A 72,089-nucleotide genomic window follows, 5' to 3' on the forward strand; every position below is an offset into this window, starting at 1 on the left:
TTGGGCAATGTAAAAGAGCTAAATGCCCTTTAAAGGGCAATGCCCATCTAATTGCTCTTTCCAGGGCAATGGTTAGCTTAGGTTTATTTAGATAGGTTTTTATTTGGGGGGGTTGGTTGGCTGGGTGGTGGGTTTTACTGTTGGGGGGGTGTTTGTATTTTTTTTGCAGGTAAAAGAGCTGAGTTCTTTGGGGCAATGCCCTGCAAAAGACCCTTTTAAGGGCCATGGGCAGTTTAGTGTCCGCTAGGGTTTTTTTATTGGGGGGGGGGGTTATTTTGATAGGGCTATTAGATGTATTTTACTAATTTAATTTGTTTTATTTTATTGTAATGTTAGTTTTTAGTGTAAGGCCGTTTAGGTTTTATTTTACAGGTAACTTTGTATTTATTTTAACTGGGTAGTTAGTAAATTGTTAATAACTATTTACTAACTAGTCTACCTAGTTAAAATAAATACAAAATTACCTGTGAAATAAAAATAAAACCTAAGCTAGCTACAATATAACTATTAGTTATATTGTAGCTATCTTAGGTTTTATTTTACAGGTAAGTATGTATTTAGTTTTAAATAGGAATTATTTAGTTAATAATTGTAAGGTTTATTTAGCTTTATTTTAATTATATTTGTTAGGGGGTGATAGGGCTAGACTTAGGGTTACGTTAGGGTTAGGTTTAGGGGTTAATATATTTATGTAGAGTTAGTGATGTTGGAGGTCAGAGGTTTAGGGGTTAATAATTTAAGTATATTTTGTTGTGTGGGGCTTGCTGTTTAGTGGTTAATAGGTTTATTATAGCGGCGGTGTGGGCGGATGGCAGATTAGGGGTTAATAATCTTTAAATAGTGTTTGAGATGTGGAAGGGCGGTGGTTTAGGAGTTTATAGGTTTATTATAGTGACAACGAATAGCGGTTCATAATTTGTTTTAGTGGTGGCGATTTTGGGAGCAGCACATTAGGGGTTAATAATTTTATTTTAGTGTTTGCTATGCGGGAGGGCCTCGGTTTAGGGGTTAATAGGTAGTTTATGGGTGTTAGTGTACTTTTTAACACTTTAGTAATGAGTTTTATGCTACAGCTGACTTTAGATGGTGGTACGGATCTTGTGGTTATAGAGTGTACCGCTCCCTTTTTGGCCTCCCAGGCAAACTCGTAATACCGGAGCTATGGAAGTCCCATTGAAAAAGTTTTTTAAAAGTGCGGTACTGACGTTGCGTGACAGGCTGAAAGGTGTGCGGTACACCTATACTGACAAGACTTGTAATAGCAGCGTTAGGGAAAAAGCAGCGTTATGAAGCATAACGCTGCTTTTTAACTCATAACGCCAAAATTGTAATCTAGCTGAGTATTTTTTTATTTTTTGAGGTGTTAATTACATTAACAGTGTATTAATAAATATTTTTCTATATAGTTGCTATATAGTAGCTTGGATTGAGAATTAAAACACATAGTGCCAGATAACAAGTGGCACGCTATTTAACGATTTCATTTTAAGAGTAAACACATATAAACACATACATACAGTATATATGTATATATTCATATACATATATATTTTTATTTTGCTGCCCAACACTGCGCAAATTGCCCCCTGTGTTGAACTAGGTGGTTTGCCGTGTCTGACGGCATGAGAATAAGGCTCCCATTGGAGCCTATGAAGCGTGCTTTCGTGAGCACAAGGCTTCAAGGCAATTGCGAACGTGAGGTTACATTCACATTGCACCTCACTTGTAATACCAGATCACATTTACATCCGCTAGTATTACTGGGTGGAATGGCAATATCGAGCTTGTGTAAGCTCAATATTGAGCTCCACTCGTAATCTAGGCCTAAATGTTTAAATTCTCCTCTTTCACATGGATGATAGACATTTTTAGTATTAACACTGAGATTTTACAGAAGATCTATATAATAATAATTTATTGACAAACATACTTATGTTAATATTAATAGTCCCAGTACACATTGCCTTTGATTCTACATGGATGTTTAAAGGGCCACTGTACTGCTCTGCATTTAGATGTAGTGAATTGTTTGAAAAAAATATGTGAGGTAAAACTTTCTAACTTTAACTTGAAACTAAAAAAAATGTATCAGTTCTGTTCTTTCTGCTAAAGCTCATTGGCCTATAGGTATTTCCTGCAAATGTCCCAGATTCACTTAAACAAAATTGTGAACTAATATCTTGTGGGAAAAGCTAGTTCATCATAACATCACAACTCAAAGTGCAGAATTCAAAGAAGTTTTAACCCATCCATCACATCCTTAAGCTGTTAGTGGCTGTCTACTATAATGAATGGAGCAGCATCTATCTAGTCACTGTCTTTTCTCAGCACATAGAACAAGTTCCTTGGTGAAGGATACTGGAAGAAAGCCTTCAAAATAGAACAAAAAATTAAAAAAAAAACAACCTGTCAACAATAATATATGCAAAAAAAGAGAGAAAACTTGATCGACTTTGCTATAGTGAGAAGTGACAGTGAGACGAGATATTTCACAAGGGCACTAGTTTTTACATATTCTGCATGTTTGATTTTAGGGTAGGTGAAAAATACTGACCATGGAACAGTTCCTCACTGATGTCTTTCACTCTATTCGATTAGACTTCTTTTTCATAATAAAACACACATGAAAATTTTACACTTCCAAAATATTTACATTTTCAGTGTTTCAAGTGTATTTTCAAAGTTGTTGCAGTTGCAATTTATTTTTTTGCTTTGCAAGTGGTTCTTTCAAGATTTCATGTATTGGGTACTTCAAGTAAATATACTGTAGATGTTAATGGAAAAAAAATGACAATTTAAGAATCTGTGGAAAATATCCATGAAGAACGGCTAAATGAAATTTGAGAATGAGGCTTGTCAGCAATCTTTTGAGAATAGAAACAGATTTTGACAATAGATAAGAACCACAGGCCTAGCAAGTCTGCCCGATTTTTCCTAAACGTATAAACATACTAATTTTTTAGGAGGGCCTTATGCTTATCTCTGACATTCTTAAAGTACCCACAGTGTTTGTCATCACTACATCTTGTGGAAGTTTATTCCATGAATCAATCACCCTTTATGTAAAGAAGTGCTTCCGCAAATTACTTCTGAATCTACTACCCTTCAACTTTTTATCATGACCCCTTGTTCTTGAAGTTTTCTTTTTATGAGAAATGTTCACAGTGTCAGCTTTACAAAGCCCCTTAATATACTTGAAAGTAACTATCATATCACCTCTTTCCCTTCTCTCGTCTAAGCTATAAAAGTTTAGTTAATTGAGGCTCTCCAGGTAAGTTTTAATGCGCTAAGGCTATTGTTTCCCAACTCCAATCCTTAAGTTCTCATAACAGGCCAGATTTTCATGATATCTTAGCTAGGACACAGGTGAACTAATCAGCTGATCACTAACCGTGGTTATTTACCCACTCTTACTCATCAGCTGATTATTTCACTTGTTCAGATATCATAAAAATCTGGTGTGTTAGGGGTAATTGTAAATTGGACTAAACAAACACTGATCTAGGCCAATGAGCATTTTGTTTCTACTAGTTAACCAGTCTTAACAGGAAGTAAGCAACTTGTACAGCTTGTACAAGTTAATTAAAACAGATTTTCAAGTCCAAAAAAACTTTCATGACTCAAACAGGGCATGTAATTTTAAACAACTTTCCAATTTACTATATGCTAATTTCTTAGACCTTGAAGGCCGCCTCTAATTTAAATAATTTGACAGTTTTTCACCACTAGAGGGCATTAATTCATGCGTTTCATATAGATAACATTGAGCTCATGCACGTGAATTTACTGAGGAGTGAGCACTGAATGGCTAAAATGCAAGTCTGTCAAAAAAACTGAAATAAGGGGGCAGTCTGCAGAGATTTAGATACAAGGTAATTATAGAGGTAAAATGTGTATTATTATAAATTTGTTGGTTATGAAAAACTGGGGAATGAGTAATTAAGGGATTATCTATCTTTTAAAACAACAAAAAATTCTGGTGTTGACTGTCCCTTTAATATTTTTATACACTCTTTTGTATTAAAAACAGAAGGGAAAAAAAGTCCTTTCAATGTTAAATAAAATGTTCAAAAAATGAATGGAAATATTAAAATATGTTAACAATATGAAAACAGTTTGAGTTGTTTCACTAAAATAAAATTAGTACATCAAATTATATTGTAATAAACAGCAAGCTGACAACTGCTGTGCTTTGTAAAGTTTATGTATTAGGACATTGTGAAATGTCAGTCAGGTATCAAAAATCAGAACAGATTTTAAATTGATAATGACATTTTAGTGTGTGTCACAAATCATTATCCTCAGAGTTACATGGCTTTCCAAAGTAAAACAGATTTGTGGGTGTAACCTTGAATTATGATAGAGACACATTTGCGTTAGTTTCATTATATATTTGTATCGTTCTTAAGTCTAAAATTGATGAATGACAGCTAAAAAATGTGTTTGGAAATGATTTAAAAAGAAAGGGTTATTTAAAAACAGCTGTTAATATCTTTGATAAAAGTCTTTAACTCTTTGCATTCATTCATTACAGTTGTGCACGAGTTTATTACTTCAACATTTTTTTTAAAACAATTTTTAATTTATATTTTCAAATTAATATTGTAGGTTCAATTTCCTTTTATATATTTTGCAGTTAGTTTAACATTATTTTAATGTTAAGATTTTAATGTTTTTAGTTTTTAACATGTAATATTTCTGCCTAAATTACCAAGGACTAGCATTTTCTGTTTAAGTAATTGTACTTTTTTAACTGTGCTGAGACAAAAAGGAATCATTTTAAAGGGACATGCTAGTGAACTCAGAACAAGTTTACAGGTAATCTTCCTCTGGGAAAATATAAAATATTGCGTACTGTATATATTTCACCGATTAAGATTTGTTGTTAATACATATTTTAGATTTAAAATAAAATATAATTGAAATGCCCTTTAAATACAAAAAAGATGCAATGGGAACTCAAGGTAATTTCTTTAGAAGATTGTCACCACTTTGGGCACACACTCTTAAAAAGGTTTGCTGCCTTAGTCTAGTGTAAAAATAAAATTCGCTATTTTCTTAATTTACTGTGGCCAAGTTACAAGTGGCATGCTAATGATAGCAGTATCGCTGGGCCACGCTAACATTAGCTCGCAACTGGATATTACAGTCCATAGTAAATCACATTTACCAGCTACGGGTTAGTGCAGTCAACATTGCTCTAGTGCTACCTATGCTTTCAATGGATATCGAAAACATGCTAAATAGTGCTTGTATTACAACTTGAAATCGATAGTTTGAGCTGGATCGAAAGCCGGAACTGCACTAGAATATTAAATAATAAAATAGACTATTACACTAATATACACACTTTTTAATAAACAAAAATTGTAATATTAATAAAAAAATGTTAAAAGGGATTTGGTACATGGCAAGGAGTTCAATGCTCAATATTCAGAGCTAAATTACATGAAAAGGGGGCAAAATAACTAATAAAAATATATTGCAGGGGGGCTTGTCCGGGCTCTGGCCCAAGATGGTCACTAATCTGAGGACTCTGCTTAGGGATTCCCATTCCGTTGTGTAAAACATATTTTTGCAAATCATCCACCATTGTGCATCGGATGATACCTATATTGCCCCTTTTTTATGGCAAGTCTTTCAGGCCGGACTGCTGACAACCTGGACGCTTCTGTTAGAGAAGGTACTCAGTACCCCTCCTGGGATACCAGGTGCAGAGAGAACACAGGCGGTCCTCTCAATAACTCCTATAATATGGAGGAGCTACTTGTACTAATTCAGGCTCTAATGGAAGAACACGGGAGGAGGATATGTGAAAGGATTGACCAAAATGCGATATCCCCTACTGAACAACAAGCTGATAAATGGTGGAACCCAGACCAGGTATCAGCTTTAAGGCGCTCAAGCTCAGAGGTCTACGAAACAGAGGGGAACAGAACAAGAAAGCCGCAAGAGATGGTTCAAATGGGCTCCTCTTGTCTGAATCTAGGAGAGGATATGGTGGAGCGTTTAGTGCCTACAACCAAGAAATGACCTAAGGCCCTTGCGGCCGAGCAGCCAGCTCCCATTAGCCATGCTGAGATCGCTATGCTGGATATTTGCCATAAGAAGCGGGAGCAGGACCCAACTTTGGCATCTTATGAGGAGTGGCGTTGAGTCTACTTAGGGGGGTCACAGAAGCTATGGAAACTTACCTTGTGTATCATCACAAAGAGGGTGGGGGTGACATGAGATATTGTTTCATTGGTTAAAACGTTTATGTAGATTGTTTAAATAATGTTATTAGTAATATTCTACCGTAGCATTGGGTCCAAGAGTGGTCCTGTTAACATCTCTCCCACTATTCACCCCTCAGTTATATTTAACATTTGTGGTCCAAAAGTGGCCACTAATATTTTTTATTTTTTTTAGCCGGGGTGTACTTTATTTCTATTTTTTTTTTCACTTTGGGGGCTCCTTTGATAGAATATTCCATAGAAAAAGAGGTTCATTTTGTAAGTTTGCACCTTCAATTCTTGTTTTTTGTTATTGAGTAATAAAAGGCACTGAATTTTAAAGTAGTAATATGCCAGTCTTGATATCCCTTCAGTATATGGTTATGGGCATAAATTTATGGTTGTGATCTGCATAGATATGATGTTTTTAAATTTGTAATTTGACATGCCAATGTGTATGTAAATGCTTATGACCTTTTTGTTTTTGTTTTTTTGGATATGTATTCCGTATTGTGCAAATTAGATGTCTATATGTTTGTAAACCTCAAAAAAAATAATAATAATATATTCACTGTGTGCAGAATTATTAGGCAAATGAGTATTTTGACCACATCATCCTCTTTATGCATGTTGTCTTACTCCAAGCTGTATAGGCTCGAAAGCCTACTACCAATTAAGCATATTAGGTGATGTGCATCTCTGTAATGAGAAGGGGTGTGGTCTAATGACATCAACACCCTATATCAGGTGTGCATAATTATTAGGAAACTTCCTTTCCTTTGGCAAAATGGGTCAAAAGAAGGACTTGACAGGCTCAGAAAAGTAAAAAATAATGAGATATCTTGCAGAGGGATGCAGCACTCTTAAAATTGCAAAGCTTCTGAAGCGTGATCATTGAACAATCAAGCGTTTCATTCAAAATAGTCAACAGGGTAGCAAGAAGAGTGTGGAAAACCCAAGGCGCAAAATAACTGCCCATGAACTGAGAAAAGTCAAGCGTGCAGCTGCTAAGATGCCACTTGCCACCAGTTTGGCCATATTTCAGTTTGCAACATCACTGGAGTGCCCAAAAGCACAAGGTGTGCAATACTCAGAGACATGGCCAAGGTAAGAAAGGCTTAAAGACGACCACCACTGAACAAGACACACAAGCTGAAATGTCAAGACTGGGCCAAAAAATATCTCAAGACTGATTTTTCTAAGGTTTTATGGACTGATGAAATGAGAGTGAGTCTTGATGGGCCAAATGGATGGGCCCGTGGCTGGATTGGTAAAGGGCAGAGAGCTCCAGTCCGACTCAGACGCCAGCAAGGTGGAGGTGGAGTACTGGTTTGGGCTGGTATCATCAAAGATGAGCTTGTGGGGCCTTTTCGGGTTGAGGATGGAGTCAAGCTCAACTCCCAGTCCTACTGCCAGTTTCTGGAAGACACCTTCTTCAAGCAGTGGTACAGGAAGAAGTCTTCATCCTTCAAGAAAAACATGATTTTCATGCAGGACAATGCTCCATCACACGCGTCCAAGTACTCCACAGCGTGGCTGGCAAGAAAGGGTATAAAAGAAGAAAATCTAATGACATGGCCTCCTTGTTCACCTGATCCGAACCCCATTGAGAACCTGTAGTCCATCATCAAATGTGAGATTTACAAGGAGGGAAAACAGTACACCTCTCTGAACAGTGTCTTGGAGGCTGTGGTTGCTGCTGCACGCAATGTTAATGGTGAACAGATCAAAACACTGACAGAATCCATGGATGGCAGGCTTTTGAGTGTCCTTGCAAAGAAAGGTGGCTATATTAATCACTGATTTGTTTTTGTTTTGTTTTTGAATGTCAGAAATGTATATTTGTGAATGTTGAGATGTTATATTGGTTTCACTGGTAAAAATAAATAATTGAAATGGGTATATATTTGTTTTTTGTTAAGTTGCCTAATAATTATGCACAGTAATAGTCACCTGCACACACAGTTATCCCCCTAAAATAGCTATAACTAAAAACAAACTAAAAACTACTTCCAAAACTATTCAGCTTTGATATTAATGAGTTTTTTGGTTTCATTGAGAACATGGTTGTTGTTCAATAATAAAATTAATCCTCAAAAATACAACTTGCCTAATAATTCTGCACTCCCTGTATATATATTGCAAAGTGGCTTAAAAGGACATTATACACTAGATTTTTCTTTGCATAAATGTTTGTAGATGATCCATCTATCTGGGTGTGTTTTTGTAAAAATGTATAGTTTTGCTTATTATTTTCAGATTCCTAGCCAAGCCCCAATGTTTTAGATGTATACTGATGTATACAGACTTCAGACTGCTTCTGTTTGTGTACTGGGTCTTTTCATATGCAGGGGGGGTTCTGCTAGCAGCCCCTTTCAGTGGGTGTCCCAGGCTAATCTCATCAACAGTGCTAAATTGGGAGCTTCTAAGTAAGTTTTTTAAAAGGTTGTATACTGGATTTTTATATCAGTATCTGAGCATATTATTCTTTATAGTAGTGTCTATTACATGCAGTTAAATTAAAATTGGTGTATACTGCTTTAATTATACATACACTTAAAGATACACTTATGACTAGTACTGTTTAAAAGGAGCATCTCATACAATGATAACCTATGCAAAAAGTGGAAAATGTAATAAAGTGATATATATATATATATATATATATTGATATTTCTTTTTATTTTATAACCCCTAAGCATCAAGGAAATATCAAAATTATGTAAGTATTGCTATTTATTATATAATATTTGCTTTCTTATCCAGACTTCTACAGCCTGTGTTTTTCTAACAGAGCAGTAGAATATCACTATCAATGATAACATACTGGAATGTAGAGCAAATAATATAACGAAATAGAACCTTCAATCATACATAGGAATAAAAAAAGGTCTACAGTGGTAGTAAAAGTTGTACCCAGTGTGCCATATCATTTAGGTCTGACAATGAATTGTGATTGCGACTCTGATATATGATCATAACAAATCAAAACTCTTACCAGGATCCCTAATAATGTATTATGACATTGCACTATCGTTTGAGCTTTATTTTCTCATACTAGATTCAGTTTAACACTTTCTGTTCCCAGAATAACCTTTAATAATTAGATGATAAAAAAATAAACATATAATACCCAAAATGTTAACTTTTGCAAGTGTAATGAAAGCTGAAAGAGATCAATTAATTCAATTAATTTAAAATTGTGACAGTTTTGCCTAGATGTTCAATAAAAACTGTCTTTTAAATATTTTTAAAGGGACACTGAACCCATTTTTTTCTTTCGTGATTCAGATAGAGCATGCAATTTTAAGCAACTTTCTAATTTACTCCTATTATCATTTTTTCTTCGTTCTCTTGCTATATTATTTGAAAAAGAAGGCATCTAAGCTTTTTGGTTCAGGACCATGGACACCACTTGTTTATTGGTGGGTGAATTTATCCATCAATCAGCAAGAACAACCCAGGTTGTTCACCAAAAATGGGCCGGCATCTAAACTTACATTCTTGCATTTCAAATAAAGATACCAAGAGAATGAAGAAAATTTGATAATAGGAGTAAAATAGAAATTTGCTTAAAATTGCATGGGGTTTAGTGTCCCTTTAAGTTTAGCAATAATTCCATTAATGCACGATTTTCAAGTTCTGAAATTTGCTGGAATAAGACCATTATAGTACATTTTGCTTATGTTATAGCAGTTCTGTGTTCTACTACCGTATTTACCATAACTATATATCAATGCTTATTTACTAGGGTATTTTATTTGGACACTTGTGCACAGACTATTCTCTTTCACAACCAAGTGCACCTGCAATATTTGAGGTGTACACGGGTAACACTGTCATGGCTGCACCCTCTCTACTGTTGTGTTTTTTCCTCCTTAGTTCAAGGAACTTTGTGAGATCATGTGATATTCTGTGATATTATTGCAAAAGCCACAAGATCATAGTAAGGCTCAGGGAGTGAGTGGTTACACTAGTGATCTTATCTTAGCTTTAAAGAAAACAATACCCATGTATACATCATCACACTTTTATCTTTCTCACATTTACATCAGGGATAAATAAGACTGCATGTTAAAGTGAAGGTCGGGTTACTAATAGTGCCCCACGGCATTGCATAGACGTTTAAAAATTAACAAGGGTTTAATTCACGAAATGTTTCATATGTATATATTTAGTAGAATTTTAACCTATTTAACACTGCAAAGATAAGCGTTCAGCCCCTTTGCATAAACGTCACGGCCCGGGGGGAAACAAGGATTGGTTCTTTTACGAATCGTCATCTGTCAATCAATTTGACAAAATGGCGAACGGGAGAGCTGTGCTTATCGTCGCAGTGGTAAATAGGTAAAAATTCTTCAATATAAATAAATATAGAAAATTTTATGAATTATACCCTTGTTCATTTTTAAACGTCTATGCAATGCCGTGGGGTACTATTAGTGAATTGACCTTCACTTTAAGTGTCATGTCCTTTTAATGACTTCTTACAATTAATAGCAACTGAATAGTAAAAAATTAATACCTTTTGCTAAATATTTGCAGTCATTATAAACTCCCTATCTTTTACTCTTACCCCTATACTCACACACATTTTTAACCTCTCCCTCAGCACTGGTATATTTCCCTCATCTCTAAAACATGCACTGGTCACACCTATCCTCAAAAACCTTCTCTCGATCCAATCACCCCATCCAAATACCATCCTATTTCCCTACTCCCTCTTGCCTCAAAGCTCCTTGAAAAGCTAGTATACACACGTCTATCCCATTTCCTTACACTAAACTCTCTTCTTGACCCACTGCAATCTGGATTTCGTACCCATCACTTCACAGAGACAGCAAAATCATCACGCTGAAATATAAAGCCCTCAACTGCACTGCTCCCCACTACATTTCAGACCTTGTCTCCAGATACTCTCTCTCCCATCCCCTTCACTCTGCTCATGATCTCCTACTCTCCTCCTCTCTTGTTACTTCCTCACATTCCCATTTACAGGACTTCTCCAGACTGGCCCCATCCTGTGGAACTCCCTGCCTCATTCCACAAGACTCTCCCCTAGTTTTAAAAGCTTCAAGCGCTCCGTAAAGACTCAACTATTCAGGGATTCATACAACCAACACTAACCTTTCCTAACTCCATCTCTTTCCCCTTGAACCCCTTAGAATGTAAGCCTATTAGCCCAGCTGTTTGTTGATCCCCTTGACAAGAACCGTCTATAAAAGTACAACTCTCGGCAGGGCCCTCTACCCATTTGATCCCTATAAATGTTATCCTGTATACCAACTATGTTTATAGTGCTGCGGAATCTGTTGGCACTCTACAAATACCTGTGAATAATAATAATAATAACTAAATACAAAGTGAAAAAAACTTTTAGCACCAGATTTGAAACACTTGTGAGACAAAAAAAAAACTTGTATGGTGCCAACCCAGGCAGTAACAGTTTCATTATAATCATACCCTCTACCCCTCAAGGCAAGTCTATTAAATAGCAATACTTGATTATGAAAAATTGGAATTCAAAATGAGCATATTAGAACATGAAGTCTAGTGACAGATACATTTTATAATATGATATTCCCAATCTCAAATAAATAAATAAATAAAAAACACCATTTAACAAATATTTTGACAGATGAGTCTGTTAGCATGTTAGAAACATTCGCCTAGATTTAGAGTTCTACGTTAGCCGTCCAAACCAGCGTTAGGGGGTCCTAACGCTGCTTTTGGCCGCCCGCTGGTATTTAGAGTCAGTCAGGAAAGGGTCTAATGCTCACTTTCCAGCCAAGACTTTTCCATACCGCAGATCCCCTTACTTCAATTGCGTATCCTATCTTTTCAATGGGATCTTTCTAACGCTGGTATTTAGAGTCTTGGCTGAAGTGAGCGTTAGAACTCTAACGACAAAACTCCAGCCGGTTCATAAAGCTCTTAACTACTGTGCTCTAAAGTACACTAACACCCATAAACTACCTATGTACCCCTAAACCGAGGTCCCCCCACATCGCCGCCACTCTAATAAAATGTTTTAACCCCTAATCTGCCGACCGCACACCGCCGCAACCTACATTATCCCTATGTACCCCTAATCTGCTGCCCCTAACATCGCCGACCCCTATATTATATTTATTACCCCATAATCTGCCCCCCCCAACGTCGCCGCTACCTACCTACACTTATTAACCCCTAATCTGCTGACCGGATCTCGCCGCCACTATAATAAATGTATTAACTCCTAAACCGCCTCACTCCCCAGACTCAAAAAACCTATAATAAATAGAATTAACCCCTAACCTGCCCTCCCTAACATCGCCAACACCTAACTTCAAGTATTAACCCTTAATCTGCCGACCGGACCTCGCCGCTACTCTAATAAATGTATTAACCCCTAAAGCTAAGTCTAACCCTAACACTAACACCCCCCTAAGTTAAATATAATTTAAATCTAACGAAATAAAATTAATCTTATTAAATAAATTAATCCTATTTAAAGCCAAATAGTTACCTGTAAAATAAATCCTAATATAGCTACAATATAATGAATAATTATATTGTAGCTATTTTAGGATTTATATTTATTTTACAGGCAACTTTTTTTGTATTTATTTTAACTAGGTACAATAGCTATTAAATAGTTAATAACTATTTAATAGCTACCTAGTTAAAATAATTACAAAATTACCTGTAAAATAAATCCTAACCTAAGTTACAATTAAACCTAACACTACACTATCAATAAATTAATTAACTAAACTATCTACAATTATCTACAATTAAATCAACTAAACTAAATTACAAAAAAAAAAAAACACTAAATTACAAAAAATAAAACAAGATTACAAGAATTTTAAACTAATTACACCTACTCTAAGCCCCCTAAAAAAATAACAAAGCCTCCCAAAATAAAAAAATGCCCTACCCTATTCTAAAATAAAAATTTAACAGCTCTTTTACCTTACCAGCCCTTAAAAGGGCCTTTTGCTCTTTTGCATTTAAATAAACATACAATACTCCCCCAACATTACAACCCACCACCCACATACCCCTAATCTAACCCACCCAAACCTCCCTTAAAAAACCTAACACTAAGCCCCTGAAAATCTCCCTACCTTATCTTCACCACGCCGGGTATCACTGATCCGTCCAGAAGAGGGTCCGAAGTCTTCATCCTATCCGGCAAGAAGAGGTCCAGAAGAGGGTCCGAAGTATTCATCCTATCCGGCAAGAAGAGGACATCCGGACCGGTAGACATGTTCATCCAGGCCGCGCCTTCTATCTTCATCCATCCGGCGCGGAGCGGGACCAACTTGAAGCAGACGACACGGATCCATCCTCTTCTTCCGGCGACTCCCAACAAATGAAGGTTCCTTTAAGTGATGTCATCCAAGATGGCGTCCCTCGAATTCCGATTGGCTGATAGGATTCTATCAGCCAATCGGAATTAAGGTAGGAAAAATCTGATTGGCTGATTGAATCAGCCAATCAGATTCAAGTTCAATCCGATTGGCTGATTGGATCAGCCAATCAGATTGAGCTCGCATTCTATTGTCTGATCGGAACAGCCAATAGAATGTGAGCTCAATCTGATTGGCTGATCCAATCAGCCAATCGGATTGAACTTGAATCTGATTGGCTTATTCAATCAGCCAATCAGATTTTTCCTACCTTAATTCCGATTGGCTGATAGAATCCTATCAGCCAATCGGAATTTGAGGGATGCCATCTTGGAGGACGTCACTTAAAGGAACATTCATTCATCGGGAGTCACCGGAAGAAGAGGATTGATCCGCGTCGGCTGCTTCAAGATGGTCCCGCTCCGTGCCGGATGGATGAAGATAGAAGACACTGCCTGGATGAACATGTCTACCAGTTCGAATGTCCTCTTCTTGCCGAATAGGATGAAGACTTCAGACCCTCTTCTGGACCTCTTCTTGCCGGATAGGATGAAGACTTCAGACCCTCTTCTGGACCTCTTCTTGCCGGATAGGATGAAGACTTCAGACCCTCTTCTGGACGGATCGGTGATACCCGGCGTGGTGAAGATAAGGTAGGGAGATCTTCAGGGGCTTAGTGTTAGGTTTTTTAAGGAGTGTTTGGGTTAGATTAGGGGTATGTGGGTGGTGGGTTGTAATGTTGAGGGGGGTATTATATGTTTATTTAAATGCAAAAGAGCTGTTCTCTTTGGGGCATGCCCCGCAAAAGGCCCTTTTAAGGGCTGGTAAGGTAAAAGAGCTGTTAACTTTTTATTTTAGAATAGGGTAGGGCATTTTTTTATTTTGGGGGGTTTTGTTATTTTTTTAGGGGGCTTAGAGTAGGTGTAATTAGTTTAAAATTCTTGTAATCTTTTTTTTTTGTAATTTAGTGTTTTTTTTTTTTTTGTAATTTAGTTTAGTTGATTTAATTGTAGATAATTGTAGATAGTTTAGTTAATTAATTTATTGATAGTGTAGTGTTAGGTTTAATTGTAACTTAGGTTAGGATTTATTTTACAGGTAATTTTGTAATTATTTTAACTAGGTAGCTATTAAATAGTTATTAACTATTTAATAGCTATTGTACCTAGTTAAAATAAATACAAAGTTGCCTGTAAAAGAAATATAAATCCTAAAATAGCTACAATATAATTATTCGTTATATTGTAGCTATATTAGGGTTTATTTGACAGGTAAGTATTTAGCTTTAAATAGGATTAATTTATTTAATAACAGTTAATGTTAGGGTTAGGGTTAGACTTAGCTTTAGGGGTTAATACATTTATTAGAGTAGCTGCGAGGTCCGGTCGGCAGATTGGGGTTAATACTTGAAGTTAGTTGTCACAGATGTTAGGGAGGGCAGATTAGGGGTTAATACTATTTATTAAAGGGTTTTTGAGTCGGGAGTGAGGCGGTTTAGGGGTTAATACATTTATTATAGTAGCGGTGAGGTCCGGTCGGCAGATTAGGGGTTAATAAGTGTAGGTAGGTAGCAGCGACGTTGGGGGGGCAGATTAGGGGGTAATAAATATAATATAGGGGTCGGCGATGTTAGGGGCAGCAGATTAGGGGTACATAGCTATAATGTAGGTTGCGGCGGTGTACGGAGCGGCAGATCAGGGGTTAATAATAATATGCAGGGGTCAGCGATAGCAGGGGCGGCAGATTAGGGGTTAATAAGTGTAAGGTTAGGGGTGTTTAGACTCTGGGTACATGTTAGGGTGTTAGGTGCAGACTTAGGAAGTGTTTCCCCATAGGAAACAATGGGGCTGCGTTAGGAGCTGAACGCTGCTTTTTTTCAGGTTTTTTTTCAGCTCAAACTGCCCCATTGTTTCCTATGGGGATATCGTGCACAAGCACATTTTTTAAGCTGGCCGCGTCCGTAAGCAACGCTGGTATTTAGAGTTGAAGTGGCGGTAAATATGCCTGTACGCTCCCTTTTTGGAGCCTAACGCAGCCCTTCAGAGAACTCTAAATACCAGCATTATTTAAAAGGTGCGGAGGGAAAAAACATGCGTAGCTAACGCACCCCTTCTAACGCAAAACTTTGAATCTAGGCGTTACTTTGTTGTCAAATTGTATTTAATTTATTTACTAAGTAGTTTTTTTCTGCTTTATTCATCTTCATAGATTATATGCTAAAGCATTGTATTCTTCCACCTCAGTATTGATGTAATTTAATCCCATGCCTCATTAATCTTTTGTTCTTCCTTCCAATTAACCTCTATTACCAATTTCTTTAGTTTATGAAAGCCAATTTATTTAAAATCTGAAGCAGTCATGAATGCTGTAAAACGCTATATAATCCAGAAGATCAGAGTCATAAGGCATTCAAGTAGAAATAGATAAGATAGTAAAAATGTCCTATCCTTTTACTTGAATATCAGCACCTGGAACCTTTCTGAGTAGATTAACTACTGTATATCTGCAGCCAAAAAGAAAACTACACTCTGTGGTATATATGCAAGCACAAATACTGAATATCTTCATGTAGCTGCATAAACTACAAGAAATATGTTAGATGTTATATAAAATAGTTTAGTAGTGGCTATTATTTTACTTTTACCAAGAGAAGTATTAATGTTTTATGCTGCCATAGGCCCATTCAGTTACACTGTCTCACATTTGTCCAATTTAATTACTTTCCCTCCTTTTTTCTTTTTTAACAGAAGATGTATATCCACACAGCAACAGTACTTTAGCTGTTGCAGACTGGAGCCTCTGCAAAAACTACTCACAGTCACAATCCAAACGAGAGAGCATGATTAATGGACATAAACACAAAAAGTTGCAATATTTTATGTACTATATATACTATAAAATATGTTTTTATAAGGTACTCATTTGGATGTTTACTCTTTTTTTTCCTTTCCTTAATTACTGTATCATAATCTGAGATGGACAGTTGACGACGATGAGTAGGTACAATAAAGAGTTATATTTTGATTGGGTTACAAGCCAATACTCTCTTAAACAGCAATATTAAGGTGGAAAATCGAGGCCCATTCCACATTAAAAATTGATCCGGTTCAACAAGGCATAGGGGCCTATCTATCAAGCTCCGAATGGAGCTTGATGACCCGTGTTTCTGGCGAGCCTGCAGGCTCGCCAGAAACAGCAGTTATGAAGCAGCGGTCACAAAGACCGCTGCTCCATAACCCTGTCCGCCTGCTCTGATGAGGCGGACAGGAATTGCCAGAATTCAACCCGATCGAGTACGATCGGGTTGATTGACACCCCCTGCTGGCGGCCCATTGGCCGCGAGTTTGCAGGGGGCAGCGTTGCACCAGCAGCTCTTGTGAGCTGCTGGTGAAATGCTAAATACAGAGAGCGCATTGCTCTCCGCATTCAGCGATGCCTTGCGGACCTGATCCGCACTGTCGGATCAGGTCCGCAAGACATTTGATAAATAGGCCCCATAGTATTGCACAATTTATATTAATGGAGCAATTTTATCAACCTTTAGAGAGAGCATTCTTTGTTTTTTCCTAACTAAATGTGAAGGTAATTTTTAAATATTTAAGAAGTTTGATAAATGAAAACAATTAAGTATATTCTAAAAGGAAAACTGTAAATCAAAATTAAAAAAGACCTCTGCTGTGGGATACCCCACTCCATAAATTGAGGACAAACTTTATTGTGCATATATGAGATAAAAGTTGTTTTCTAAATCTACAATGGTCCTGTTGGACAGTTAAAAGAATACAAATGCATAATGGTTAAATTCTGAACAATCAGAATTTGCATCAAAAGCTTTGAATTTTTTAAAAAAAAATTTTTTGAGGGGGGTTTGCATTTCTGAGCCAGTTAAACAAGAGATTTAGGGACATATTTATTAAGTTCCGTATGGAGCTTGATGCTTCTTGTTTCTGGCGACCGCTGCTCCATAACTGGTCCGCCTGCTCTGAGGCCGCAGACAGAAATCAACCCGATCGAATACGGTCAGGTTGATTCAACACCCCCTGCTAGCGATTGGCCGCAAATCTGCAGGGGACAGAATTGCACCAGCAGTTCACAAGAACTACTGGTGCAATTATAAATGCCGACAGCATATGGTGTCACATTTATCGATATGTAGCGGACATGATACGCTAGTTCATGTCCGCTCGCACATTGATAAATATGCCCCTTAGTCTGAAATAGCTACACAACTTAAGTTAAAATTACTATTAAAAACAGATATTGCAAGCATTTTAATGGCCTTTCCATGATGATTTTTGCAAACTGTCATGAAAACAAAAAATATGCAGCCAAAGTGGAACAAAAACATGGCAGCTGTAAGGGTATCCATTTCTGTAATAATATCACATAAATATATTTTTGTAAAATATTGGGCCACCATTTATTATTCTTCGTGCTGACAAGGTTCTCACAAAGAAAACCTGTCAACACACCTTCAGGGCCTACAGAGCAGCATTCCCTGGCAGAATTTAAGATTGCATAAGCAATCACTTATGCACGCACACCCCCTGCTCCCACTCAACCAATTTGGCTTGTCAGTAATCCTGGATGAATGAGTTCATGTTGTCTGACGTCTGTACGACTGGTGCTCTTAATTTTTGGTTGCAGACTTGACTGAGCAAGCCTACACTGAAGTGGCCCTGAAACTGATCAAACAGCTTTATAAATTGCAAACATTAATGAACATTCTATATTAATCATAATTAATTTAACTATGGGGTTTATAGTTTAAAACTGTGATTTATACTAAACGTTTTGTTATTAAACCATCTTCTTATGACCTAATTACAGTATTTTGATCCAGAGTTCCATGTTTAAGACAATAGTTAAAGCTAAGCCTTTACAAGTGAATACTTTTATAATGTAAAAAAGTTATCACCTTCCAAACTAATTAATATTCTCATAAACAGACTATGAAATTTAAATTTGTTTGGAAGTATAAAGTTATATAAGAATATTGATTAAATAAAATAACTGCCTTAAATATAAAGAAAGGTTTATAATTAGAGAACACTTAGAAATAGTACCAACATTTTAGAGTATAATTCAATCCAGTCAATCAATCAATCCTTATAAATAAATTATTAGAATTGCATAATTAACATGTGCATAATAAAAAGACAATGATTTAACACATACTCTGAATTTAAAATAAGCAGTAAAATTTTTTCTGATCAATGAAAATCTGATCAAGAATTTTTTTTTCTCCCATTATCCAGCCCCCTGTATCATGTGACAGACATCAGCCAATCACAGACTAGTATAGGTATACACTGTGAGCTTGTGCACATGTTCAGTAGGATCTTATTCCCCAGAAAGTGTGAATAAACAAAGACTGTGCAAAATTTAATAATGGAAGCAAATTGGAAAGTGTCTTAAAACTGCATGCTCTTTCTCAGTGGCGTCACTAGGGGGGTGCGGGCCGCACCTGGGTGACACCCTCCAGGGGGTGACACCACATTTTTTTTTTTTTATTTTTTTTTTAATTTTATTGAAATTCAAAGAAATACATGTAGAGATGCATAGATTTTTTTTTTTTATTAGAGGGGCCGGCATTTGTGAACATTAGTGGGACTGGGGACTGCTAGCCTAAACTAGCTTGCCTATCTGTGCTCACTGCTCAGTGACGTGTGGAGCAGTGGAGTCACTCACTGCTGTGCTGTCTCTTTAAATGGGAACTGGAAAATTTTGAAGGGGATGCCTGGCACCTGACCGCATGACTGTCTGACACTGTCTCTAAAGTGAAGGAGCCATGTATGATGCCCACCAGACCGGTACAGTCATGGTACACTAAGTGCACACTGAAGAGGTTGGAGGAGAGGGCGGGCAGGGGTCCGGGGGTGGGCAGAGTGGAGAGGTGATTGGCCATAAGGCACGTGGCCCGGGGCTGTGCACTGACAGACTTGGAACAGATATAAAAAAATAGGAAAAGGAAATGGGAGAGTATAGAGGGCATATTAAGCACTCTTACACCTATCGCTTGTAATAAGCTGTAAAATTACAGCATGAAATATCTACTAGCGAATAATAAATGTATATACTGGTATTAAAACCTATAATCTTTATTAAGGAATTTATTTAAAAATTAATGACTAAGGTGATAAACATCACCTATCATTACCCACACAGATATATTACCTAAAGGTATACCACAATTACTGCACTGCTGCTATCATGTCACCCCCCTGTATTCTTGGCCGATATCAGGAACCGTCGGCTTCAGGTGTCAGGGGTAGCATGAGGCAACAGTTAATGCAGCAAAAAATAATTATAAACGGTACTAGTCCTAAAGCCTGTGTACACGGGCCAATTTTCTAGGTACCGCGGTTCCAACCCTTGCTCCCTCTCTCTCCCCCTCTCTTTTGCGCTCTCTCTCTCTCCCCTCTCTTTTGAGTTCTCTCTCTCCCCCTTATTTTGCACTCTCCCCCCTCTTTTGCTCTCTCTCTCTCTCTCTCTCTCTCTTCTTTTTTGCTCTCTCTCTCCCCTCTTGTGCTCTCTCTCTCCCACCTCTTTTGCTCTCTCTCCCCTCTTTTGCTTGCTCTCTCTCTTCCCCCCCTCATCTGCTCTCTCCACCCTCTTGCTCTCTCTCACCCACTTTTTCTTTCTCTCTCCCCCCTATTTTGCTCTCTCTCTCCCCCCTCTTTTGCGCTCTCTCTCTCCCCCCCTCTCTTTTGCTCTCTCTCCCCCTCTCTTTTGCTCCCTCTCCCCCCTCTCTTTTGCTCTCTCTTCCCCCTCTCTTTTGCTCTCTCTCCCCCTCTCTTTTGCTCTCTCTTCCCCTCTTTTGCACTCTCACTTCCCCTCTTTTGCGCTCTCTCCCCCTTCTCTTTTGCGCTCTCTCCCCCTCTCTTTTGCACTCTCTCTCCCCCTCTTTTGTGCACTCTCTCTCCCCCTCTCTTTTAAACTCTCTCTCCCCCCTCTCTTTTAAACTCTCTCTCCCCCCCTCTCTTTTGAGCTCTCTCTCCCCCCTCTCTTTTGAGCTCTCTCTCCCCCACTCTCTTTTGAGCTCTCTCTCCCCCCCTCTCTTTTGAGCTCTCTCCCCCCAATCTTTTGCGCTCTCTCCCCCCTCTTTTTTGCGCTCTCTCCCCCTCTTTTTTGCGAGGTCAATCTAAGGCCAAGTGTGTTTGTCTCTACTGCGCATGACGGCTTCAGACAAACACACTTATAATATAGGATTGTTAAAGCTAAATGCTGTTTTTTGCACAATCGAGTACAGGAATGGCATTTATTTGAGGAACCCGGAGATAATTTAGAGGAACCGGGAATATTGAACAAAAAATGTGCTTGGACACCCAGTACAGGTCGTTCTCCTTCAGCCTTTTTATACGATGGGCCACAACCCTCAACAGGCACAACAGCATGAAACACCACATATGCCACCCTTTTGCACAATCGAGTACAGGTATGGCATTGATTTGAGAAACCCGGAGATAATTTAGAGGAACCGGGAATATTGAACAAAAAACGTGCTTGGACACCCAGTACAGGTCGTTCTCCTTCAGCCTTTTTATACGATGGGCCACAACCCTCAACAAGCACAACAGCATGAAACACCACATATGCCACCCTTTTGCACAATCGAGTACAGGTATGGCATTGATTTGAGGAACCCGGAGATAATTTAGAGGAACCGGGAATATTGAACAAAAAATGGGCTTGGACACCCAGTACAGGTCGTTCTCCTTCAGCCTTTTTATACGATGGGCCACAACCCTCAACAGGCACAACAGCATGAAACACCACATATGCTACCCTTTTGCACAATCGAGTACAGGTATGGCATTGATTTGAGGAACCCGGAGATAATTTAGAGGAACCGGGAATATTGAACAAAAAATGTGCTTGGACACCCAGTTCAGGTCGTCCTCCTTCAGCATTTTTATACGATGGCCCATGACCCAAAACAGGCACAACAGCATGAAACACCACATATGCCATCCTTTTGCACAATCGAGTACAGGTATGGCATTGATTTGAGGAACCCCAGAGATAATTTAGAGGAACCGGGAATATTGAACAAAAAACGTGCTTGGACACCAAGTACAGGTCGTTCTCCTTCAGCCTTTTTATAAGATGGCCCACGACCCTCAACAGGCACAACAGCATGAAACACCACATATGCCATCCTTTTGCACAATAGAGTACAGGTATGGCATTGATTTGAGGAACCTGGAGATAATTTAGAGGAACCGGGAATATTGAACAAAAAATGTGCTTGGACACCCAGTACAGGTCATTCTCCTTCATCCTTTTTATACGATGGGACACAACCCTCAACAGGCACAACAGCATGAAACACCACATATGGCATCCTTTTGCACAATAGAGTACAGGTATGGCATAGATGGAACCCAGAGATAATTTAGAGGAACCAAGAGATGGAAAAAGATGCTTGGTCGGTCCTCCTACTTCAAATTTGAGGCACTGCGTGTGCAATCTACTGTTGCACCAGATATGAGTGGTGTGTTAAGTAGTACTATTCTTAACAGTTTAATCACTGTTATGTGCGTTTTTTTTTTTGCTTTGAGTTTTGTAGCCACACTGCAGCAGCAGAGGCCAGAAAAATTAGGCATGTACAAATGCCTGAAAAATTCGGTATTGTTGCAGCCGCTGCTGTAGCAGCGGCCAGAAAAATTGATGTTTGTAAAACAGTTAGAAAGTGCCCTAAAACCTTGAGACTTGAACACTAGTTGTTGGCGGATAAGTCACGCAAGTCATCCTGCATTATAAGAAAAAAAAAGCCAGTGTGTGTACCATTTGTATCCCAAGGCAGCTCATCTCATCATCAGGGCATTTTTACTCAAATGTATCGCCCAATGTCAGTCCCTTCGGGATCCATCCCTCATTCATTTTAATAAAAGTGAGATAGTCAAGACTTTTTTGACCTAGGCGACTTCTCTTCTCAGTGACAAAACCTCCTGCTGCACTGAAGGTCCTTTCGGACAGGACACCTGAAGCGGGGCAGGCCAGAAGTTCAATTGCAAATTGGGATAGCTCAGGCCACAGGTCAAGCCTGCACACCCAGTAGTCAAGGGGTCCATCGCTCCTCAGAGTGTCGAGATCCGCAGTTAATGCTAGGTAGTCTGCTACCTGTCGGTTGAGTCTTTCTCTGAGGCTGGATCACGAAAGGCTCTGGCGATGCATAGGAGTTAAAAAGGTCCGCATGTCCTCATTCAACAAGACGTCAGGAAAGCATCCTGTCCTTGCCGCCATGGTCGTGGGAGAAGGAGGAGGATTACTTTCATCTCTTCCCCTGTTAGATTCCCGTTGTGCTGTGACATCACCCTTATACGCTGTGTAAAGCATAGTTTTTAATTTATTTTTAAAATGCTCCATCCTTTTCGACTTGCGGGAATTTGGTAACATTTCAAGCACTTTATGCTTATACCGGGGGGTCTAGTAGCGTGGACACCCAGTACAGGTCGTTCTCCTTCAGCTTTTTCATACGAGGGTCCCTCAACAGGCACAACAGCTTGAAAGACCCCATTTGCACAAGGATGGATGCCGAGTTAATCATGTCCCGTTCCTCGTCCTCACTGATGTCACTGAGGGTATCTTCTTCCCCCCAGCCACGTACAACACCACGGGTACCAGAGAGGTGACAACAATGAGCACCCTGGGATGCCTGTTGTGCTTGGTCTTCCTCCTCCTCAAAGCCACATTTCTCCTCTGACTCCTCTTCCTCACAATCCTCTTCCTGCGTTGCCGCAGGTCCAGCAAGCAATGCTGATAAGGCTGTTTCTGGTGGTGATGGACACCACAACTCTTCCTCTTCCTCTTCATGCTCATCTATGGCCTGATCCAGCACTCTTCGCAGGGCACGCTCCAGGAAGAAAACAAATGGTATGATGTCGCTGATGGTGCCTTCGGTGCGACTGACAAGGTTTGTCACATCCTCAAAAGGACGCATGAGCCTACAGGCATTGCACATGAGCATCCAGTAATTTGGCAAAAAAATCCCCAGCTCCCCAGAGGCTGTCCTAGCACCCCGGTCATACAAATACTCATTAACAGCTTTTTCTTGTTGGAGCAGGCGGTCGAACATTAGGAGTGTTGAATTTCACCGTGTCGGGCTGTCGCAAATCAAGCGCCTCACTGGCAGGTTGTTTCGACGCTGGATAGCGGACAAGTGCGCCATGGCCGTGTAGGAACGCCTGAAATGGCCACACACCTTCCTGGCCTGCTTCAGGACGTCCTGTAAGCCTGGGTACTTATGCACAAAGCGTTGTACAATCAGATTACACACATGTGCCATGCACGGCACATGTGTCAACTTGCCCAATTTCAATGCCGCCACCAAATTACTTCCATTGTCAGAAACAACCTTGCCAATCTCCAGTTGGTGCGCAGTCAGTCACTGATCCACCTGTGCGTTCAGGGCGGTCAGGAGTGCTGGTGCGGTTTGACTCTCCACTTTCAGTCAAGTCAACCCCAAGACGGCATGACACTGCCGTATGCGGGATGTTGAATAGTATCTGGGGAGCTGGGGGGGTGCCGTTGATGTTGAGCAAGACGCAGAAGCAGAAGAGGACTCAGCCGAGGAAGAGGTTATGGAAGAGGATGGAGTAGGCGGTGTCACCAACTCTTCTGCAGAGCCACGCATTCCATGCTTGTCAGACGTCAGCAGGTTTACCCAATGCGCAGTGTAGGTGATATACCTGCCCTGACCATGCTTTGCAGACCAGCTATCCATTGTCATATGGACCCTTGCCCCAACGCTGTGTGCCAGACATGACATTACTTCCTTTCGCACAATATAGTACAGGTTTGGGATTGCCTTTTGTGAAAAGTAATTTCTGCCAGGTACCTTCCACTGCGGTGTCCCAATAGATACAAATTTTTTGAAAGCATGAGACTCCACCAGCTTGTATGGTAAAAGCTGTCAGGCTAAGAGTTCAGACAAGCCAGCTGTCAGACGCCGGGCAAGAGGGTGACTTTGAGAAATTGGCTTCTTACACTCAAACATGTCCATGACAGACACCTGACTGTGGGCAGATGACCAGGAACTGCTACGTAAGAGAGACTCAGTGGAGGATGGTTGAGAGGGGCAAGGAGGACAGCAGTGGTTGACGTGGCTGAAGATGCTGGAGCAGGAGGAGGAGGGCGGCTTTGAGTTTGTGTGCTGCTTCTACTCATGTGTTCTTCCCATCGCCGTTTGTGATGTGAGACCATGTGCCTTAGCAAAGCAGTTGTACCTAGGTGGGTGTTGGACTTCCCATGACTCAGTTTCTTTTGGCATAGGTTGCAAATGGCATCACTGTTGTAAGAGACAGACACACACAAAAAATGCCACACTGCTGAGCTCTGCGATGATGGCATTCTGGTGGTGGCAACAGCATGCATTGATGGTCGTCGGCATGCTGTCTGGCTGACCCCGGGTGCCGATGCATGCTGTCTGACTGTGCCACTAGCTCCTTGAGACGACCTCCCCCTGCTTCCAACTCTTCTCCTCCTCCTCTCTGTCTCCCCATCTGAACTTTCCCCCTCTTCTTCTTCTCTTCTAGCAGGCACCCACGTGACATCCACCGACGCATCATCATCATCAACCGCTTCACTTGTATCTGACACATCAAGAAAGGAAGCATCAGCGGGTACAGCATCATCATCATCATCATCATCACACCATACCTCCATGTCTGTAATGCTGCCTGACTGAGACATATCACTGTTATCTACATCCTCTGTCAATGATGGTTGCGCATCACTCATTTCTTCCAACTGATGTGTCAATAACTCCTCTGACAGATCAAGTGAAGTGGCTGTGGTGCTAGTGTTGGTGGTGGCGACAGGCGGGCGAGTGGCACTGGTCACTTGAGAGGTGCCCAAAGCACAGCTGGACGTAGATGGTGCGTCAAGGTTAGGAGGACTAGGAGCGGAAGCTGTAGAAGATTAGGTGTCCTGTGTTAGCCATTCAACTAGGTCCTCCTCAGAACTTTTCGCGTCCCCCCTGGCACCTGGCGTCTGAACAATGTGCATATTTGTAGGGTCTAAAGGAATCACAGCACCACAACCACGACGGCACCTGCGGGGTGGCCTGCCTCTGCCTGTCATTTTTTTTAAAATGTACACTTACAATACTATTAAACAAATTATGAGTGGTGGCACTGGGCAAGTGGGCACAGTATACGCTGTGAGCAGGAAGCAAAAAAGCAGACTGATGTTTCACAATCCAAAAAGTTAATTTTTTTTTAATGTACACTTACACTATTACTAAACAAGAAGATATGAGTTGTTGCACAGAGCAATTAACACAGTATATGCTTGCGGTGGGCCTGGCACACAGGCCTGATGGAAAATGAAATTAGATTAAACTTGCAATTAGCAAACTAATGTAAAAGTTTTTTGTTTTTTTTTAATAATGTTAAACCAACAGGTATGAGTGGCTGCGCAGAGCAATTAATCACAGTATATGCTTGCTGTTGGCCTGGCACACAGGCCTGATGGTAAATGAAATTAGATTAAACTTGCAATTAGCAAACTAATGTAAAAGTTTTTTTTTATTTTAATTTAAAATAATGTTAAACCACCAGACATGAGTGGTTGCACAGAGCAATTAATCACAGTATATGCTTGCTGTTGGCCTGGCACACAGGCCTGATGGTAAATTAAATTAGATTAAACTTGCAATTAGCAAACTAATGTAAAAGTTTTTTTTTTAATTTAAAATAATGTTAAACCACCAGATATGAGTGGTTGCACAGAGCCATTAATAAAAGTATATGCTTGCTGTAGGCCTGGCACACAGGCCTGATGGAAAATAAAATTAGATTTAACTTGCAATTAGCAAACTAATGTAAAGTTTTTTTTTACTTAAAATAATGTTAAACCACCAGATATGAGTGGTGGCAGTGAGCAAGTTGGCACAATATATGCCGTGAGGCTCACACACAGGCTGGTGGCAGGCAGGCAAATGCAAAAAAAAAAAAAACGACTGGAGTTCTAGCCCTATGCAAAAAAAAATAAAAAAATTTTTAGCCCTTTTTGGGGTGCTGTCCTTACAGTAGAGATCAGATGAGTCCTTCAGGACTGAAGTGGAGACTGAGTAGACTAGCCTAGCTATCATTTTCCCTATAAAATCAGGAGCTGCAACAATAAACCTCCTCTCTCTTCAAAAGCTGCATCACAATGATTCTAAAATGGCTGCTGCCCGGTACCTGGGAGGGTCTGGAAGGGAGTGTCTGCTGCTGATTGGCTGTAATGTGTCTGCAGACTGTGAGATACAGGGTCAAAGTTTGCTGAATGATGACGAATAGGGGGCGGATCGAACAAGCTATGTTCGCAGGGAACCGTTCACTGGCGAACAGTTCGGGACATCACTAATTATAACATAATAATCCAGCCTTGTATATATACCAGAGTGGTGTTCTATACACATTATGGATTCAACTGATGTAGTGAATCAGGTTGTGGTTTTGAACCAACGTGTGGACGCCTTGACACAATTAATAAGAGTTACAGGCAGACAACCAATCAGTTAAGGATTACCTTAGAGACTCCCATAGCACTACTCCTATATCTACTGATACACCCCCAGAGCCGCAGGTCTCTCTCCCAGAAAGATTTCATGGTAATAGGTCCCTATTCAGGGAGTTCAAAAATGCTTGTTTGTTGCTATTTTAACTCAGACAACGCGCATATTCTAATGACAGGATTAAGGTATTGACTCTTATATTGTATTTAAGGGGAGAAGCTCGTGCCTGGGCTGACTCTTATTATGATTCTCAGGATCCTATATTAAATTCATTTGATAACTTCATCACTGCCATATCTGCCATCTATGATGACCCATTCAGACAAAACACCGCTGAGAAGATTCACATAAAGGATTCACAATTGAATGAAGTTTCTTTGAAGAATCAGTTTCGGCTTGGGCTGAGTGATGGAATCAAGGATGAGCTCTCCCGTGTAGGTATTCCCCACACCTTGGAGGAGTTATTCTCTCTTGCAACTGCCATAGACAGGCGTCTCCATGAATGCAGAATGGAAAGAACTACAGCCACTACGTCTTACAAGACATCTCCTCCTAGTGCATCCAACACTAAAGATGTGGAGACTCCGATGGACATTGGATTCCTCAGAGGACCCCAAACGTCTCAGGAGAAGATGAGGAGACATGCACAAAACCTGTGTCTATATTGTGCCTCTAAGGAGCATGATGTTAAGTCCTGCCCTATTTTGAAGAAGACTAAATCTGGTAAGAACTCACACTTCTCGTTAGCTTTCTCCTCTGTTACAAAGGATAAGCAATATATAACTCTTCCCATTTCATTACAGTGGGACCAATGCATACTTAACACAGAGTAGCACTAAAAATACGGGGGTAACCTTCTGGGATCTACCTTATCAAATATATATCCGTTATGTCTGTAAAATATGTATATGTATACAAATATAGTATGAGAATAATGTACCCAACAGATATTAGAAAATATATATATTTAGTATGTTAAAAAATGACAATAGGTATTTATGAGATAAATAAAACAGAATAATCAAGTCAGTACAGTAAATAAGTATATATACTAAATAGTAATTAATGAAGCCCTTTAAATTAGCTCGTAAAAAAGCATACAGAAAGGGAGGTGATTAACCACAGGTCTACATATATATACTACAGTGATTGCAGTAAGTAAAAAGTATACAAAACTCTATAGTAGGAAGGGGTAAAAATACACTCGGATATGTATATAAATAGTGTTGCTTAAAAATAAGACAGAGAAAATAAAACAGAAAAAAAATATAAACAGTTAAGAAAACTGGACGTCCAGCGTTAAAACCAAAGTGCCTTAAGTCTGATGGGTCAATACTGCAGTATCCTGAAAGTGCACTGATATAAAAGGAGCACTCGTATTTTAAATGATCTTACTGGGTAGCATTGGATCAAGCTAATAAACGAGTGAGGTACCTTGCGCTATTTTGTAAATCACAGAGTGAGATACTGTTCGTCCTGTATGTGGATGGTATTCTTAAAGTGGGCATGTTCTCTTGGCGTCATCCACTTACGTCACCCTTTTTCCTTTTAAAATATCCAGCTGATTTCAGGAGGAGTAAAAGTAGTCAATCTCCGGAGTTGTGAGCAATCCTTTATGTAGACTTAGCTGTATCTTTAAGGTGCTTTTACTCCGTAGCGTTCTGTTCAGGTGGTGGATAATCTGGTGGTTGTTCAATTCATAGAATGGTGCGCTCCCTCAGAAGGCTGTATTTCAGTTCACAGACCTTGGGAGTAATCAACCAAGCGGTAGTTGTCCTGTGGGCTTTGCAACACGATAGCGCTCCTTCAAACGGCTGTTTTTGATTCACAGACCTTAGAGGAGTTCAGCTTAGCAGTGGTTTTTCTTGTAGGATATGAGACACGATCAACAACGCGCTTCTCCCCTCACTCTGGGCTTTTTCAAGAGTTCTTGTACCCACACATTGACACTTCCTGTCCACAGGTGAATGACAGGGTCAATGAGATTGCACTGGCTTTTAGTGTTATCGAACATAACATCAAACTAGCTCAAGCCTCACATAAAAGTTTTTACGATCTTAGGCACAGACCTCAACCCACGTACCAGGTCGGCCAACTGGTTTGGTTATCTACTAAGAATATGAGATTGTAGACACCCTGTAGAAAACTGAGTAGGTTGTTTATAGGGCCTTTTCCCATCACTGCTATCCCTAACCCTGTCACCGTCACGTTACAATTACACCAAGCTTACAAGATACATCCCACCTTCCATGTATCCTTGGTCAAACCCTGTCAGTCCACACAACCAATTCCCCCCCAATCCTGTTCCATGCTCCCTGTATCGTCCGATGCAGAGTACGAGGCCCATAGCATCTTGGATTCAAGGAGACATAATGGTCATTTCGAGTATTTGGTACATTGGTCTGGCTATGATCATTCTGACGATTCGTGGGAACCGGCGTCCAACATACAGGCTCCTTGTTTGGTCTCTCTGTTTCACAGGTGCAACCCGGACAGACCATCTCCTTAGAACCTCCTTGACATTCCCTTTTTGGGGCGACTATGTCAGACTCTCTCACAGTATTGCTTCAGACTGTACCTTTAAGACCCTGTTCTGGCTCCCTATTTAAGGCCCCACTCCTTCTACACCTTGCTGGATTATTTTGTATAAGCTCTTCATGAGATATACTGCCTCTGTTCAGCATTCTTGCTTGTACTTACTTTCAACAGTGTTTGACAACTTGCTGCAGCTTGCCATATTCAGCTAGGATACTGAAAGCAGTCTGTTCTCTCCTGTGACGTCATCAGCTACAGCCGGAAAGCTCACTCTCCTTCACCTGCATGTGCAAAGCTTGCTTCAACTGTCTGTGTCTCCTGCACCTCTGAAAACTCTCAGCTAAGCTCACATTTGTTGGAATCCTTGCTGTCAGGTTGTATAATCAAAAGACTTGTTGTATACTGCTTTAACCTGCTTTAACTCTGGATTCTTGCATAAGGCTTGTTACATGCTGCTTTATTCCTGCTATACTCCGGATTCCTGCATAACCCTTATTGTTGTCTGTTTAACCTGTGCCTCTCTCCTGCTACCTCATATCAATGTGAGATTGAGCTGACTTAGGTATTGTGTGCTAGTGATATATTTAAACTTACTTGTGATCATATGAACTGTTGTCTGCAGTTTCTTCACACTGTGTTCTCCTGCAGTTATATCATTTCCTGTTTGCTACTGCACACTTTAACCTATACTTGGTTCAGTTATACTCTATGCCATTTCTACAACTGCATGTATTCAGCTGAGTATCATGCTAGTGAGCAATAGGCTATACTAAGACATTAGGGAAAACTGATACTATAGTACATAGTTGTTTCCCCTGCTGTCACATTAACCATTTTGCACCATACTGAGGTGAGAACCTTTCTAGTCTAATCATCAGCACTTTGGTGATTATAACACTGACTCAACATCCCAAAGTTTACCTTTTTGAATATAATAAAGGCTGTGAGTGTCTGTTATTGAAAGAGGTATAGTAAATGGTTGACTGCATGGGTTGGGAATAGACAACGCCTTCTCCCCTCTTCTTCCTATTGCTTGAAATCCGGAGTTTGAACCTGGGCTAGATTACAGATTATTTCATATATGGGCACAAAAAGGCCTTATATATATGGCTCAAAGTATGAATGAAGAAACAAGTTCTATCAAGATCTTTGAACAATTGGTACAAAATGAAATCAGGAATAAAGATTTCTATGCATACTTGCAGGTTAGGCATTTTATTTCAGTAAAAGAGATCTGTAGAAGAGGAATGCTCGCTCTAGGAAGCCTAGATATAATAATTAAAATGTATAAGGCTGGCTTCCACTCTACATCTCTCCTTTATAAAAACTTTGTATCACATCAAGGAAAAATGGATATTAGTCTAGTATATTCCAAATGGGTAGCGGATCTTGAGAACTTGCAATTTGTTGACTTTAAAGATGTTTTTAGTAGAATCAATAAATATACAACCTCTGTAATTAGGAAGGAGTCACATATGAAATTTATAAACAGAGCATATATTACTCCTCGTATGAAGTCCAAATGGAATTTTACTGAGAGATGCCTTTGCTCTAGATGTCAGTCAGGGGAAGCGGGTCTCTTGCATTGTTTTTGGCAATGTCCCAAAGTCCAAAAATTATGGTGTTGAATTGGATTCTGGCTGAACAGATTTTTAAGTAATAAAATTACGCTTAATAAGTATTATATCATTCTGCTGTGTGAGGAGAGGTATATTTAGAACAAAGAACTTAATAATCTAGCCATATTAATTGGTAGACAACTTATTCTTAGATCATGGAAAGATAAGCATAGTCCTAGCTTCCAGGCTTTTTTTTTACATGAAATTAGATTCCAGATTGCAATAGAGCAATGCGAGGTTCTAAATAATCCGGACAGTAAAGTTAACCAGTTCTTAAAGAAATGGGATAAAATACTCCTATCTTTCCTGACAAACTTTTAGCTTCAAATTCTTTATCCTATGAGACAAATGACAGAATTCATCTCGGCTGTCCTGGTTATGGATTGGAATCTGGGGGAATGGAAAAATATTCTCTAATTTAGAGAGTTGGTAGGGGTCTCAGAAGGGGGGGGGGGTTCTCTATAATTTAGATAGTCGTAATGATAGGTGTGTGTAGGACATTTATCAGAATTGCATAAATATCTGGGAGTTGAGATTTTTTTATGGGATTGTCATCAAAAGTGCATCATTGTCTAAGTCTCTTATATCCAGTAAGATTATAGCAGAAGACCCTAGTCAAATTAAAGCTATAATAGGAGAGAGAGTATGTATTAGGTGGCCAGGTCATAATAGGAGAGTTAGGAATATATAGCCAGGCTATAATAAGAGAGATATTTGTTTTGCTTTGTTTTTCCTTTCTGTATAATAGATAAAATTGCAACAACAGGTTTGTGTGTTATATTGTTAAAAGTTGAATGATTCGTTAGAGTTAAAGATTTTAATATTGACTCGTAATGGAGATATATGTTTATGTATAGTGATGTCGCGAACCTAAAAATTTGGGTTCGCGAACTGCGAACGCAAACTCCCGCAAAAGTTTGCAAACCGGCGAACCGGGCGAACCCCCATTGACTTCAATGGGCAGGCGAATTTTAAAACCCACAGGGACTCTTTCTGGCCTCAATAGTGATGGGAAAGTTGTTTCAAGGGTACTAACACCTGGAATGTGGCATGCCGGAGGGGGATCCATGGCAAAACTCCCACGGAAAATTACATAGTTGATGCAGAGTCTGGTTTTAATCCATAAAGGGCATAAATCACCTAACATTCCTAAATTGTTTGGAATAATGTGCTTTAAAACATCAGGTATGATGTTGTATCGATCAGGTAGTGTAAGGGTTACGCCCGCTTCACAGTGACAGACCAAACTCCTGCAGCGGGTACAACATCATCATCATCACACTGTACGTCCATATGTGTAATGCTGCCTGACTGAGACATATCCCTGTTATCTACATCCTCTGGCAATAATGGTTGCGCATCACTCATTTCTTCCAACTGATGTGTAAATAACTCCTCTGACAGATCAAGTGAAGTGGCTGTGGTGCTAGTGTTGGTGGTGGTGGCAGGCGGGCGAGTGGTAACTTGAGAGGTGATGCCCGAAGGTAAGCTGGAGGAGGATGGTGCGTCAAGGTTCGGAGCGGAAGATATTGGGTGTCCTGTGTTAAAAAGTCAACTATGTCCTCAGAACGTTTTGAGTTCATGGTACGTGGCCTCTGAACACTGGGCATTATTCTAGGGCCAAAGGGAATCACAGCACCACGACCACGATGGCACCTGCGGGGTGGCCTGCCTCTGCCTGTCATTTTTTTTTTTAATGTACACTTACACTACTATTAAACAAGATATGAGTGGTGCCACTGGGCAAGTGGGCCCAGTATAAGCTGTGAGCCTGACACAAAAAAGCAGACTGATGTTTCACAGTCCAAAAAGTTTTTTTTTGTTTTTAAATGTACACTTACACTACTATTAAACAAGATATGAATGGTGGCACTGGGCAAGTGGGCACAGTATACGCTGTGAGCAGGAAGCAAAACACTAATGTTACAACAGACATGAGTGGTGGCATTGAGGAATTAATCACAGTATATGCTTGCTGTGGGCCTGGCACACAGGCCTGATGGAAAATGAAATTAGATTAAACTTGCAATTAGCAAACTAATGTAAACGTTTTGTTTTTTAAATTTAAAATAATGTTACACCAGATATAAGTGGTGGGGGTGGCACAGAGCAATTAATAACAGTATATGCTGTGTGCCTGAGAGACCCAGGCCTGATGGAAAATGAAATTAGATTACACTAACAAACTAATGTAATTTTTTTTTTTAAATTTACAATAATGTTCCGTTACACCACCAGATATGAGTGGTGGCACACAGCAATTAATCACAGTATATGGCTGCTGTGGGCCTGGCACACAGGCCTGATGGAAAATTAAATTAGATTAAATTTGCAATTAGCAAACTAATGTAAAATTTTTAATTTTTAAATTTAAAATAATGTTACACCAGCTATGAGTGGTGGGGGTGGCACAGAGCAATTAATAACAGTATATGCTGTGTGCCTGGGAGACCCAGGCCTGATGGAAAATTAAATTAGATTACACTAACAAACTAATGTAAATTTGTTTTTTCTAAATTTACAATAATGTTCCATTACACCACCAGATATGAGTGGTGGCACTGAGAAATTAATCACAGTATATGCTTGCTGGGTGCCTGGCACACAGGCCTGATGGAAAATTAAATTAGATTAAACTTGCAATTAGCAAACTAATGTAAAATTTTTGTTTTTTAAATTTAAAATAATGTTACACCACCAGATATGAGTGGTGGGGGTGGCACAGAGCAATTAATAACAGTATATGCTGTGTGCCTGAGAGACCCAGGCCTGATGGAAAATGAAATTAACACTAACAAACTAATTTAAATTTGTTTGGTGGGGGTGGCACAGAGCAATTAATAACAGTATATGCTGTGTGCCTGAGAGACCCAGGCCTGATGGAAAATGAAATTAACACTAACAAACTAATTTAAATTTGTTTGGTGGGGGTGGCACAGAGCAATTAATAACAGTATATGCTGTGTGCCTGAGAGACCCAGGCCTGATGGAAAATGAAATTAACACTAACAAACTAATTTAAATTTGTTTGTTTTTTTAAATTTACAATAATGTTACACCACCAGATATGAGTGGTGGCACAGAGGAATTAATCACAAAATTAGATTAAACTTGCAATTAGCAAACTAATGTAAAGTTTTTTTTTTTAAATTTAAAATAATGTTACACCAGATATGAGTGGTGGCAGTGAGCAAGTTGGTACAATATATGCTGTGAGGCTCACACACAGGCTGGTGGCAGGCAGGCAAATGCCAAAAAAAAAAATGACTGGAGTTCTAGCCCTATGCAAAAAAAAAAAAAAAGACTGAAAAAAAAGACTGATGTGGCCCTAAAAAGGGCTTTTTGGGGTGCTGTCCTTACAGCAGAGATCAGATGAGTCCTTCAGGACTGTAGTGGAGACTGAATACACTAGCCTAGCTATCAATTTCCCATTAAAATCTGGAGCTGCAACACTAAACCTCTTCTCTATTCAAAAGCTGCATCACAATGATTCTAAAATGGCTGCTGCCCGTGACCTGGGAGGGTCTGGAAGTGAGTGTCTGCTGCTGATTGGCTGTAATGTGTCTACAGACTGTGAGATACAGGGTCAAAGTTTCCTCAATGATGACGAATAGGGGGCGGATCGAACATCGCATATGTTCACCTGCGGCGGCGAACGTGAACAAGCTATGTTCGCCGGGAACTGTTCTCCGGCGAACAGTTCGGGACATCACTATTTATGTATTCAAGAAATGTATTTTCTTTTTTTTGCCTTTCGATGCCGTAATAATGTATAAACATTCCTGTTGCTGATTAATAAAAAAAAAAAAAAAACGCTACCAGGACCTCCCTTCTTTTCTTCTCCCTTCTATATTCAAGCAGGTCCCCAACTGTCTCTCTGCAATTTTCTCGTGAATAGTTTTGCCTATTTATCTCTCACACTGAACTCTTATTCATTCAACATATACAAGCGATACCCATATCCTACTATGGGCACGGAACATATCTAGAATGTACCCATTCCTTAACCTATACTCTACATACATATTGATTGCTTTTCTTATTTTGTCTTACATTAGCTACTGTAACCTACTCGGAAGTGGCCTTCCAAAACCTCCTCTCTCCCTTCCAATCTATCATAAATACTTCAGCTAGACTCACCCACCTAAGTCACTGATCTACATTGGCTGTCCCTTTTTTCAGTGTCTACACTGGCTCACCATATACTCTAGAATACAGTTTAAAATTACTGACCATAACCTATAAAGTTCTTAACAAACTTACACCCATCTATATCACTTGATTTATCTCCAAATACTCTCCAAACTGCCCTCTTCAATTAACTTTTGACCTTCTGTCATTACTACTTGCCTCTCATTCCTCCAATGTTTCTCTCTCACTGCTTCTACTGTTTTTACCTCTCTACCCCACTGTGTATAGTTTCAGGCACTATTTGAAAACACACCTATTCAGATGAGCTAACTACCTCTCCCATCCTAAGGATACAAATATAATATAGTATACCACTACAAGTGTGAATTCACTATAATTTCATATAAAAGGGCGAACAACTGAAAATACTCAAATTAAATTGACAAGTCCATAAACATCAAATGAAACAAAGTTCTCTTCCTGATGGCAGCATTCCTTACAGGTCACAGCACAGCATACGTAAACACTAAAAAAAGAAAAAACAAAAAGGGTGTGCCTCTTGGGTAAAACAACTCAGGACCACAACAAAGCATAGAAAGAAATTCACTCAAATTTTAGATGGCACCCACATGGTGCAGATTGGTTTTCTGTGCATTTCGAGAGTCCCCCAGCTAAACTTCACTGAGTCTAAGAAAGTGCAGTCCTCACAAGCATCCAGAATTACCACCTGCCTAAGGTGCATTACAATCAACCTCCATGGACTCACTCCAGCTGACACACAGAACCAGCTGTTTTCAGCTCATTACTAGGACTCTATTGGCCAGAGGGCTCAAGCTCCAGCAAAATATATGCCACACACAGTATTTGTAAAATTCAAAGACCAGATTGATACGCATACTAGCAAGTGACCAACAGGAACTTATACTAACATGTGCATATAAAAAATATTTTTGTTTTAATTCATTCAGAAGCAAAACACAAGTTTTGGGATGCAGTGCAACTCCCTACTCTTACGGAGGACCAGACCTCCCTCTTGAACTCTAGGATACTTCCTCAAGAGGTTCTTAAGGCCATTCGGCAGAACAAGCTGGGCAAGGCGGCGGGCCCTGACGGGCTACCCGCCGAATATTTTAAAATACTGGATGAAGAACTGGCCCCTGTCCTATCTTCCCTATACTCTGCGTACCTGGCAGGCACTAAGCAAATAAATGACAGATTCTCTGAAGCCAACATCTGTCTTTTATTGAAACCCGATAGGGATCCCACTCTTACTTCATCTTATCGCCCCATTTCATTGTTAAATGGAGACTATAAACTTTTGACGAAGATCCTGGCGGATAGATTGGCAACGGTTTTACCACAGATAGTCCATGCCGACCAAACTGGTTTTGTAAAGGGCAGATCGTCAGTGTTGAACATCAGGAAAACTCTTGGTGTGGTGACCCATTATTGGTACAACGCACATGCACAATCCCCCTCTCAACTGCCAGATGCTTGCCTTTTGGCGCTTGACGCTGAAAAGGCATTTGATCGCATTGAGTGGGACCATTTACACACATCACTATCTCACTTCGGTATCCGGGGTAACTTTTCCAACTTTTTGCAGCAATTGTACATGGCCCCCAAGGCTTCTCTCATAATAAACGGAGGGCTTTCTCCCTCTTTTGCGTTGCAGAGGGGTACGAGACAGGGGTGCCCCCTTTCTCCTCTCCTCTTTGATCTGGCCATCGAGCCCCTAGCATCCTACATCAGACAGCATTGTGCGGGTTTAGACATACACGGCTGACGGCAGCATCTTTCATTATATGCTGACGATCTGTTGCTCTTCATAGGTGACCCGGGTGCCAATTTACATCCTCTCTTGGATATTATTGAGGAATTTGGCAAGTTCTCAGGATATAAGATTAATATCGACAAATCTGAAGTCACGTGGTTACAGAACTCCTGTAACACAGATCTGGCGGGTACTGGTCTTACAATTACTGATGGCTGCTTTAAATACTTGGGCATTCGCATACATGTCAATCCTCATAAACTATATTCTCTTAATCTTGGTGGGATTGTAAAAGATATTAAACAAATGTTGCTGAGTTGGGTGAAGCTCCCCCTTTCTCTTTCAGGAAGGGTGCATCTTTTCAAGATGGTTGCTCTGCCTAAGCTTCTTTACCCCTTGCAGATGTTGCCCTTGCTTCTTACCCAGCAAGACATTGCCTCCTTGCAGACTTCCATTGGCAATTTTATTTGGCAGGGTAAGAAACACAGGATAGGTAAGACTCCTCTGTCAATGCTGGTGAGTGGGGGTGGGCTCCGTCTTCCTAATATCATGTGGTATAATTGGGCAGCTCTTTCTAGGTTCATACTGGATAGGCTGGTAGGGAATGACTTTTACACAGTCCCTAATCTAGAGTCTAACTTCATCAAACCGCTACACTTGGCTTTCTTGCCTCATGCGGATTTTAAATCATTACCCATATTTGTACAAAATCATATCTTATTTAGGGACCCCTTGAGAGCCTGGGCCAAGATTTGCAAACTATGGGGATTGCAGAAATCTACTAGTAAATATCTCCCAATACAGGGTAACCTCAACTTCCTTCCTGGTTATACTACACAAGCATTTCAGATATGGCAAGAATCGAATCTGACCAGACTTTATCAACTACTGCATCCCTTGACCTTTGACATTCTACCTTTTCAAGACTTACGGGTGAAGTATGATCTCCCCAGCACCCACAGGTTTGCGTACTTCCAATGCAGACATTACATTTCCACATTAATTTCAGGGGGACTGTTGTCTAAGGAACCTTCCACTATAGACAGACTTTGTGCCTTGGCAAAACTGGGACCTTACAAACTCACACACACATATACTCTGTTGTATCGTCATTTTGAGGATTCCACTCTGCGTGGGATCGTATCGAAATGGTCTCATTTTGAAGATTTAGAGGTGGACACAGCGCAGATTACTTTGAGCTTTGAGAGGGCAATTCAGGGCACCATCTCTGCAAAATTGAGAGAATCGCACCTAAAGTTCTTGCACTAAGCTTATATTACCCCTGGCATGCATGCAAAATGGGTTCGAGGGGCACATGATCTATGCAGTAAATGTAGCAGGGTATCCCCTGACTGGATTCATCTGTTGTGTGGGGTGCCCAAAGGTGCAGAGGTTCTGGCAGAAGATTTCGTTTTGGCTGGGCAAACTAACCAAGCAAATTTTACCCCTCTCAGCACAGTATGTGATTTTTCTTACGCCTAGAGACCAGACACATAAATACAACACTTTTATAACTACAGTTCTCATGCTAGCTAAACAGGCTATCCTTAGGGAATGGGTGGGAGAGAGAACCCCTCCATTTCAACAGCTGCTTAGGGCGGTACATACTCAGATGTTAATTGAGCAGGCAGACACAAGGGGAGACCCTGAGAAAAGAGTGAAGAGGTTTCTTCTTAAATGGGAGGTATATTTGATGCAGCTACCAAACATAGTTAGGGATAGAGTTCTCCTTCCCTTTAAAAACAGTCTGTATGTCTTAAACGAAAATCTAAAGGGCAACTGGTGTCTTTCCACTGATTCAAACTGTTGAGAATTCCTTTCATTTGCGGAGGCGTGGTGTTGGCTGGATGGGGGGGATCCGGAGGTACCCTGGGTGAGTATGAGCATATTTGTTGTTTGTTGATCTTTCCATTTTTCCTTCTACGCTATTCTTTTTCTTTCCTTATCTTAGTATGCTTTCTCCCTTTTCTTTTTCTTCCTTTTTCTTCCCTTTGTTTGTCTGTTTATTTAGATATTTTTGATAAAAAGTGAGTCCAAGTACATGCATGATGATTTCATTTCAGTATTGGGCCTTTTAACACGATCACTGCCTTATATGTCTTATTCTGCATATGTTGATATCGAAACCTAGTATACCAATGTGATTGTACTTATTTTGTATGTCTTGGATTCTTTTCTATAAATAAAGTTTTAAAAAAAAAATATATATATATTTTTGTTAAAAACAAGATAAAATACAAAGCAATGCAATTCTAAGATGCACAAAAATGTTTGTTTAATCAGGCTGTATTACTAACATGTATCACATACAATATATGAGCCAAAAATAGTATTAATAACTTAAACTAACAATAACCGATCCCTCACTACTGGTTCATTTCCATCATCCTTCAAACATGCAAAGGTCACCCCCTTCCTCAAAAACCTTCCCTCAACCCCAATTCACCTGTAAACTACCGCCCCATATCACTGCTTCCGCTAGCTTCAAAAGTCCTGGAAAAAATAGTTTTTGATCGCCTAGCCCACTTCCTATCCTCCAACTCATTGCTTGACCCCCTGCAATCTGGCTTCCATCCCCAACACTCAACTGAGACTGCCCTTACCAAGGTTACTAACGATCTTCTTTCTGCTAAAAACAATGGCCACTATTCTATACTTATCTTACTTGACCTGTCTGCTGCCTTTGACACTGTTGACCATCCCCTCCTCCAGCGGACTCTCAGCTCCCTTGGGCTCTGTGACATTGCCCTCTCCTGGATCCACTCTTATCTCTCTAATAGGTCCTTTTCTGTCTCATTTGCTGGCGACTCCTCGTCTTCATTGCCTCTGTCTGTTGGAGTACCTCAAGACTCTGTTCTAGGTCCTCTACCCTTCTCTATTTATACTTCCTCACTAGGTAAATTTATCAGTAGCTATGGCTTCAACTATCACCTCTATGCTGATGATACTCAGATCTACCTATCCACCCCTGCACTCTCTCCTTCTGTCCATTCCTACATCAGTGACTGCTTATCTGGCATTTCTTCCTGGATGGCTTCTCACCACCTGAAAATCAACATGTCCAAGACTGAGCTTCTTCTAATCCCCCCATCTAATTCTACTCCAGTTTCTAACTTTACTATCACTGTTAGTGACACCACTATCACCCCATCACCCCAAGTCCACTGCCTAGGAGTTACACTTGACTCCAATCTGTCCTTCATACCCCACATCCAATCACTCTCTTCATCCTGTCGCAACCACCTACGCAATATCTCCAAAATTCGTCCTTTTCTGAGTGCTGAAACTACTAAACAGCTAATCAATTCCCTAGTAATATCCAGACTTGACTATTGTAGTAACCTACTAACGGGCCTTCCTCTCTCCCACCTCTCCCCCTTCAATCCATCCTAAATGCCTCTGCTAGGCTAATCCACCTCTCCCGACACTCTGTATCCGCTGCACCCCTCTGTGAGTTCCATCACTGGCTCTCCATTCACAGCAGAATTAAATTCAAAATTTTCACTCTGACCTACAAATCCCTTACCAATGCAGCCCCCCTACCTGTCCTCACTCAACAATAAATATACTCCAACCTGTCCCCTAAGATCTATCAACAATCTACTCCTTGCATCTTCTACCATCACCTCCTCCCATGCTAGACTACATGACTTCTCTTGTGCAACACCAACCCTCTGAAACGCACTTCCTCGAGCTGTCAGACTTTATCCCAAACTCTCCTCCTTTAAATGCTCCCAAAAGACTTTCTTGTTCAGGGAAGCCTATCACCAAATCAGTAACTAATGAATTCCACTTGCCTATTAGTTCCCCGCATCTAACTCCACACTAACATCAATCCCACCTTTGCAGTCGCCACCTCCTATTTCTCACCCACCTACCCATTTAGATTTTAAGTTCCCACGGAACAGGGCTCCCGATTCCCCCTGTATTTGTTTGTTAAATGTTGTCTGGTGTCTCATATTGTACTGTCCTTTTATCTTTGTTACCCATGGACAGCGCTGCGGAATCTGTTGGCGCTTTATAAATAAAGAATAATAATAAAATAATAAATTGTGTATGGAAATAATATATTCTGGTATTAAAATTACTGATAACAGAAGACAAATAATGCTGAAAAACATGGAAATCATATAGTGAGCCTTGTGTCTGCTAAAAACTTTCTTCATTCTAAAATAAATCAGAACCACCTTATATTACTGCTACAACAATAATCCATGTGACAAATGACAATTTATACCATACCTTATGTCTCCCACCCTTCAACCTGTAGATTGTGAGCTCTACTCCTTTATTAAAACTAAATAAATAAATAAGTGTATACAAAAAAAGTCAAATAAGGATATGTATAGAGAGTCCAATTGGCTGTGAGTGTCTGTTATTGAAAGAGGTATAGTAAATGGTTGACAGCATGGGGCTGATTTACTATCCCCCAAATTGGGCCAACTTGCCCTGTTTCCACACGAGCCTTAAGACCGCTGCTCCTTAACTGGTCCGCCGCCTCTGAGCGGCATACAGCAATCAACCCGATCGCATACGATCGGGTTGATTGACACCCCCAGTCCGCATTCAGCGATGTCTGGCGGACATGATACACTGCAGCATATCATGTCCGCCAGACATTAATAAATCGGCCCCCATGAATGTTTGATTGTAGTGCCTCTTGTACACCTCAAAAAAAGAGAATATATAATAGTGAAATATGTTAAAATACAAGGGACAGGTGGAGTGGATAAGTACTCACACTGTAAGGACCTATCACTAGGCTCTTACGGCTAGATTTAGAGTTGGGCGGTAGCCGTGAAAACCAGCGTTAGAGGCTCCTAACGCTGGTTTTTACTGCCCTCTGGTATTTGGAGTCAGTCAGGAAAGGGTCTAATGCTCACTTTGCAGCCGCGACTTTTCCATACCGCAGATGCCCTTACGTCAATTGCGTATCCTATCTTTTCAATGGGATCTTTCTAACGCCGGTATTTAGAGTTGTGGCTGAAGTGAGCGTTAGAAATCTAAGTCAGAAAAAAGTCAGTAGTTAAGAGCTTTCTGGGCTAACGCCGGTTTATAAAGCTCTTAACTACTGTGCTCTAAAGTACACTAACACCCATAAACTACCTATGTACCCCTAAACCGAGGTCCCCCCACATCGCCGCCACTCTATTAAAAATGTTTAACCCCTAATCTGCTGCTCCATACACCGCCGCCACTTACGTTATCCCTATGAACCCCTAATCTGCTGCCCCTAACACCGCCGACCCCTATATTATATTTATTAATCCCTAATATGCCGCCCCCAACGTCGCTGCTACCTACCTACACTTATTAACCCCTAACACCGCTGACCGGACCGCGCCGCTATTATAATAAAGTTATTAACCCCTAATCCGCCTCACTCCCGCCTCAATAACCCTATAATAAATAGTATTAACCCATAATCTGCCCTCCCTAACATCGCCGACACCTAACTTCAAGCATTAACCCCTAATCTGCCGATCGGAGCTCACCGCTACTCTAATAAATTTTTTAACCCCTAAAGCTAATTCTAACCCTAACCCTAACACCCCCCTAAGTTAAATATAATTTAAATCTAACGAAATAAATTAACTCTTATTAAATAAATTATTCCTGTTTAAAGCTAAATACTTACCTGTAAAATAAACCCTAATATAGCTACAATATAAATTATAATTATATTGTAGCTATTTTAGGATTAATATTTATTTTACAGGCAACTTTGTATTTATTTTAACCAGGTACAATAGCTATTAAATAGTTCATAACTATTTAATAGTTAACTAGTTAAAATAATTACAAAATTACCTGTAAAATAAATCCTAACCTAAGTTACAATTAAACCTAACACTACACTATCAATAAATTAATTAAATAAAATACATACAAATAAATACAATTAAATAAACTAACTAAAGTACAAAAAATAAAAAAGAACTAAGTTACAAAAAATAAAAAAATATTTACAAACATTAGAAAAATATTACAACAATTTTAAACTAATTACACCTACTCTAAGCCCCCTAATAAAATAACAAAGCCCCCAAAATAAAAAAATGCCCTACCCTATTCTAAATTTAAAAAGTTCAAAGCTCTTTTACCTTACCAGCCCTGAAAAGGGCCCTTTGCGGGGCATGCCCCAAAGAATTCAGCTCTTTTGCATGGAAAAAAAACACATACAATACCCCCCCCCCAACATTACAACCCACCACCCACATACCCCTAATATAACCAAAACCCCCCTTAAATAAACCTAACACTAAGCCCCTGAAGATCTCCCTACATTGTCTTCACCTCACCGGGTCCCGATCTGTCCAAAAGAGCCTCCGATGTCTTGATCCAAGCCCAAGTGGGGGGCTGAAGAGTGATGTCCATCCTCGGGCTGAAGTCTGGATCCAAGCGGCGGCTGAAGAAATCCATCATCGGGCTGAAATCGGAAGTCCATCATCAGGATGTAGTCTTCTGTCAAGCAGCATCTTCAATCTTCTTTATTCCGGAGCGAAGTGGAGCCATCTTCTTCCCAGCCGACGCGGATCCATCCTCTTCTAACGACGCCTACTCGCCGAATGACGGTTCCTTTAAATAACGTCATCCAAGATGGCGTCCCTCGAATTCCGATTGGCTGATAGGATTCTATCAGCCAATAGGAATTAAGGTAGGAAAATTCTGATTGGCTGATGGAGTCAGCCAATCAGATTCAAGTTCAATCCGAACAGCCAATAGAATGCGAGCTCAATCTGATTGGCTGAATCCATCAGCCAATCAGAATTTTGAGGGACGCCATCTTGGATGACGTCATTTAAAGGAACCGTCATTCGGCGAGTAGGCGTCGTTAGAAGAGCATGGATCCGCGTCGGCTGGGAAGAAGATGGCTCTGCTCCGGAATAAAGAAGATTGAAGATGCTGCTTGATAGAAGACTTCATCCCGATGATGGACTTCCGACTTCAGCCCGATGATGGATTTCTTCAGCCACAGCTTGGATCCAGACTTCAGCTCGAGGATGTACGTCACTCTTCAGCCCCCCGCTTGGGCTTGGATCAAGACATCGGAGGCTCTTCTGGACAGATCGGGACCCGGTGAGGTGAAGACAAGGTAGGGAGATTTTCAGGGGCTTAGTGTTAGGTTTATTTAAGGGGGGTTTGGGTTAGATTAGGGGTATGTGGGTGGTGGGTTGTAATGTTGGGGGGGTATTGTATGTTTTTTTTTACAGGCAAAAGAGCTGAATTCTTTGGGGCAGGCCCCGCAAAGGGCCCTTTTCAGGGCTGGTAAGGTAAAAGAGCTTTTCTATTTTAATTTTAGAATAGGGTAGGGCATTTTTTTATTTTCGGGGTCTTTGTTATTTTATTAGGGGGCTTAGAGTAGGTGTAATTAGTTTAAAATTGTTGTAATATTTTTCTAATTTTTGTAAATATTTTTTTATTTTTTGTAACTTAGTTCTTTTTTATTTTTTGTACTTTAGTTAGTTTATTTAATTGTATTTATTTGTAGGTATTGTATTTAATTAATTTATTGATAGTGTAGTGTTAGGTTTAATTGTAGATAATTGTAGGTAGTTTATTTAATTTATTTATTGATAGTGTAGTGTTAGGTTTAATTGTAACTTAGGTTAGGATTTATTTTACTGGTAATTTTGTAATTATTTTAACTAGGTAACTATTAAATAGTTATTAACTATTTAATAGCTATTGTACCTGGTTAAAATAAATACAAAGTTGCCTGTAAAATAAATATTAATCCTAAAATAGCCACAATATAATTATAATTTATATTGTAGCTATATTAGGGTTTATTTTACAGATAAGTATTTCGATTTAAATAGGAATAATTTATTTAATAAGAGTTAATTTATTTCGTTAGAATAAAATTATATTTAACTTAGGGGGGGTGTTAGGGTTAGGGTTAGAATTAGCTTTAGGGGTTAAAAAATGTATTAGAGTAGCGGTGAGCTCCGATCGGCAGATTAGGGGTTAATACTTGAAGTTAGGTGTCGGCGATGTTAGGGAGGGCAGATTAGGGGTTAATACTATTTATTATAGGGTTATTGAGGCGGGAGTGAGGCGGATTAGGGGTTAATAACTTTATTATAGTAGCGGTGCATTCCGCTCGGCAGATTAGGGGTTAATAAGTGTAGGCAGGTGGAGGCGACGTTGGGGGCGGCAGATGAGGGGTTAATAAATATAATATAGGGGTCGGCGGTGTTAGGCGCAGCAGATTAGGGGTACATAGCTATAATGTAGCTTGCGATGGTGTATGGAGCGGCAGATTAGGGGTTAATAATAATATGCAGGGGTCAGCGATAGCGGGGACGGCAGATTAGGGGTTAATAAGTGTAAGGTTAGGGGTGTTTAGACTCGGGGTACATGTTAGGGTGTTAGGTGCATAGTAAACAATGGGGCTGCGTTAGGAGCTGAACGCTGCTTTTTTGCAGGTGTTAGGTTTTTTTTCAGCTCAAACAGCCCCATTGTTTTCTATGGGGGAATCGTGCACGAGCACGTTTTTTAAGCTGGCCGCGTCCGTAAGCACCACTCGTATCGAGAGTTGCAGTGGCGTTAAATATGCTCTACGCTCCCTTTTTTGGAGCCTAACGCAGCCATTCTGTGAACTCTAAATACCAGCGGTATTTAAAAGGTGTGGGGGAAAAAAAGCATGCGTAGCTAACGCACCCCTTTGGCCGCAGAACTCTAAATCTAGCCGTTAGTTTGCTAAGAGCCCAGTGATAGCTCATTACAGTGCGAGTACTTATCCCCTCCACCTGTTCCTTGTACTTTAACATACTTCACTATTATATATTCTCTTTTTGTGAGGTGTACAAGAGGCACTACAATCAAACATTAGGCCATCAACATTTTACTATACCTCTTTCAATTACAGACACTCACAGACAATTTGACTTTCTATTCATATCCCTATTTGTTATTTGTATACAATTATGTATTTAGATTTGATATTTGTTTTGTAAGTGTACAAATTATTTTATCTTTTATTCACGTTCACTCCTGTATTAGTTTGTTTAGTTTAGTCTGTTTGATGCACCTGTATTATTTTAACATGAAAGTTTTTATTGCATAGCCTTCTTATTTACCAGCGCTAAAGAATTTGGTGGCACTTTACAAATTAGCATTAATAATAATATTGACTCATTATTAGAGTGTCACACTGGGTCCTTCATTCTAATTTATTCCATTGTGAAGTATTTTGTATTTCTTTAAGTAGGATTTTTAAATTTTAAGCTATTCCATTCCTGTCATGGTATTTTAAGTGGCAAATCACTCAAATTATTTATAATCTATTATTATAATCTTTAAAAGATTTAGATAAACACATATTTACACGCTGGATAAAATTGTCTGACTTGCTAATTAAGTGGATATAATTAGGATAAAATACTGCAATTCATATATTACAGATAAACGGCTAGATTACGAGTTTGGCGTTAAAGGCTATGCGGTGCTAACGAGCAGTTTATGCTCACCGCTCACTTGCAGACAGCGGGGGTATTATGGATTTTTACAACCCAGACAAGAAGTGAGCGTTGAGCAAAATTTTGCTCCTTACCGCACTCCAATACCAGCGCTGCTCACGTTAGCGGTGAGCTGGTGTAATGTGCTCATGCACAATTTCCCCATAGGAAGCAACGGGGAGAGCTGACAAAAAAAAAGTCTAACACCTGCAAAAAAGCAGCGTAAAGCTCCTTAACGCAGCCCCATTGATTCCTATGGGGAAATACATTTTATGTCTACACCTAACACCCTAACATGAGCCCCGAGTCTAAACACCCCTAATCTTACACTTATTAACTCCTAATCTGCCACCCCCGACATCGCCGACACCTACATTATATTATTAACCCCTAATCTGCCGCCCCGGACACCGCCGCCACCTACATTATACTTATGAACTCCTAATCTGCTGCCCCCAATATCGCCGACACCTACATTATATTTATTAACCCCTAATCTGCCACCCCCAATGTCGCCGCCACCTACCTACATTTATTAACCCCTAATCTGCTGCCCCCAATGTCACCCCCACTATAATAAACATATTAACCCCTAAACCGCTGCACTTCTGCCTCGCAAACATTAGTTAAATATTATTAACCCCTAATATGCCGGCCCTAACATCGACGCCACCTACCTACATTTATTAATCCCTAATCTGCCGCCCCAACGTCGCCGCCACTATATTAAAGTTATTAACACCTAAACCTAAGTCTAACCCTAAACCTAACACCCCCTAACTTAAATATAATTAAAAGAAATCTAAATAAAATGACTATAATTAACTAAATTATTCCTATTTAAAACTAAATACTTACCTATAAAATAAACCCTAAGATAGCTACAATATAACTAATAGTTACATTGTAGCTATTTTAGGATTTATTTTTATTTTACAGGCATGTTTGTATTTATTTTAACTAGGTAGAATAGTTACTAAATAGTTATTAACTATTTAATAACTACCTAGTTAAAATAAAGACAAATCTGTAAAATAAAACCTAACCTAAGTTAGAATTAAACCTAACACTACACTATAATTAAATTAATTCCCTAAATTAAATACAATTAAATAACATTATCTAAAGTACAAAAAAAACAAACACTAAATTACAGAAAATAATAAACAAATTACAAGATTTTTAAACTAATTACACATAATCTAATCCCCCTAACAAAATAAAAAAGCCCCCCAAAAATAACAAAATAGCCCTACCCTACACTAAATTACAAATAGCCCTTAAAAGGGCCTTTTGCGGGGCATTGCCCCAAAGTAATCAGCTCTCTTACAAGTAAAAAAAATTACAAATCCCCCAACATTAAAACCCACCACCCACAAAACCAACCCTACTCTAAAACACTAACCCCTTGAAGATCACCTTACCGGGAGAAGTCTTCACCCAACCGGGCCGAAGTCCTCAATGAAGCCGGAAGAAGTCTTCATCCAAGCCGGGCGAAGTGGTCCTCCAGACGGGCAGAAGTCTTCATCCAGATGGCATCTTCTATCTTCATCCATCCAGCGTGAAGCGGGTCCATCTTCAAGACATCTGACGCAGAGCATCCTCTTCAATCGACGGCTAACACAGAATGAAGGTACCTTTAAGTGACATCATCCAAGATGGTGTCCCTTCAATTCCGATTGGCTGATAGAATTCTATCAGCCAATCGGAATTAAGGTAGAAGAAATCCTATTGGCTATTGCCAATCAGCCAATAGGCTTGAGCTTGCATTCTATTGACTGATTGGAACAACCAATAGAATGCCAGCTCAATCCTATTGGCTGATTGCATCAGCCAATAGGATTTTTTCTACCTTAATTCCGATTGGCTGATAGAATTCTATCAGCCAATCGGAATTGAAGGGACGCCATCTTGGATGATGTCATTTAAAGGAACCTTCATTCAGTCTTAGCCGTCGGATGAAGAGGATGCTCCGCGTTGGATGTTTTGAAGATGGACCCGCTCTGCACCGGATGAATGAAGATAGAAGATGCCGTCTGGATGAAGACTTCTGCCCGTCTGGAGGACCACTTTGCCCGGCTTGGATGAAGACTTCTCCCGGCTTCGTTGAGGACTTCGGCCCTGTTGGATGAAGACTTCTCCCGGTAAGGTGATCTTCAAGGGGTTAGTGTTAGGTTTTTTAAAGGGGGTATTGGGTGGGTTTTAGAGTAGGGTTGATTGTGTGGGTTTTAATGTTGGGGGGATTTGTAATTTTTTACAGGTAAGAGAGTTGATTACTTTGGGGCAATACCCCGCAAAAGGCCCTTTTAAGGGCTATTTGTAATTTAGTGTAGGGTAGGGCTTTTTTATTTTAGGGGAGCTTTTTTATTTTGTTAGGGGGATTAGATTAGGTGTAATTAGTTTAAAAATCTTGTAATTTGTTTATTATTTTCTGTAATTTAGTGTTTGTTTTATTTTGTACTTTAGATAATTTTATATTATTTTATTTAATTGTATTTAATTTAGGGAATTAATTTAATTATAGTGTAGTGTTAGGTGTAATTGTATCTTAGGTTAGGTTTTATTTTACAGGTTAAGAGTCAAATTCAGAACCCTGAAAGGGAACCAAATAAGGGGTGCGCTGAATGATTGGTATACCAGTCTGTGCACAAACCGTCAATCAGATGAGTAGATGGACAAAAAACGGATGGCTCCTAAGTAACAAAAATGGAGTGGAACACAAATCCATGGTGGATGCTCTTCTGATCCTCGGTATGGGGATTCTGTAGAATTTAGAAGTAAAAAAGAGGGCGCCACATAGCGTAATACATTTTGATCAAAAGCAAACTGTGGAGGGGCGGAGCCAGCTTTGCAGATGGACGGTCGCACATTACAGCAGCTCCGGCTGTATTCTATATAAAATACATTTCCAGCGATCGTCCAAACTTATTTTTACAGATATTTTCAAAGCTTAGAAAGCTCGTTTGTCCCTGATCAACTACCCTTACAAAGAGGAACCCCACATGGACAGATCCTCACTACCCTGACACGGGTAATATTGACAACAGGTTCCTAAGCAGCCATCTTGCGGCCTAGGCAATACATACAGAGGGAAAGGTGACAGGCCGGAAGCTACTTATTTACTCCCTAGCTGGAAGCCCAACACCCTGCCTACGCATGGAGGCGGCAGAGTGTATTCTGGAGGAAATGCATAGCCTGATTGATGGGTGCAGAGAGATGTTTGAACACTTCCTATCTATGCCGCCCCAACAGACCGCTACGGAGGTTGCAGTATGCGCTGCCCACTTACTTACTTCTACAACTGCTCCAAGGAAAGTGGGCGCCCTGAAGGCCAAGCACTCACCACCAGCTTATCGTCAGTTGCGGAGTGCCTCGCAAGCAAAGCAGATCACGGATATGGCCCGCGGGAAAAAGCCGGATGCTGCAGACAAACCTAGCGTAGCAGTTCACCCAAAGATCAACATACCCCACATCAATGCTACAGATCGCAATATCCCGGCGAGAAATCAAGCTTTCTACACTATGGCCTGCAGCTGCTCTTGTATTCAGCCATGTGAGGATCGGGCTAGTGGGGCAACATATTTCAATGCCTTATTAGCGGAGACGGGCTACCTTGGAAGCAGAAGCGACAATTTGGCATGTTTAGCAGAGAGGCTCCTCATTCCACTGGTCCGCCAAAAACAAGGTGTAGGCTAAACACCCTGAAGCTCTTGCCATACCCGATGTTGTGGACAGGTCGCTAGTGAACCGCTGGTCCTTTAATTTGGCACCTATGTGAATTAAACTTTACCGCTATGGACACCCCTCTGGATGATTCCTGGCTCTATAGCTAACCAAAAGCCCATACTTAGACATGGACTCAGATGTTCCAAATTTCATTACAAGTTTAATTATGCTTATGCTCATTGGCAGGTATCTTAAACATTATTGGGGGGAAGGTTATTCACTGTTACTTGTTTTAGGCATGTTGGGTTATAGATCTAGTGTATATGTCTATATTAACGTCAATTACCCAGGCACATCACCTGCATAGTGTTTACCCTAGTAATTTACTTTATTAAACTAGATGTATCCACTGTAGATATATCCGTATTTCCCTCAAGCTGCTCTCATTATACTGAGCATTGGACACCACTTTATATGTACAAGCGTTTTCTGCACTTGTGTAGCGCAACTAATATTAAATCACAGAGCACATTAAGTTTAATAGATTTAACCCAAATTACCTTCCTAACTAATTGAAGCTTGGCAGATCTGCAAAGAGATTAGAGGCTACAATTAATCTGTCATTAGGTTTGGCTGTTTAGCCCACAAGTATCTTGCTAAGTGCTCTTCCGGTCTAACTCATGGTACAATAGGCAAATCCATAACTTACAGTGACGCACATAGATTTACTGTGACACATAATTTTAGCTAAAAATCTACTACAATGTCTCTGGTGCAGGTAGGTCCTGCATTACTAGTACCTCTAAGGACTTTATTATACACCGCACTGCAATTAAGCTCCATGAGCTGAGTCAACCCTGCGAATCTGGAACTTGAGGCTCTATCGAGCCGGGTATAACATTAGCCGACTATATAATTAACATATAAGCTACTTACTACACATCAGTAACCACTACCCCCCCACCATTGTCTTCAAAACTTAATATTTTAACATCAGTACAGTTCGAACTCACTTCCAATATTATACTTACCCTAAAAATTATTTTATTCTGTTTGTGCTCGACTGTATGTTAGGTCTCTATGTCTAATACTATAGGGCATAGGGCCCATGCCCTGTGGTAGACTTATTCTCTAATTACCCAACCATGTAATCATGGTTTAGACTATCAGAGACTGTCTCACTTACACGTCTCTTTTCTGAAAATCCTGCATATGTGACATACTGATCTCTAAGGTGAACTAATACTATGATAGCCAAACTCTTTGGTGCTAACATTCACTCTAGTTCTTACCATGCCCAGTACATTTATGAGAAACAAGCTTTTATCTTTACATGATAACTGTTCATATTATCTTATAACTCCAAACTTAGTTTGTCCTATCTAGCTTACAATTGCAAACTCCTACTGTAATTGGTCTCCCCCATCTTATCATGACATGAATACTTATATTACATTACAGATCAGTCTGACAGGTACCAAATGTCTATATACTTCCATAAATCTCCCTATATGCTGAGCCACTCCTTTGTTAATGTTTACTATTAACAATTACCCTCTTGTCATAGTGTTTAGTTTATATTACTAATCACATTCAAATGACCACCTCCTCCCCCCCCCCCCATCCCTAGATAATGTACCTCCTTGTTCAGGAGGGCCACTCACGCGGTCTATCTAGCATGTACCGCAACTTTATATAGTAACAGTATTAATGTGACATTCCTTAATCTCACCTATATTGTGTCACCAGCCATATATGTCTACAGAATGTTTTAAAGTATTGTAATGGAGTTTGAAGTTGTGAGATTCCTCCTATGTATATTCAAATCTCCTTGTAGCTCCTATGGAATCTCTATATTTTATTTTCTCTGTTTTTTCTATTACAAAGCTAGTTATGCATGTTTATAAAATGTTTCCCTTGAGTTTCACAAGTATTAATACAGCACTCATCAAATTTATTTATGCAGTAACACAAGCATACAGTATGACTTTGGATTGGTTCAAGTTATAAGGGAATCCCCTAACTCTCTATCTTATAAAACTAGTCATGCATACCCTCGGGTTTATCTAGTATGTACCGCAACTCTAAATAGTAAAAGTTTTAATGTGACATCCCCACATCTAACCTATATTGTGTCACTAGTTATATATGTCTACAGATTGTGTTAAAGTATTTTAGTAGAGTTTGAAGATTCCTCCTATGTATACTCAAATCATCCTGTAGCCCCTATGGAATCTCTTCATTTTATTTTCTCTCTTCTCTCTACTACAAGACCAGTCATGCATGTTTATAAAATGCTTCCCTTGAGTCTTTCAAGTATCAATGTAGCACTCATTAAATTCATCTAAGCGGTAACATAAGTATACAGTATGATTATGGATTGTTTCAAGACATAAGGGAATCCCCTGATTCTCTATCCTATAATATTAGTCATGCATACCTTCAGAATGTTTTCAAGCAAAACTAAATTTGAAAATGTGAGGTACTTGTTCTGTATGTTTAAATTCCTTGGTGTTACAATGGTTATGACTATATCTCTGAAAGTATGTTGGACATAATTTTGTTGATTCTTTCCTGTATTAACATACTTCTTGAAGCATGACATGTATGTTGTAACCTGTTTTCAACCTCAATAAAAAATAAAAAAAAAACAAAAAAAAAAAAAACAAACTGTGAAGAATCAAAAAGGCTTACCAAAGAGATATGCACCGTACTGTGATCGGTGCTATCGGGCAGACTAACACTGTCAGTGGTTAGTACACTGGTGAATCTGTGGTCTGCTGCGTCTGGATGATGATCTATTGTTTCATGCCTGAGGAAATGACCAGTTACGGTCGAGAAACGCGTAGCGGTACTTGTATGGAATAAATATATTTTATATTCATGGAAGTTGTCCTTCACTTTGATTCTCACGTTGCAAGGGCCAACATTTTTTACACTGTCTGCAGCATTGCGATACCACGCTTGACAAGAAAGTTGTTCACCCGGCACAAAGTCTGACAGAATCCACTTGCCTCTGTCCAGACGCAGCAGACCACAGATTCACCAGTGTACTAACCACTGAGAGTGTTAGTCTGCCCGATAGCACCGATCACAGTACGGTGCATATCTCTTTGGTAAGCCTTTTTGATTCTTCACAGTTTGCTTTTGATCAAACTTTATTACGCTACGTGGCACCCTCTTTTTTACTTCTAAACTCTTTATTTTACAGGTAACTTTGTATTTATTTTAGCTAGGTAGTTATTAAATAGTTAATAACTATTTAATAACTATTGTACCTAGTTAAAATAAATACAAACTTGTCTGTAAAATAAAAATAAACCCTAAGCTAGCTACAATGTATCTATTAGTTATATTGTAGCTAGCTAAGGGTTTATTTTATAGGTAAGTATTTAGTTTTAAATAGGAATTATTTAGTTAATGATAGGAATTTTCTTTAGATTTACTTAAATTTTATTTAAGTTAGGGGGGTTAGGGTTAGGGTTAGAATTAGATTTAGGGGTTAATAACTTTAGTATAGTGGCGGCGACGTTGGGGGCGGCAGATTAGGGGTTAATAAATGTAGGTAGGTGTCGGCAATGTTAGTGACAGCAGATTAGGGGTTAATAATATTTAAATAATGTTTGCAAGGCGGGAGTGTGGCGGTTTAGGGGTTAATATATTTATTATAGTGGCGGCGATGTCTGGTTCGGCAGATTAGGGGTTAAAAATTTAATTTTAGTGTTTGCAATGTGGGAGGGCCTCAGTTTAGGGGTTAATAGGTAGTTTATGGGTGTTAGTGTGCTTTTTAGCACTTTAGTTAAGAGTTTTATGCTACGGTGTTGTAGTGTAAAACTCTTAACTTCTGACTTTAAAATGCGGTACCAGTCTTGACAGGAGAGGGTCTACCGCTTACTTTTTGGCAGACTCGTAATACCAGAGCTATGCAAGTCCCATTGAAAAAAGAGGATATGCAATTGATGTGGATTTTCGGTATTTCCAAGTCTGGCCAAAAAAGTGAGCGGTACACTTGTACCTTCAAGACTCGTAATACCAGTGGACTGGCAAACGCTGCTTTTTAAGCCTAACGCAAGACTTGTAATCTAGCCGAAAGTTCCTTTAACAATAGTGAACAAGTAACAAACATTATGAAAACATACAGTCATCAATAATAAAACAATGGTTGTGATAAATTATAGTGCAGCATGTATATGCTACATCAGAATAAGGCAGCAAATACAGTTATACAATATTAGCAAGGTTATTAATAACTAATAATATGATTCCTCAACAGCTGCATCTTTCAGTGTTGTGCTATCCAATGCAAACCATATATAAGGCTAATGCAATAACTTTATGTAATGAGCTGAATGTGGTTGTGGATCTCAACTGCGGAAAATATATGATTGTATGCCTTACTTTAAGATACAATGAGGAAGTTACAATGTATCTGTCTGTATGGCAGCTGAAAGTTACTATTTGATTTAAATTCCTGATCAGTATTTCTGAATCAGGTTGCACAGCAGTTGTTAACCAAACGCACCGTGGATGGGATACACTTTTCCTGATAGTCACTGAGTACACAGAAGGAGCGTTAAGTCATTACAGATGCAGTAGGCTGTTAGTCAATTGAAGTGTGATACACGCTGATAGCTGTGCTGTTTGTGAGAGCTGACAGGCAGATGGGTGGAGCAGGTATTAAGTGCTGTGCTGTAGCGTTACTCACAAAAGTTCAGACTGAAGTTTATCACGCTACTCCTGAAGCGTGTGAAGAGGAATATGAGGAGGTATCCTGTGAGTGTGGTCCAATGTAAGTTAAGCGTCTGTACAAAGTTATAAAGTTCACAACTTATATCGGATGAGACTGCAGTTGCGGTTTGGAAAACACTTGATCTGCCAGAGGCAATTAAGCAGGAAAATAATGCAGCAGCGGTGTTTGTTAATCCAAATTAGAAATGTTCAGACTTAGCATATAAGTCTCTTTCAGTTGCTCTAGTAGGCTCCGTATTAGAAAAGGTTTAAATACCTTCAGATAGTTAGACTTGAACAGAGAGAGGAAAATCCCTGCAGCAGGTCTGTGAAGCTGTATGCTAAACTGGAAACAATACTGAAGCAGGGAGGGAGGCGTGTCCAGGCTTTAAATAACCTTGCTAGGTGTGAGCACAGGTAAAAATTAAAGGGACAGAAAGGAATAAGGAAATCCATGACACTTTATAATCATAACATGCAAACCCAGAGTATACTTTATAAGCGCTCATTTCCACTGAGCCAAAATTTGGTTTGCGCAAGGTTGCAAACCAATAAATTTGCTGTCGGAAGTATTCTGTTTCTGATTGTGTGTTACACTTGGCTGCAGAAAATATTTTTGTGTCTTATAAAAAGTATTAGAAGACATTGTGCGCTAATTTACACCAGGCTTCCAATGAATGCACAAACCATTAATATACTTTGGAGGATTTCGATACATTGAAAACAGGCTTTAAATAACCTTGCTAGGTGTGAGCACAGGTAAAAATTAAAGGGACAGAAAGGAATAAGGAAATCCATGACATACCCCCCACCTCAGGGTAGGTGCCCCGCAGCTACGAATCTAGGTCGTTCTGGATTCCTCCTGTGAAACAGGGATACCAATTTGGGAGCATGAACATTCGAGGAAGGTTCCCAAGAGTCATTCTCCTCAGAGAATCCCTTCCAACGGATTAAGTATTGAAGAGTTCCACGGTAAATACGGGAGTCCAGGATGGCATCAACTTCGTATTCCGTGTCCGAATCCTGTAAGATGAGAGGAGGAATCTGGCTGGCCACCTGTCTAGTTTCGCAATGAGGTTTTAACAAAGAAACGTGGAAGGTGGGATGAAGTCGAAAAGTAGAAGGCAGATCCAAGGTAACAGCATTTTGGTTCACAATCTTTGTGATAGGATAAGGACCAATGAAGACAGCACTAAGTTTCTTGCTGGGGGTTTTCAGTTTTATATTCTTGGTCGACAGCCAGACCAGATCACCTATTTTATAGGAAGGTGGTTGACGTCTTCGGAGGTTATAGTAACGTCTCTGATGAGCCTGAGCATCAGCTATATGCCTCTTGAGTTCTATGAAAAGATCCTGGAGATCCTTAGTGAGGTCATCAACCTTGGGACAGTTTGAATCTGTCCGAGGGTGAAGTTGGAAGGAAGGGTGAAAAGCGTAATTCGCAAAAAATGGTGTTTTGGAAGTAGTGGAACTTGTAGAATTGTTGTATGCATATTCAGCCATAGCAAGGGTATTAGCCCACTGGTCTTGGTGGTTGGAACAATATGAGCGAATATACTGTTCGAGCCATTGGTTTATTCTCTCTGTTTGGCCATTTGATTGGGGGTGAAATGAGGAGGAGAATCGGAGTTCTACTTGCATAGTGTCACATAATTTTTTCCAGAAACGAGAGGTGAATTGACTTCCTCTATCAGTTACAATGGAATCTGGGAGACCGTGTAATTTGACGATGTTATTCAAGAAAAGAACTGCAAGTTCTGATGAAGTTGGGAGCTTATGATATGGGAGGAAATGGGCCATCTTGGTAAGATGATCAACAACAACAAGTATGGTATTGTAACCAAGTGACAATGGAAGTTCGACGATGAAATCCATTCCTATGGTTTGCCACGGTCGGTCAGGTATCTGTAATGGTAAGAGTAATCCGAAAGGAGGTCTTTTTTCAGTCTTGGAAACTGTACATATGTGGCAAGATTGAACATATCTTTGCACAGAAGTTCTGATAGCAGGCCACCAGTACGTACGTGAAAGAAGATCAAAGGTTTTGTGGATTTCAAGATGTCCTGCCATCGGGGAGTGATGATGTTCTTTTAACAAATTGTCTCGAAGGGAAGTTGGTACATAAAGACATTCTTGGTGGTAATAGAGACCATCTTGTCCCAGTGTGAGTTTAAGCTTAGGAATGGAAGTATCTTTCTGTTGTAGGAGTTTAAGGACTTCAGGATAAGTAGGAGATAGTGTAATGAATTGCTCAGCTGGAATGACTGTACCAGGAGTATCGGAATGATGAGGATTGGTATCTTTTCTGGACAAGGCATCCGCTTTCCCGTTCTTACTCCCTGGTCTGTAGGTTATATGGAAATCAAACCTTGATAGGAATAAACTCCATCTTAGCTGTCTAGAGGATAAGGTACGGTTAGTCAGAAGGTATTCCAGATTTTTGTGGTCCGTATATATTAGTATCGGAAATTTACTGCCCTCTAGGAGATGTCTCCAGTGTTCTAATGAGACCTTGATGACTAACAACTCCTTTTCGCCTACAGGGTAGTTATATTCGGCTGGTGTCATTACTCGTGAAAAGAAGGCAACAGGGTGGAGTGGATCTTCTGGAGTTTTATGTTGAGACAGAATGGACCCTAGAGCGTAGTTGGAGGCGTCAACTTCAAGTACATAATGGGCATCAGGGTCTGGAAACTTAAGAATCGGTGCTTTAGTGAAAACATCCTTAAGGTGTTCGAAAATAGCCTGTGTTTGAGGTGTCCAGTGGAAAGTAGTTTTGACACTTGTAAGAGAAGTTAAAGGCTTAGTAAGAGAGGAATAATTCTTGATGAATTTCCTATAGTAATTGGAGAAACCGAGGAATTTTTGCAGGTCCTTTTTGGTGGAAGGTATGGGCCAGTTTTTAATAGTTTGCACTTTTGAATCATCCATCTGAATTCCTGTGGGAGTGATAGTATAACCCAGGAATGTAATAACAGAGGTGTGGAAGATGCATTTTTCCAATTTGGCAAAAAGTCGGTGTTGTCTAAGGCGAGAGAGGACCCAACGGACGTGTTTTATATGTTCAATGATGTTAGTAGAGTATATCAGAATGTCGTCCAAATATACAACTACACAGATGTCAAGGAGATCACGGAATATATCGTTTATTAGATATTGGAATGTTGCCGGGGCATTACAGAGCCCGAAAGGCATCACCTTATACTCGTAGAGCCCATATCTTGTTCTGAAGGCGGTGAGCCACTCGTCTCCTTTTCGGATCCTGACGAGATTATAGGCTCCACGTAGGTCTAATTTAGTGCATATGGTGGCTTGACTGAGACGTTCGATGAGTTCGGGAATTAGAGGTAAGGGATAGCGGTTCTTGACAGTCCGTTTATTAAGTTCCCTATAATCAATTATAGGGCGTAGGGAGTTGTCCTTATTTCTGACGAAGAAAATGCCGGCCCCAGCAGGGGAAGAAGAGGGTTGTATAAACCCTTTCCTTAAATTCTCTGAAAGGTAAGTTTTGAGGTGATCTAGTTCAGGCTGTGATAGAGGGTATATGTGCCCGTAAGGAATGGAAGCTCCTGGAAGTAGTTGAATAGGACAGTCGTACGGGCGATGTGGAGGAAGGGACTCTGCTTCCTTTTCACTGAATACATCTTGAAAATCTTGATAGTCAGAAGGAATAATTCTTCCAGTAGGATTTATAGAACAGATCAAGGAGTGATGAAAACAGGTGTTCTTGCAATAATCTGAGAGGAATTCGACTTCGAGGCGATCCCAATGTATGGTGGGTTGATGCGTCTGTAACCATTGTAGACCAAGCACCAGGGGAAACATGGGAGAATTTATCACATCAAAGGATATGAATTCAGTGTGTGCACTTGACATGGAAACCTTGATGGGAATAGTTTGGTGTGTAATAGGACCGGAACTAATTGTATTACCATCAATAACTCTAATGGACACAGGTCTTGCTTTCAACACAGTGGGTATTTTATTTATAGTGACAAAAACAGAATCAATATAGGAAGAATGAGCCCCAGAGTCGATGATGGCTTCACTGATTTGCTGGTGTAGATCCCACTGTAAGGTAAGAGATAAAGAGCAGTAAGCAACTTGGTTAACATTAGTGGTTAAGCATGTGGTTTTTCTGAAGGACTTACGTTTCTTCTGCCTTTGTAAGATAGGACACTCTCTTACAGTATGTGCATTTGAAGCACAATACATGCAGAGGTTGTTTATGCGTCTGCGATTCCTTTCTTCTGGTTGTAAAGGGCCTCTAGTGAATCCCAAATCCATAGGTTCTGAGGTTTGAGTGACTGTAGGTTTTTGGTAAGTAGAAGAGGGTCTTGTGATAGTATCCATACCTTGTTTTTCTGATTTGCGTTCTCTCAACCTTCTATCAATCTGAATGCTTAGTGTGATTAGTCCTTCCAAGGACCTAGGAAGCTCTATGCGAGCGAGTTCATCTTTAAGGGCATCATTTAGACCTAGACGGTACTGATTCCTAAGGGAAATATCGCTCCACTCAGTATCTTTACTGTATTGCTTGAACTCACTTAAATATTCCTCCACCTGCTTTTTCCCTTGTTTAAGAGACCTCATTTTAGTCTCTGCAGTAAGCTGAGTGTTAATATCTTGATAAAGAATTGCCATTTCCTTGAAGAAGTCTTCCAGTGATGTTAAAATAGGATGATCTTGTTCAAAGAATGAGTCAGCCCACTTGCGGGGTTCACCTCGCAGAAAAGAAATGACCGTTAAAACCTTAACTCGTTCAGTTGCGTAGGTTTTAGGTTTTAGACTGAAAAGAAGATAACAAGAGTTTTTGAACTGAGAGAACATAGCCCTGTCTCCATGGAATTTGTCGGGCATAGAGACTTGGGGTTCTGGGGTAGCCTCTGGTGTGGCTGATTTATTCATTGAGTCTTTTATTATATTGTTGAGTGTCTCATTTTGAACTTGTAATTCTCTAAGGCCATGACTTAGCTGATCCACCCTCTGGGAGAGAGTGTAAACAATTTTAGGTAATTCCGCTGGATCCATTTTTATTGGCTTCAGTATTATGTAATGAGCTGAATGTGGTTGTGGATCTCAACTGCGGAAAATATATGATTGTATGCCTTACTTTAAGATACAATGAGGAAGTTACAATGTATCTGTCTGTATGGCAGCTGAAAGTTACTATTTGATTTAAATTCCTGATCAGTATTTCTGAATCAGGTTGCACAGCAGTTGTTAACCAAACGCACCGTGGATGGGATACACTTTTCCTGATAGTCACTGAGTACACAGAAGGAGCGTTAAGTCAGTACAGATGCAGTAGGCTGTTAGTCAATTGAAGTGTGATACACGCTGATAGCTGTGCTGTTTGTGAGAGCTGACAGGCAGATGGGTGGAGCAGGTATTAAGTGCTGTGCTGTAGCGTTACTCACAAAAGTTCAGACTGAAGTTTATCACGCTACTCCTGAAGCGTGTGAAGAGGAATATGAGGAGGTATCCTGTGAGTGTGGTCCAATGTAAGTTAAGCGTCTGTACAAAGTTATAAAGTTCACAACTTATATCGGATGAGACTGCAGTTGCGGTTTGGAAAACACTTGATCTGCCAGAGGCAATTAAGCAGGAAAATAATGCAGCAGCGGTGTTTGTTAATCCAAATTAGAAATGTTCAGACTTAGCATATAAGTCTCTTTCAGTTGCTCTAGTAGGCTCTGTATTAGAAAAGGTTTAAATACCTTCAGATAGTTAGACTTGAACAGAGAGAGGAAAATCCCTGCAGCAGGTCTGTGAAGCTGTATGCTAAACTGGAAACAATACTGAAGCAGGGAGGGAGGCGTGTCCAGGCTTTAAATAACCTTGCTAGGTGTGAGCACAGGTAAAAATTAAAGGGACAGAAAGGAATAAGGAAATCCATGACACTTTATAATCATAACATGCAAACCCAGAGTATACTTTATAAGCGCTCATTTCCACTGAGCCAAAATTTGGTTTGCGCAAGGTTGCAAACCAATAAATTTGCTGTCGGAAGTATTCTGTTTCTGATTGTGTGTTACACTTGGCTGCAGAAAATATTTTTGTGTCTTATAAAAAGTATTAGAAGACATTGTGCGCTAATTTACACCAGGCTTCCAATGAATGCACAAACCATTAATATACTTTGGAGGATTTCGATACATTGAAAACATAGCCTTTTTCTAAGGCCTAGTTCCCATTGAAATATTTCAATTAAGAAAGAAATTGTAATATGTAATATTTATTGTTGTCCCATTTATAGCAATGGTTAATTATAATAAAAAGCAGTATATGCTTATAGTTAAATATGTATTATAAATAAGTGTATCTTAGTTTTTCTTTCTCTTTAGAGGTGATCACATATAAGGAGTGCAGACCGTAAATAGTGTCAGGTTACTATAGCAACTAACTTGTTATGGTACAATTTTCGATAAATCCGACATTGGATGGAAGCGTTAACACAAAGTTAACTTATGCCAACACAAAAAAAGCAAATGCACGCAATGCGCAAAATATTTCAATGGAAATCTGGTACTAATATGGAGCCGTTAACTAATTTTAGCTATCGGCAACTTCGGTAGCTTACAGCGATTTTCCACAGTTCAATGGAAATGTGACCTAAGTTTATCAGCACGAAGCAAACTTTGTAGTTAAGGAAGTGTAGTTAGGATTAGGAATTAACCCACGGTACAGAAGAGATGCAACGTTTACACTTCATGTATTCAGAAAAAAATACATTTAAATCTTTAATAATACAGACTTGCTTTATCATTTTTATACAACTTAGCTTTACCATATAATCTCAGTCATATATTTAGTGGTTCTATTAACTTCTTTGAATCTTAAAGGGACATGAAATCCAAAATTTGTATTTTATGATTCAGATAGAGCATGTCATTTTAAACAACTTTTTTCCTTACTTCTGTTATCAAATTTGCGTTGTTCTCTTGCCAATCATTTGTTGAAAAGCAGTGACGTAACTTTAATAGTGTATACATGTCTGCAGAAACTATAAAGCAGCGGTTTTACAAGAATGTTATACGTTTCCTGCCTTGTAGTGCTCTAAACGTGTGCATGCTACTTTCTTAAGTATCACTTCAGCAAAGAATACCATGGGGCCGAATTATCAAGCACCAAATGGAGCTTGATGCCCCTATTTCCGCGTGAGCCTCCAGGCTTGCCAGAAACAGCAGTTATGAAGCAGCGGTCTAAAGACCGCTGCTCCATAACTTGTCCGCTACCTCTGAGGCTGCAGTCTGAAATCCGCCCGATCCTATACGATCGGGCTGATTGACACCCCCTGCTAGCGTCCAATCTGCAGGGGGTGGCATTGCACAAGCAGTTAACAAGAACTGCATGTGTAATGATAAATGCCGACAGCGTATTATGTTCAATCGCACATTAATATGCATAATAATATACAGGTTTTACAATTAATAAGAATTTGACATCATTGTATGGTGCTATTATTGCATTGAACAAATATATAAAAAAAAAATTTAATAAACTTTTTTATTGATATATGGAGCCAGTATAATAAATAAGAATTATAAATCATATTCACATATCTTTCCCATAGATAAGTGACTATCTGGGAAATATATTGCTAGTGCCCACAAATGTAACTTGCACTTGTCCAAAGAAAATATATAAAAACAATGTTGTAACCCAATTAATAATAGATTAATAATAGATTCATTGGGCTCCTTTTATCAAATTGCTAAATTAACTTTGTGCAGGCAAACTAAGATTAACAAGCCCTGTTCTCACAAAATTGATTACATAAGAGAAGAGGAAGGTTTTGTGCAATAATTTGCTTGTGCATTTTTTATGCTACTTGCTCACACTGAACCCAGGCTGACAGGTTCTCTGTCTGGGAACTTAGTTCCTCAGGCGATGAGAAATATTTGTCTATGCCTACATACAACAATTCTAAAATATATGGGCTTAGCTTCTAAATTGGGTAGTAAAAGCATTGTGTAAGAAAAAATAATATGGATATACTGGATACTATTAGATTCTACCATTTATGCATGTTTCAAGTAACAGTTATACACAAATATAAATAAAATAAATATTCAAGAATGTATATGGCTGTATTTTAAACAAAAAATAAATAATATTATATGCATAATTTCATTTTTATAAAATCATTCTTATTTTTTTATACTGACAAAACCATGTCATAACCTATATATAACAAGCTTATAAAGGAATTGGTATGATTGGTATGATAATAATGCATTGGAGCTATTTAACAATGTTATTCCAATCCATTAGAAAACAATTTTCGGATTTTGCAATCATGATTTCTTGGCTTATTTTGAGTAGCATATCTTGGCTATTTGAATGTTTTTATTTATTGTTAATATTTTTGTGCATGCTCAGTTCATATTTTATAAATACAAGAGGTTTTTGTCATAAAAATATTACTAATATAGTAACATGTTTTTTTACTAATTTTCTTAAGATTATATGAAATTCTTATTTGCAGACATCATTAATTGATATAAATAATTAAAAAGATTAAACACAAAATTATAAGGGACATGAAACCCAAAATGTTTCTTTCATGATTCAGATAGAACATACAACTTTAAACAAATTTCCAGTTAACTACAGTTATCTAATTTGCTTCATTCTCTTGGTATTCTTTGCTGAAAAGAATACCTAGGTAGGCTCAGGAGCTGGGAGCTTGCTTCTGATTGGTGGCTGCTCACATATGCTTGTTTTTATTGGCTTACAGATGAGTTCAGTTAGCTCCTAGTACTGCATTGCTGCTCAATCAATAAAGTATACTGAGAGAATGAAGAAACATTGATAAAGGAAGTCAATTGTTTTAAACAGTTTTTTTGTATTAGAATCTTGAAAGAAAAATCTTGAGTTTCATGTCCTTTTAAATTCCCCTTAAAGGGCCAGATTACGAAAGGAGGACTAGCAGTTACACTCAAGCAAAAAAGGGGGCAACTGAAAACCTTGTAATTGTCCTTGGAACACAGTCTGCTTACAGCTGTGGAGAAAATTCTTAAACTCTCAGGTTAGCAATCAAAATATTTATTAAAATGTAAAAGCTTGCATAAAAAAACAAATTAAGTGATTATATGGTTACTTGGCCCTCTGGCCATTTCATCAGGCTTTTAAAGTTGTAATAAATATTTTTGGGGGATTGCTGTAATCTTCCCCACAACTGTCAGCAGACTGTGTTCCAAGGAAGATCACCAGGTTTTCAGTTGCCTTGAATCAGTGAGCAGAGACACTGCAAGATCTCTGCCTGCTTCTATCAGCACAACGGAGTGCTGCAACCTTTGTGAGTATTTTGTACCCATTGGCAAGTGAATTGGCTCTTATCACCAGCTTTATAGCACTGATCTGCACAAGGATGCGCCCGCATCTTCTTCAGTATTGAGCATATTAATAATGAATGCGGCTTCCTCCAATCATTACATGAACCCTTTGGCGTCTAGTACATTGGTCACGCAACGATTGGATGAAGCCGGGTTCATTATCAATATGCTAAATACAGATGTGAGTGGAGGATCGCTGGTATGTTTACCGTAATTAATAGGTAATTATTTAAAAAAAGAAGCATCTTTGTAAAGTTTAATGACTTAAAATGCCCATGTTTTTAAGATTATTTTTAAATGCTGGGCATTAAATCATTAAACTTTACAATCACTTTAAACTCCATCTAAAATATCACTAATATTCTGGATCTGTTTTTACAAAGGGGAGAGTTTGCTATCACTTTAGAAAAATGACAAATTTCTACTGTACTTTACAATGTTTAAACATTGGGGCCCATTTATCAAGCTCCGAACGGTCTTTAACTGGTGAAGACTCACCAGAAACATAGGCCCACAAGCCAGAAACATGGGCCCACGTTTCTGGCGAGTCTTTACCAGTTAAAGACCGCTGCTCCATAACCCTGTCCACCTGCACTGATGAGGCAGACAGGAATCGCCGGAAATCAACCTGATCGAGTACGATTGGGTTGATTGACACCTTCCTGCTGGCAGCTGATTGGCTGCGAGTCAGCAGGGGGCGGCGTTGCACCAGCAGCTCTTGCGAGCTGCTGGTGCAATGTTAAATGCGGAGAGCGTATTGCTCTCCGCACTCAGCAAGGTCTTGCGGACCTGAACCGCACTGTCGGATCAGGTCCGCAAGACCTTTAATAAATAGGCCCCATAGTCATAAAAATCATTATTGTCTTTTTTGGCTCGGCTGTCATGTTTTACTTTCACGTTGACTGTGTATATTTTGCTCAGTAGAAGGCCTTTAAAACCCTTAAAAAGTTTTTTTTTTGCTTGTCTTTTATAGTTTTTGTTTTGCTTTTGTGCATTTAACAATACTTTGCTGTTTAATATTTTGAGCAAGTTTATAATTTCAAACTGTTATTCTCTAACTTGTTCATTTGATGAGCCAAACATTCTGATGACCAATGGGACTGTACTATTGGCATAATGATTGTTTACGTATATTTTCAACTCAATAACACAAACTATTTTACTGAATGGAAGATGTAAAATGTATTTATTGAACAACTCTCTTTTCCTAAGGGCCTACAATATTGCAATACCTTTATGTAATAAATCCAATGATAGATTTCTTCGATAATCAGTCACTATGTTTAAACACACAGATACACATATATTATAAAACTGAAACCTAGATTACAAGTGGAGCAGTATTTTGCGCAAGATTTATAATGCACATTAGGGTCTAGTGAAACTGCTAAAGTGAGTATATCACAAGAATCAGTGTGCTCTTATAATAAATAAAAGTAATGTTTTCCCACCCAAGGGATACTAACACTTGAGGGGGAAACCTTTACTTTTAACTTGTAATACGAGAGTACATATACTTGTGATATACTTACCAGAGCTTAAACTTACCAGTCACAACTTATAAAAATAAAAATCACTAATGCAATGACCATTCAGCATGAATATCCATTACAGTACAAATGTCTACATCTATACCATTGTACAGTGTGAAAGAATAATAACAATTTACATGTATCCCATTATGCTCATCTTGTTTCTAAACCAAAACAATGTCAAAATAGAAAACATGCTTTATACAATAAACAAACTTTATAATGAACAATTTTACAGTATAATACATATAAATTACACATCATACACACATGTACTATGCACCAGCTCAAATTGATTAAACGATTATGTTGTAATTTTTGTTCCTTTAAAAAACTCACAATCTCTAAATCTATACATTATTGTGAACACTTCACAACACAAAATATTGTACTATAATACTTAATGAATCTAGACCATTGTATGTTAAATAGACAGTGTAATGTGAATTGTTTTCTCCCCTTTAAATAAATCATATTAATGGCATTAACATGTTCCAAAAAAATCTATTTTATCTGCTGAACTGTATTAAATTGTTTTATTTTATTTCGAATCACTGCTTTTATCTGTTATATCTAGGAATTTTACTACCTAAAGGGACAGTTTACCCTAAATTGTTCTCCCCTTTAATTTGTTTGCAATGATCCATTTTACCTGCTGGAGTGTATTAAATTGTTTACAAATAGCTTATTTAACTTTATACTGGCATTTGAAATATCAGATTCTGAAAGTTTCTATACTTAAAGAAACAGTCTAATCAAAATTAAACTTTCATGATTCATATAGGGAATGCAATTTCCCTATCTGAATCATGATATTGCTGCCCACTGGCTGTGATACAGGGCGGACAGGTTTGCTGGAGTCTGCCTTGTCCACCCCGGTGCTTGTTAAATGTTGGCCAAAGTGGATTTTGTGTAAACATAGAGGTAAGCTCTCCTTGAAAGCTCAGACAATTTTATTAGGTTGTAGTTTCAATTAGCAGAGACAGCTATTCCATATACAAAATACACCTAAAGAAGCAAATTTCCCATTTTTTTTTTAACAGTATGCTGTTCCTTTAAGTACATCTAAAAGGGCATCAGTGTGTTTTGTCTATGAAGTAGTCTGAAAAGAAAACCTAAGACTCCAGTTTTTTTATTTGTGTAGTCCTGTATTATCATTCACAATGACTTTACCAGAGCTTTTCACTTCGGTTAAGATTTCCAACATTAATGTTGTTATATCTTGGGTAAAAGGTTAGCCATGGACTTGTAATACAAGCATGAGTATCCACTTTGTGCTCGTCATTAAAAGTAAAGAGAGAGTTGGTTACAGTGAGTTATCTTAAATGGGCCGGCAATATTTGTACTACAGGTTCTAGCAGTAAAAATACCAAGACCTCGCAATCATGTATAGACTTCTTGCGGTAACAATTGCAAATTGTAATCTAGGTCTGTATATTTAAAATATAGGCATTCCTTTCTATACGCCTTATGCAGATTAAATAATATTATCCTGCTTTTAATTATTTATCATACCAGTGAATTTCAGATATTTTATCAGCATCTGATTTAACCAGGCATTTTATTCTCTAAAGCTAACATAAAGCAGCAGTCAGGCTCTTTATGCTAGAATTATGTAACGTTATATAAGCACACAGGTTTCTGTTACCTTTAGGCGGTTACCAATTAACTTGTGTAATTCAGAAATGTCTTCTGAATGATGTCCTATAATTGCCAACTGATTTTCAATAGGAGGGAGCTTCATGTCTGCCTGTCAAGTTCCTTTCTGCTTGATAGCATACCTGCAAAGCACTTGTTGGCAGTAATATACAATAGTAATATATGTGTGTCCTCAGGTTACAAACTTTGTGTATAATTTAGGTAGTTTTAACTTAGATAACATTGATGATGCATCACAATGCATTTGCTTTTATTTTTCAAATTACATTTTTTTTCAGGATGGAGATTCTTGGTGAGATTGTTTAAAGTTTCTGGCAGATAACTGTGCTTAAAGCACACAGATGGGAAACTCTCCTCTATTTAGCTATGGTGAACATTTGCTCATTGGCAGCTGATGTGAGAGGAAGCCACAGGGACACATCTGCATACAAATGTGATTTTAAAAAGGCAATTTTGCCTTTTTATGGTGGGCTTTTGAAAGCTTTTTTTCCAAAATGCAATGTGTAGATGACTTGTTTTAGCATATTGAAAGTCAAGCGGCCTTTTTCAACCTTTGTACAGATGGATATTATACAGAGAGGGAAAACATTCTAAACTGAGTAACAGTTCAGATGGATTTATTTTACGAGCTTTCAATTTAAGAACAGATATTATGTGATATTAAAGTATGAACTTTAAAATTACATTTTTCTTTCAAAAGCTATGTGTTCAAGTGACAGCTCTCAGCCTGTACACAAGACACTGACAATACATTATTCTATTTATGGCACTCAGAGAATGCATGGAAAACACATTTGCACATGTCCTACTGCAGTGATAGAAGGTGGCTGCATGCAGGTTACCCTCTATCACTCTAGAACTAATAACATTTAAATGTAAACATTTTTTACTAACTCATGTTTATTCAAAATACTTCTCATTAGCATAGATTCATGGAGGCTTACAGGATTTTTAAAGGGTCTCATTGTTAAGTAGAGACCATGGCATCTATTTATCAAAGCGTCAACTTACCTGCATTCAACGGCACCAATACGCTCGCCTAAGATCGCCTAACATCGCTGCTGCGGACCTGAATACGTTCTCCAAAATTATCAAAAAAGCTGTCAAAAAGCCGCGCACCAAGTACGGTGCGATGAGCAGCGGACTGTAGTTAACTAACAGTCATCGATCTGCTCTTCTGCTTTTTTACAGCTTTCTTGGTACCCTGTCACTAAACACCCACACTATACTATACTGTTTACCCCCTAAACCACTGCTCCCAGACCCCGCCGCAACTCTAAGAAATGTATTAACTCCAAAACCGCCGCTCCTGGACCCCGCCGCAACTAAATAAAGTGTTTAACCCCGCCGCAAATAAATACAATTATTAACCCTTAAACCACCACTCCCGGACCCCGCCGCAACTAAATAAACTTATTAACTCCTAAACCGCCGCTCCCGGACCCCACTGCAACCTAGATTATATTTATTAACCCCTAATCTGCCCCCCCTACACCCCCGCCACCTACATTATATTTATTAACCCCTAATCTGCCCCCCTACACCGCCGCCACCTACCTACATTTATTAACCCTTAATCTGCCGCCCCCAATGTTGCCACCACTATATTCAATTTATTAACCCCTAAACCTAAGTCTAACCCTAACCCTAACACCCCCTAACTTAAATCTAATTTAAATAAATCTAAATAAATATTACTATCATTAAATAAATTATTCCTATTTAAAACTAAATACTTACCTGTAAAATAAACCCTAAGATAGCTACAATATAACTAATAGTTACATTGTATCTAGCTTAGGGTTTATTTTTATTTTACAGGCAACTTTGTATTTATTTTAACTAGGTAGAATAGTTATTAAATAGTTATTAACTATTTAATGACTTCCTAGTCAAAATAAATACAAATATAACTGTAAAATAAAACCTAACCTAAGCTACAATTACACCTAACACTACACTATAATTAAATTAATTCCCTAAACTAAATACAATTAAATACAACTAAAAAAATGTATCTAAAGTACAAAAAACAAACAAACACTAAATTACAGAAAATAATAAAATAATTACAAGATTTTTAAACTAATTACACCTACTCTAATCCCCCTAACAAAATTAAAAAAAGCCCTACTCTACACTAAATTACAAATAGCCCTTAAAAGGGCCTTTTGCGGGGCATTGCCCCAAAGTAATCAGCTCTTTTACCTGTAAAAAAAAAATTACAACCCCCCCAACATTAAAACCCACCACCCACACAACCAACCCTACTCTAAAACCCACCCAATCCCCCCTTATAAAAACCTAACACTAACCCCTTGAAGATCACCCTACCTTGAGAAGTCTTCACCCAACCGGGCCGAAGTCCTCCACGAAGCCAGCAGAAGTGGGCCGGAATAGTGGCGAGCGTACCCGGTAGATATTTGATAACTTACAAAAGTAGTCAGATTGTGCCGAACTTGCGTTCGGAACATCTGTAGTGATGTAAGCATCGATCTGTGTCGGACTGAGTCCGGCGGATCGCATGTTACGTCACAAAATTCTACTTTTGCCAGTTTGTAGGGTTTGATAACTAAGGCGAATCAGGCTCACCACAAATACGCTGCGAAATTCCAGCGTATTTGCGGTTGACGGCTTGATAAATAGATGCCCATGGGCCCTATTTAACAAATCATTGCTGAAAGCGGGCAGCATTCACTGTCTGCATTTATCATTGCATAAGCAATTTCTTGTGCAGATATACCCCCTGCTCTCACACAACTTATTGTTCAATAGCGTGGCTTGTCAATCACTCTGGTTGCATTTGATCAGGAGGATTTAATTTTTTTCATTTTTTTATTATGTAATCTTTAAATTGAGATTTTTAGCAGTAACAACATAATATGTATGTCCATTCACAATACAAATAAGACTTGATATATAAGTATTAACCAGACCATCATAAGGAATAAGAATACAGTTAAAACATCAAGTTGTAAGTATAATGATATGCACACGTAAGAACAGCTGTAATGAACATATAGGCATGGAACCTCCTTTTTTCTATTTTATACTATCCTTAGTACACAAGAGGCCACTTTTGGACCTTACACAAATTTATAGATTAAATTCTAGTATTGTGCTAGCCAAAAAAAAGGATATCACACCCTGCTAAAAAAACACAACTTCCTCTAAAATGTGTTATATAATGTGATTCTAAAAAATAAAAAATATATATTTAGAGGGCGCTACAAGTGAGCTTAAGATATCACAATATCAGAAAAGTAATAGTTAATAGTAGACAGGGGTACTCCCTAAGTTTACAATAGGTATTAACACAGGAAATGAAGCTCTAGCATAGACACTGCAATACAACTTTAAAAGTATTTATTTACCAAAAATCAATTCACACATATTTTAATAAGGGACGTCTCCCATAAATCTAAAAAAAAAATTCATGAGTAATATATAATAATACTACACACAATAAAAGAATAACAGGTTAAAGTGTAATGATAAACAGCCTCACCAATCACATAATATTATCCGTGAATACAGAAAATTACAAGCGAAATAAGAATACTGGCATAGCTGTAGCATACCAACAAGGAAAGTCTCCTTATGTGCCACTTGTTGATATATGTGTATACAGGGGCACAGAGTTCACATCCAAATTCAATGTTGTTGGACTTAAGGCGTACAGGTGCAATTTGGAAAAAAACGCCTATTTACTGGACCAAGATATAAACACTGTTTCTTAGTGCAAAATATCCCATGAAGTGGAAACACAAGCAAGCAAAATATGTTGATAATAGGTTTATTACCTTAGAGTAGTGAAAGACCGTCCCACAGGCTTAGTTGCACTTTATTACCTGCGTGAGCTATGTTTTTTGCTTCGGTTCCTTACCGCGGTTCTTTCAGAAGTGCTCTTATCATCTTACACCGATCATCTATTAGCGATCACATGACTTGTGCCTATGTCATGATATGCGGCTTGACTTGTAGTTGAAATAGATACAATATGTTTTCTTTAACCCTTTAAGGACACAGCTTTCTGTTTGCTCAATTGTTTTATGATGGAAAAATTCCGTTATATGTCCTTAAGAGGTTAAATAGTTGGCATATGTTGACGATTGAATCCACTTGCAGTTAGTGCTAATAGCACGCAAGTGATAGCTTTAGTGTATAAGCGGATGACCCGGGTTATTTGAAAGTTCTCCACAGTATCAAGATACAACACTCTAATAGCAAGTGTGATATTATCAGCTTTTCATCATCGATATTCACAGACTTTTACCCTCAACGTGTTTCACCCTATGATGGGCTTTATCAAGATATCTGATAAAAGCTGATAATATCACACTTGCTATTAAAGTGTTGTATCTTGATACTGTGGAGAACTTTCAAATAACCCGGGTTATCCGCTTATACACTAAAGCTATCACTTGCGTGCTATTAGCACTAACTGCAAGTGGATTCAGTCGTCAACATATGCCAACTAGAGTTTTCTACTTCATTTAAAGAAAACATATTGTATCTATT

This window comes from Bombina bombina, chromosome 6 (assembly GCF_027579735.1).
Source record: "Bombina bombina isolate aBomBom1 chromosome 6, aBomBom1.pri, whole genome shotgun sequence".
Lineage (NCBI taxonomy): Eukaryota > Metazoa > Chordata > Amphibia > Anura > Bombinatoridae > Bombina > Bombina bombina.